At 53.3% G+C, this 70,960-nt stretch overlaps 2 long non-coding RNA genes across 3 annotated transcripts; both read left to right on the top strand.

Moving 5' to 3' along the window:
* Positions 1-23,845: 23,845 nt before the first annotated feature.
* Positions 23,846-29,500, top strand: LOC311528534. Of its 2 annotated transcripts, XR_014713627.1 has the most exons (4): positions 23,846-24,000; positions 24,730-24,912; positions 26,343-27,047; positions 27,556-29,500. It is a non-coding gene; the product is annotated as an uncharacterized lncRNA (long non-coding RNA). The 2 variants fall into 2 exon arrangements; XR_014713628.1 differs by lacking the exon at positions 23,846-24,000 and having other exon boundaries at positions 24,330-24,912.
* A 12,026-nt stretch (positions 29,501-41,526) lies between these two features.
* On the top strand, positions 41,527-67,929 carry LOC311528646. The gene is made up of 3 exons (XR_014713655.1): positions 41,527-41,930; positions 66,425-66,586; positions 67,489-67,929. It is a non-coding gene; the product is annotated as an uncharacterized lncRNA (long non-coding RNA).
* The last annotated feature ends 3,031 nt before the right edge of the window (positions 67,930-70,960 follow it).

Here is a 70,960-nt window from a genome sequence, read left to right as displayed (position 1 = left end):
GAGAAATAACAGACTGAGGTGATAACAGAGCAGCTTCCTACCTGTGCGATGACAGCGTGTGAGCCACATAGGTCAGAACCACGTCCTGGGGGTGGGAGCGAGCCAGCAAGGCCGTGGCCCTCAGCGCTGCTTTTCTGGCTCTGGGATCACAGACGTTGTCGAGCCAGATTAAGATCCCTCCCACGACGTCTCCAACCTGGAAGAATGCCAGGAAGTTGAGGGATGGATTAATCAAAGAGTGGCCTCCTCCCAGAGAACCCCTCCTGGCAGCCCTGCAAGCCGCCTCTGACCTCAGTTTCCCATCTTGGCTCCTCCCTAATCTGAAGAAAGAGGCTTTGACAAGTCCAGGAACCCCAGTCTTCCTGAAGTCTGGTTTAGCACCTTAAAGCTCAGAAACACACACAAAAGCCTTCCCCAAAACCTAACAGGGGGCACAGCCGAAACTCCCCTGATGTCCCAGGGCCTTCCCTGCCATGGCAAACTGCTCTCTGCCCTGCTCTCAAAGGCTTCCCTGCAGGAGCCTTTCCTCAGTCTCTGCAGCTTCCTGTTGCTCTTTCTAGCACAATCAGTTCCTCCAGACCAGGGGTCTCAACCTAGTTTCCATTGTGGGCCACATCCAATCCTACCTGTTTGGCCCTGAGGATGTCCCATGGGGCACAGCTCTGTGCTGATTGGGCCGCAGGCTGAGAACCACTGCTCCAGACCCCAGAGCCCATTCTAGAGATGGCAGGCCGGGCTGGTTGGATGGGGCGAGCCAGCTCCAGACCCAGCCCTAAGGAGAACCTCTGTGCTGCGGGATTGTAAAACCTGCCGTAACAAATCTTAAAGCCGGCTCTCTACCCTCGGGCTCAGGCTCTGGCACCAAGAACAGCAGTGTAGACGTGGTGACTTGGGCTGGAGCCCAGGCTCTGAAGCTCCCCTCCTCCTTGGGCTTCAGAGATCAAAGTCCAGCCCAAGCCCAGAAGAGTCTGCATTCCTCTTTTGGCCCCACAGTGCCAGCCCTGGGAGCCCAAGTCCATAGGGCCAGGAGGCTTTCAGGCTCCTGCTGCAGAGTTTGCAGCACAGGCTAGAAAGACCCTAGAGGGACAAGCCCCCCCGAGGGCTCTTCCATGAGGAATTGGTCATGGGTCTTGCTTCTCTCGAACAAGGAGCAGGAGTTACAGCCCTGGGTGGGGGATTCTGGTGACCTGTTCTGCTAGCGGGGTGGGAAACGGGATCAGAGCTTGGGAGAGACAGAGAGAGACGTGCAAAGCCAAATTCTTCCTGATACTTCAGCTGGAAAACAAGGCCCTGCAGCATGTCTGAGGAAACCATGTCTGCTCCTGGAGCCTAATGTGGAGGCTCGTCAGCAGACTAGGTGAGTGCTGCCTTGCCCGGGCTGGGGCTGTCACACACCTTCAGTGTGGCTGGGCGTCCTCAGGGAAGTGTCAGAGCTCCTTCGGGCAGAGAACACTTCAAAACCTGACGCCACGGATCCCCGCGGCCAAGCGCTGAATGGCAAGGGGCTGAGCCAACCTTCAAAGCACCATGCCAGTGTGTCCCAGGAACGGTTTCCTAGGAGAGGCGATTCTCCCGTCCCCCACTCTGCCCAGCATCCCCCTGCCCCACTGCGGGCGTCTTACTCTCTCCATCTTGTCTCCGTGGAGAGATACGATGGCCCTCAGCTCTTCCTCTGCGGCTCTAAATGTCTGCAGGGTGGGTGTTGTCAGACCCTGCACGGCTGTCATCAGCAGGGCGTGGAGCGGGTCTGAGGAAGGGTGCTCCTCGAGGGTCTGCAATGAACAGGGACAAAGCCTGTGGGGACTGAGTTTTTCCCTCGGGCAGCTGCCCTGGAACAGTCTGTCCCCGGGGGAGGCTGCCAGCGCCGAGGGAGCCTGGAGACTCCGGCTGAGCCCATTTCTTAAAAAGCCTCCCCAGGTGCCAAGGTTTCCTCAGCCTTTCGTCCACGCTCTGTCCCCCTCTCCTGAGAAGAGACGGGAGGTTCTCGGGCAGTGCGGGGACCCCAAGGGCCACCCCATTTCCTCCCTCTCTAGCCCCTCCTACCAGGACGCCCAGCTTTTGCTGAGAAAGCCTCAATGTCCTGCAAAGCCCATTCGAGTTGCTCCTTGAGTGTCGCCGAGGGCTCACTGGAGAACCTGCCCCATGTCCCATCCCACCCCGAGCGCCTGAGGAGATTGGCTCAGCAACTCTGACAGCCCACAGTGTCTGCGAGGAAAGGAGTGAGAATAGGGCCCAAAGGGAAACGCCCTCTTCCTTCCCCACCCCGCAGCGTGAGGCGCTGCCAGAAAACAGGCAGGAATCGCCGGCAGGAGAGAAAGTAGCTGAGACTGAAGGAGCGAGTCTGCCTGGCTGAGGAGAACCCCAAACCGTGGGCCTCCGGGGCCAGGCTCCTGTAGGTCAGAACTCACTGGGCACAATGTTACTCCTGGGGGCCCGGTTCCAGGGTCACCTCAACCCAGGGCCTGGGGTGCTGGAGGCCTTTGCCCGGGTGTCCCAGGGCAGCCCCTGGGGATTGCTGCGGCTGGCCTGCGTGGCGCTGAATTAGCACCGTCTGTCCTGGATGCCCGCAGCTGGGGACGCAGCCGAGCACACCGGAGTGGCTGACTCGCCTCCACACTCCAGCCCCCTGGCACCTCAGGAGCTCCCAGAATTGCAGACTTTTGTATGCGCTGCAGGGTGCTCTGTCCCTGACAGCAAGAGTCACAAGGGCGTCGAGGTGCCTTTGTGACTCGGACGGAGCCCAGATGTCGGCAGGCGGGATCGAACCTGGGATCTCAATGCAGGAGCCCCTGCCACAGGAGCTAAAACCCATGCAGCTGTTAGCTCAGGCTGGAGAGCAGACTCATCGGTTCTGTCTCGAAGTGGTCCTGGTGCCACGAGATGGGCCAGAACCCCACAGCCAGGAGATATGCGGGTCACCCCGACAAGGGCAGGGATGGGCCTGGTCTGACTTTCAGCCGTGCCTGTGGGCCATGGGAAGTGCCTCAGAATCAGGCACCTGAGCCAGGCACGTCTGCCAATCCCACGAAGCACCTCTGGGCTTCTTGAGGTGCCTAAACCCCCTTGTCAAACTGGGCCTCCTTCGACAACCCAGAGAAACTCGTAAAGACTGGCTGGAGTTGATCACACTTCAAGAGTGTTCCTTTTCAGCCCCCCGAGCAAGGGGCAGGTCGTTCTCCTGTCAGAGATCCCAGCTCCGGGAGATATGAACACACACAGCAAGGGGTGCTTTCCATGAGCACAGCCACACAGCGTCATTACCATCGTCCTAGGGGAGATGCTCGTTAATGAGGAGACGGGAGCGCACTCTTCTTCCTGCTCTTCTGGGCTCCCTTTTTCCCACTTCTCCTTCGTCTCCGATGGCTCCTTCTTCGTCCCTGCAGCAGAAAGAAACATTCTTAACATTTTGCTTTTCCATGTCTTCTCCCTGGTTTCCAGAGGGTGGAAGCTGGGCACAGAGCCCTGAAGCGAATTGCCCCGGGTCGGACTGAAGGTTGTTGGCAGAGCTGAGCAGAGAACTCCGATCTCATGCCTCTTAGCCGGGGGCTTTTACGAAACAAGACTTCTTCTTACCTCGGGGCCGGTTTCTTTTCTTTTCTACTCTTCCTCTCCCCTTGCCCACCTTTCCCGTCAGTGACGGGCAACAGGCCTCGTTTTGCATTTAACCCCCCAAGAAGCAATGACTCAGCTCTGGTACGGTTCCCAGCTGTGACCTGCTGAGACCACGGGAGCATTTTCCTGATGAAAGGGACCCGATCCAGTGTTAGGATATAGATATTCAGGCCTGTCTGTGAAGGCCTAGACTCTAAGAATTTAGGTGTATTCTTATCGCTTGAGCTCTGCATGGTCACCTGCAGCTTGCCATGCTGGCCAAACAGGAAATTGAAATTCAAAAGTTCGCAGGCCTTTTCCTGTCTACCTGGCCAGTGCATCTGAGTTGAGAGTCCTGTCCAGAGTGGTCACAATGGAGCACTGTGGGATAGCTCCCAGAGGCCAATACCGTCTAATTGCATCCACAGTACCCCAAATTCGACCCAGCAAGGCCGTTTTCAGAGCTAATCCCCTTGTCAGGAGTGGAATAAGGAAATCAATGTTAAGAGCCCTTTAAGTAAAAAAAAAGGGCTCCATACTGTGGACAGGTGCAGGATGAAATCAATTTAACACTGCTAAATTTGACCTCAACTCCTAGCGTAGACCAGGGCTTAGGAAGTTTCGCTCTTTCATGATGTCAGGTTGTAGTAGAGGAGCTGCAGGGCTAGTGCACCATTGGCCCAAAATGACTTCAGCTCAGCAGTCTGTAACTACACCCCTAATAGAATCAAAATTAACTCTGATCTTTTGCAGTGCAGAGAAGAAAAAGTGCAATTAACATGTTAGGGTCTCCTCAGGGACCCATACCACCACATATTAACAGCTACCCACAACCTCTCTGAGCTCACTGAGTTTTGGAACCCATGTCTGTTGCCTAGCGAGTGCTACTCAGTTGATGGTGAGTTCCTCCATCATAACAAAAGGCCAAGTACAGTTCCACTGGCCTTGATTCACATAATCAGGATAATAACAATTTATTCTTCCTGCCCCAATAACAGAGAAACTGGGGATCCCACAGCAGCCAAAGTGAGACCATTTGGGCAGCTATGGGCTCATGCTAGGTGGGGTGGGTGTGCCTATGCAAATGAGATCAGCCCCTGAAGTTCTTTTCCACAACTTGCCACAACTCACCACCAGATGTCAGGGTGGAGCTCATCCTGACTCTGCTTACATCTACAACTATCTGGGTTTGTCCTTTAGGTTTTATCCCCCAACCCGGCTTGGCGTTGGCATTCACACAGCAAGAGACGCCCATTAGCCCATGTCAACAGTCGCTTGCACTGACCAACTTTGTGAAGTAAACTTGGGTGGGCCACAATTCATTTGTGAAATTGGTAGCTGAGTGAGCTGGGGCTGGAAGCTGTGGCCCAGTGTAAAGACAGCCACATCGGTCCATGCTGGGTGAGGGGGAAAACACACAAAGAGATCTTAAAGGTATGGTCCGGGGTAAATAGCACTATGGTGTTTCATCCACTGCTAAGGTGGGAGAACTCAAGAAGGCCTCGTATCAGATGAGCACAGGCTGAATAATGCCCTGTCACAATGGACAAGGCAAGAACCCACACTAAGATGCCAAGGCTGTGAACCATGTGCATGGGGAGGTGGGCACCACCATGCTCTCATAGGTGCAGGGGAGGTAAATGGGATTACATCATGACATACTAGGATGTGGTAAATAATGCTGCATTGTGATACTCAGGGATAGGAGCGTGCAAAGGCCTCGAAACTGTAGCTGGTGGCATAAAAAACCCAAACAAAGCCTCTCTCTCACCATACATTTTGCAATCACCAAAAGACACAGGAAAAAAATCTGGAAGAGAAGCGGAGAGAATGATCACGCTGGGGTTGACTGAACATTGAGAGGCAAAGAAGAGGCGATGGGGACTTCCACAGTAAGTGCGTGTATGGGAGGGTGGGGGGTTTCCATGATCCCCCCCTTGAGCAGGACCGCCCCACCTCAGCCCCCGTGTTCGTGGGGGTTGCAGTTCCCTGGGGGCTGCCCATGGGGGTTGAGGTAGTGAGGATTTCCCCAGCTCCCCTGGCTGCAGGGAGCTCCCCATCCCAGCGGCCTCCGTCCCCTCTTTCATCTATGTTCTCCTGGCAGCTGATGACCTGCAGGTTATAGGGAGGGATAGCTCAGTGGTTTGAGCATTGGCCTGCTAAAACCAGGGTTGTGAGTTCCATCCTTGAGGGGGCCATTTAGGGATGTGGGCCAAAAATTGGGGATAGGCCCTGCTTTGAGCAGGGGGTTGGACTAGATAACCTCCTGAGGTCCTGTCATAAATATAAAGGGAAGGGTAATCACCTTTTAAATCCCTCCTGGCCAGAGGAAAAATCCTTTCACCTGTAAAGGGTTAAGAAGCAAAAGGTAACCTCGCTGGCACCTGACCAAAATGACCAATGAGGAGACAAGATACTTTCAAAAGCTGGGAAGAGGGAGAAAAACAAAGGGTCTGTGTCTGTCTGTGTGATGCTTTTGCCGGAGACAGAATAGGAATGGAGTCTTAGAACTTAGTAAGTAAGCTAGCTAGGTATGTGTTAGATTATGATTTCTTTAAATGGCTGGGAAAATAGCTGTGCTGAATCGAATGAATATTCCTGTCTGTGTGTCTTTTTTGTAACTTAAGGTTTTGCCTAGAGGGATTCTCTATGTTTTGAATCTAATCACCCTGTAAGGTATTTACCCTCCTGATTTTACAGAGGTGATTCTTTTTTACTTCTGTTAAAAGTCTTCTTAAAAGAAAACTGAATGTTTTTTCATTGTTCTTAAGATCCAAGGGTTTGGGTCTGTGGTCACCTATGCAAATTGGTGAGGATTTTTACCAAACCTTCCCCAGGAAGTGGGGTGCAAGGGTTGGGAGGATTTTTTTGGGGAAAGACATTTCCAAATGACGCTTTCCTAATAAAAATTAACCCAGATAAATGTTTGGTGGTGGCAGTGGAAGTCCAAGGGCAAAGCGTAAAATAGTGTGTACCTTGGGGAAGTTTTAACCTAAGCTGGTAAAAGTAAGCTTAGGAGGTTTTCATGCAGGTCCCCACATCTGTACCCTAGAGTTCAGAGTTGGGAAGGAACCTTGACAGGTCCCTTCCAACCCTGATATTCTATGACCATCCTACAGCCCGCATCCTCTCGGCTCTGTTTGGGCTCGGGATACTATGAATCCTGCCAGGAGTGGAGATTCCCACCAAGGGCATTGTAGCCCTTCCAAAAGTGTGTGTGGGGGGGGGGGGGGGAGCAAGGGGCCCCACCCTGGGCCAAGCTGGGAGCGGGGCTGGGGAGCCTGCCCCCCCCCCCCCACAATGTGGAGGTTAGGTGAAAGCAGGCCCCTGCCCATGTCCCGGCTCCCGGAAACCCCCACAGCTCTTACTGTGGCCGGGCTGCGGCTCTCAGTCCCCAGGCCAAAGCCAGGTCAGGGAGAGCCGCGCGGGCAGCTGTGAGAAGATAGAGTGGCAGACCCGCCACCTGCCCCAGGTGGCCAGAGAGCCCCAGAGACAGGGACACAGGCCGGGGGGTGCTCTCAGTCCCACCCCCCCGCACCCTGGACAGGTGGAGGGTCCCCCGCAGCTCCCTACAGCAGCCCGGGGTCCCTGGCCAGGCTCTACACTGGCCTGGCTGGGGGGTGGGGCCTCGGGGGGGAAGGGAGCAGAGTCTGCCCCAGTGAAAAAGTGGGAGAGCCCTGGCCTCCCATTTCCGGCACCACTGATTCCCACGCAGCTTGGGGCTGGAGGAGACTCCCCAGGAGGTGATACTCCCCATCTTCCTTTGCCGCCGAACCCTGGCTGCCCGGACAGGCCTGGGAGGATGCAGAGGGGGCCCATCCCCAGCGCTGGCGAGAAGTCATGGGCAGCAGCAAAAAAAACAAGAAGCAGGAGAGGGAGGCAGCGTCTGTTGCTGCTCCCCCAGCCGCACTCACCAGCTGATCCCCGCACCGGCTCACCCAAGAAGCCGTAGCCCAGGCACCGGGGCGGCGAGTTCTCTCTCCACGTGGTGCCTGGGCCCCAGCAATATGCAGAGGCCAGGGGCCCAGCTCCACCCATATTTCTAGCCAGCTGTCCCCCCTGACCCCATCCGTCGCCCTCCCGCGTCTCCCCCCGAGTGTCCCCCGGCCCCCTCTTGCTGCCCCCGGCCCCCCGCGTCCTCCCCGGGCCCTGGAGCAGAAGGTCTCTGCCTCTGCATGCTGCCTCCCTGCAGTAACTACTGCCCCAGGGTCCTGGTGCCCCTCCCTCGATACCCAGAGCAGACTGACTGAGCCTGCCCTTCCACCTCACACCTTCCCTTTTCCGGCGGGACCCTCCTCCAGCACAGGGGGCCACCGCCCACAGTCACCGCTCCTGCCCCATGCTGGGCAAGGGGCAGCCCCATCCCTCGCCCCCAGTGCGGCTACAGGCAGGGGAACAGCAGGGGAGGAGGCGCACGCAGCTCCCCCCGGCACCCACCACGGGGGAGGCGAGGGAGATTCCTGGACCTGAGAGGGGCCCTAGGATCACATGCAGCAACAGTGGTGGGGGTGAGTGTGCTGCTGGGGGGCAAGAAAGGGGGGCTCCTCCCCCAGAGCTCGCTGCTGCCGGCAGGGAAAGGGCTGGGGGAAGTCCTCCTCTCTGGCCCCCGGCCCGGAACAGCCTGCCTGCACCCCAAACTCATCCCCAGCCCTGCCCCACCCCAGAGCCCACACCCTCAGCCAGAGCTTTCACCCCCCTACACCCCACCCTCAACCCTCTGCCCCAGCCCTGAGCCTCTCTAACACCCCAAACCCCTCATCTCCAGCCCCAGCCAGAGCCCTCATCCCCCCACACCCAATCCTCTACCCCAGCCCTGAGTCCTCTCCAACAGCACAAACCCTTCATCTCCAGCCCCAGTCAGAGCCCTCATACCCCAGCACTCCAACCCTTTGCCCCAGCCCTGAGCCTCTCTAAACCCCAAGCCCCACAGCCCCAGACAGAGCCCTCACCCCCTACACACCTACTCTTCCTGAGCCCTTCCCATACCCCAAACCCCTCACCCTGCACCTCCTCCCATCCACAAACTCCCTCCCAGAGCCTGCACCCCAATCCCCTGCCCCAGCTGAGGGCCTGCACCCCAGACCTCCTCCCCCACCCAAACTCCCTCCCAGAGCCTTGGGCAGGTGGGGGGAGGAGTTTGGGTGGGGGCGGGTTCTGGGCACCACCAAAATTTCTACAAACCTGCCACCCCTGCCCACTCATGGCCAGCACGGCCAGCAGAAGAGAGGGCGCAGCAGCTAAATCATCCAGCCCTCGCATCATGAGATTTTCCCAGGGCCCCCCAAGTTGCCCGAGGCCCCTGGGCATGAGCCCCCTGGGCCCGGGAGTTCATCCGGCACAGCCTGGAGGGGACTCGCCCCTGGCCTACAGCCGCGATGGCTGCAGAGCTCAGGATCCCGCGTCCCAGGGGGCCTGGAATGCCGGGCGCAGACGGAACACGCGGGGAGCCAATCAGAAGCCAGCGCTCGGAGACAATGGGCTTGGTTTACATTGGATCATTGGCTGTTGGTGGAGTGGAGCGGAGGGAGACGCAACGCAGCCGGGGACGTGCTGGGACCAGATTTGCCCGTTCCTGTGGGGTAGGCTCCTTGATTAGGGTTACTCTGCTGGGGAGCGGGGGGTTCTGTAATTCTGTCCATGTGCTGCTTATGTCACTTGTGTGTTCAGATGGAGCGCCACTCCTCCCTTCTGCAAGTCCCCTCTGTGGCAAGGCGACGACTCACCGGGGCGGCGCCTCCTTTGCTGGTTGTCTGGGAATTAGCTCTTTTCCAGCTTACGGAGCGCCCTCTGCAGGCTGGTGTCTCGCCTGCCGCTGGCCCCGTGTCCCTCCCCGACTCTGGTGCCCTTTACACTGGGATTCTGCCCCAGCAGTACCCCCACACTCTGGGTCTCCCCTCCCAGGGGAACTCCCAACCCTCTCAACCCACATTGCCTTGGTGGCTACTGCCAGTCGTCATCTAGGCCCCACTCACTGTGGCAGACTGCAGTCACTAATGGCCACTCATCACTGATAAGGGATTAGGACAAGGTGCCTCTGCCTATCCCTGGGCTACCCCTCTGCAGCCCCTGTACCTTTCATAGACCTTCAACAAGGCCTGCAGCCTGGGGGTTTACCAGGCTGGAGCTCCCCAGTTCCCTTTTACCCTTCCCCAGCACTGTTCAGCTTCAGGTACTTTGCTCCCAGGCAGCTAGCCCTTCCCATCCAGGGCTAGAGTGAGATTCCCCTGCCTGCTGGCCCTGCAGCTCTTCTATCAGGGCCAGCTGGGCCCTAACTGAGCTTTCCCCAGCTCCTCTTAATCCCTTTCCCTGCTGCAGCCCTCTCCAGGGCTGCTTTTAACCCTTATTTTCCAGGAGTGGGGCAGCTGCCCCACTGCACCCTCCCAATGGAGCTATCCTGCAGGACCTAGGTTCCCCAGGGCGGCATCCTCCAGCCATAAAACCAGAGGAACACGCACACACCCACGCACACTAACAGAGTAAGTCTGAGCAGATCAGGTCAATCAGCACTTTTAAGCTGTCCCCTTTCTATGCCCCTGGGTTCGATAGGAGGGGCCAGCAAACACTTTCAAGCTGCAACCTAAAAGGCCACAGGTTTAGCACGTCCCTATCCCTGCTTTCACATCACAATTGTACTGGTAGTAACCACTTGATGAGCAAACCCCACAGGATTTGGAGTGCTACAGGGATCTTTAGCTTAGGTAAAAGATTTGTTTATGGCTAAACTGATGACTCAAGGCTAGACAAGATGTCTCCAGGCTAGACAAGGCTAGACAAGATGTCTCCAGGCTAGACAAGATGAGATGATCACTCTTGGCTGTGGGTGATGTTTTCTTCCCAGGAGCTCACAATGCTAATGGGCTGCTTCAGTATTTTGAATATCAAGGATTCATGACTAGAATTGGTCTGATAATTGCTGAGGTGGGTGTGTGCAAGCTGTAAGGATGCTGGTTTTGGGGGGACCCAACTGGTGGGACCTGCCAACTCAGGACAATTTCCTTAAAGCAGGGCAGTTATGGCCCAAACCTGGGGTTCCATTGCACACCAAGCGAAACCAAACCAGCCAAAGAGAGACGACTTTAGTTTTACCCCACTGCCTAACCACAAGTCACACAAGCAATTCCCTTAGGCACTCCCATTTCCCAGTGCCACCCATTATGGGGACAAATGGTTATGAAAACCAATACCCAAGTAAAAGAAAAATGGTTCTCTCCATCCCAAAGGACCAAGCCCCAGACCCAGCTCAATATACAAATCAGATCTTATCCATAAATCACGCTCTTGCCAATCCTTTAGAATCTAAAATTTAAAGGTTTATTCATTAAGGAAAAAGATATAGATGAGAGCTAGAATTGGTTACATGGAATCAATTACATACAGTAAGGGCAAAGGTCTTGGTTCAGGCTTGTAGCAGTGATGGAATAAACTGCAGGTTCAAATCAAGGCTCTGGAGTCCATCCACAGCTGGGATGGGTCATCAGTCCTTTGTGTAGAGCTTCCCTTTGTAGCAAAGTCCCTCCAGAGGTAAGAAGCAGGATTGAAGACAAGATGGAGGAGCTGCAGCAGCTTTTTATAGTCTCTTGCCATGTGGTCTCTACTTTCTTTGTCCCGAGGACAAGCTGTCCGTCCCATGGCCTGGAAAAACCTCAGAGTTCTGTCCATAGGCATGTTCCTGCACACCTTGCTGAGTCACAAAGTGTGTCTGCCATCTCTCACTGGGTCAGTTGTATAGAGGATGGTCCTTAATGGGCCATCAAGCAGGCTAGGCAGAGCTGACACCAACTTGTCTGGGGTGTCACCCAGAAGCATAGCATAAGTTTGAAATACAGACAGTACAGAGCCAATATTCATAACTTCAACTACAAAAATGATACAGACCTACAGATAGCATAATCATAGCCAGCAAACCATAACCTTGTCTGAGACACCTTCTTTGACCCCCTTTATGCAAGACTTGGTGCCACTGAACGATCTTGGTTGCAACAGTGAGGTATACGGTCCCAGTTCATGTCAGTAACGTCACACCCCCAACGCACAATTGATGCAGGAAGGGATGACACAAACATCACTGTCTGCATCCCAAGAGCTCCCTATCCTTGGTTCTGTCTTACTACAGCAAGTATTGGGTTAGAAGCCATACCAGTATATCACAACTATGGTTGATCAGAATCCTGTTCAATAACAGGACTGAATCTCTTTACAAACTCAAGGTAAAATTTGGTTAGAACAATAATGGATTGGATCTGTTCTTGCAGCATAGTTCCTGTATATCTCATGTGATCTTGCCGAGAGCAAAAGAACATAGCTAGTTTATCATACAAGCTCTGGCAAATGTTTGGAACCCAATTAACATCAAGTCAATGAAGATATTAATGTTGTTCAAAGTACAGGAATCTTGGCATCGAGCCGTGAAAGCAATATGGTAGAGTGCCTCAGTTTCCCTTTTCAGACAGCACGTTAGGCTTGGAATGTCTTGTCGTCTGTGAAAAGTTCCAATACTGCTTATAGGCATGAACTGTGAAACATTAGTATAGCAAGGCCTTTTAACACAAAGTGTGTTCTCATGTATTCCTTTTAACATGTTGTGACGTTATTGACTTGAACCGTACAGATCATTGTTGCAACCAAGGTCCTGTAGTGGCACCAAATCTTATATAAAGGGGGTCAAATGAGGTGTGTAAGACACGGTTCTGGTTTGCTGGTTATGATGATGCTGTCTATACGTGTGTATCATTTTTGTCGTTGAAGTTATGAATATTGGCTCTGTACTGTCTGTATTTCAAACTTATGCTATGCTTCTGGGTGACACCCCAGACAAGTTGGTGTCAGCTCTGCCTAGCCTGCTTGATGGCCCATTAAGGACCATCCTCTATACAACTGACCCAGTGAGAGAAGGCAATGTTGGTATGTTGGAGAACTCTGAGCAGTTGTCTTGGTGTAACCAAATCTACCCCAACACTGCCACCTTATACGGAAATGCTCTTACTGTGAGTTCAGTAGGGGGTGCCCCATAAATTGTGCCAATGCTCTGTATGGGAGTGGCAATGAAAAATTCATAGAGAATGTAAAAGTCAAGTGTAAAAGCTGTTGAGGGCAAATTATGGCTTCTATCATGGCTCTAGTTAATCAGATCTTGTCAAAGAGGAAGATTACTTCCCAAATCAGAGTGTGAATGTTGTTGTCCTCTATGAGTTTACGGTAAGCGTGCCTTTAGCCAGAATCCACCTTGAAAGGAATGGTTCCTAAGCATGAAGTTGTAGCTGGTGTAAGGAAGTTATTGCCTAAGGATCTTTTGATTGGGGAAAATATTAAAGCTTTGTTCAGTCCAGTTAGCCACTCCCAGGAAGGAAATGATCTTAAACCGGTGTCTATTATGGGCAATGATTTTTCCTGGGGAGGGTTTCTCCAAAGGTTTGTCTGAGGAAAAGAGCTGTTTGGCTGTGAAGGAAGTTTCTGAATGTCTGTCTAATGTCTCAGAAGTGAACCTGGAATTAGAGCAGAAAGAACTCATTGTTCAGGAAAATGTTTCTCAGAAGAAGATGGTCAGGTTAAAGCCCTAACTGAGGAAGGAAAAGGTAGATTTTTGATGGATGATGGCTCGTACAGCTTGTGAAAGTGAAGCTGAAAAGGGTAACTGTGATTTGCTGGAAGTAGCTCAGAGTAGTGAGAAGAGCAGCAGTTTCTCTGTGGGGAGTGGCACTATGCCTGGTAAGGAGATTTGGGATGAGCCTAGGCAGCCTTGTGAGCTGATGGCTTTGTCTAGTCAGCAGTTTGGGAAGGCGAGGATAGTGGCAGATGAGTGTCCCTATACCTTACCTGTGTGGAGAATTGTGAGAGTGAAGGAAATGTGCCTGTGTCTGTCAGGGGTATTGACTTGCCTATGGAGGGAGCTAACCCGGTCTCCAAGCAGTTGTCTGCGAACAGCCCTGTGTGCTGGGACAAGGGAAATGAGAATGTGTCTCCGTCTCTTCTTTGTCTGTGGAGCAGACAGACGGGGCCTTTCAGCCTGTGCTGGTTGAGAATAGTACACTTGTCTCAGAGTTGGTTCTGGATTCAACGAAAGCCCAGGAAGGGACTGCTCCTAAGTTTGTGTCTGCTAGGGAGAATGGCACTGTAACTAGGGTGCATCCAGTTAATGTCCTAGCAAAATCCCAGAGACCAGACAATTCTGGTGCTTGTATTTTGCTTCTTGCTAATGTGTGGCTGGGAAAGGGTGTAGCAACTCTGTCTAATCAGGGTGATAGCCTAGCCAGGGCTCAAGGAGAGGAGAAAGGTGATTTAATTGTGTTACCTACTGATGGTGTGGTAACTGGTAGCCAGAAGGACAAGATTCCTGAGCTTGTGTGTGGCAAAGGGAAGGAGAATGCTTCTAAGCTTTTATCTAGGAAGTCTAGCAGTTTGCCTGAAAGGGGATTGTGTAGGAATCCGCCTGAATGGCCAGAGGTGATTCTGGATGTAAGTGCGAGCCAGAAAGAGCCTGTGGTTGCTCAGGGAAGTGTTCCTTTAGAGCAAGCCCTAGGTGAAGAGGGTAAAGGGCAGCATTTCTGTGAGGGGTGAATTGCTGCTTCGAAAAGCTCTTGGGGAAAGGAATCCTCATGGTAGTCTTTGCAAGCCTTTTGCATTCTAATTGTTTCTGCAGCTTCTGTAGCCTCAGGTAAGGGCTGTGCTCCTGCCTTCTGATCACTGGCCATTAACAGATCTCACAGTTCTTGATTTCTAGCCTCACAGGTGTAGTAGGTTCAGTAACATCTGGAGCAGAGATCCCCCATGATGCAGTGCTTCCCTGCTTTTCTGGTCCCATAGTTCAGTGCGGTTTTCTGTTCACCATTCTGTATGCTAAGGGAGAAGTCTCCCTGTCCCATCTGTCATGCAAATGAGGCTAGGGGAGTTGCCTCTGTTCTGCATTTTGTATGCTAATGGAGAAGTCTTAATCTTGTCACCCTGGTCAGGAGGGGTCTAGGTGTGTCTCCCAACACCCTTCACTGCTCTCTGCAAGTCTTTTCTCCAATCGGTTTTGATTCAAGCAGAGACTGGTTGGGCTGGGGTTTCATGAGTCAGACAGACCAGACACTGCACCCTAGCTCCCCAAGAACACAGATCTGACTGGTATCATTGCCCATTGACCTTCCCACTCTTCTACAAAAGGAGACATTGAACCCTATTGGTGGCCACTGGGCCACGTCTGTCCGCTGGGAGGGAGCTGGTTGTGTGGGGGTTGGGCCCCTTGTAAATGCTGTTATTGTTGGTGGGTTATTAGTCTAGTTGCTCCTGTTCTTTCCTTAGCCCCAGGCCTTTCTTCCCTCTCCTGAATTAGCTCCCTGACCTGTTGTGTTGTTACTGGGGGGATTGTGATCGATTTGAACCCTTGTGCATGGAGGACAATCCCAGTCTGTTATCCGGCCCTACACCGTTCCCCAGGTCCCACGACACCGTTCCCCAGGGCACAGCAGCCCTTGAGACTCAGGTGCTAAGAGGGCCCCTGGGGGCAGAGTCAGCAGGTGGCAAGAGAAGGACCCAGGTTGGTTCTGTCCCCCGCAGGGAAGAAGCTCCACTGAGCCGCAGGCAACAGGGAGAAGGCTTGAGCTAGGCCTCAGAGCAGGGCTTGCAGGGCTACTGACTTCTCTTTCTGGCCTTCCACTGCCCTGCTGTGGGGCCCTGGGCAGGTCACTTCTGTTAGGGGGCTTATTCCTTCACCCACTTACTTCCCTGGTCCTTCTCGCATGAACAGAGAGCAACAATACCCGAAGTCCAAAGGTGCAAACAATTCGATGTTTATTGGGGTGAACTTCCAGCAAGCATGATTCCAGTTTCCTTCCTTAGTATCCTCCTTCCCAACTCTGACACCACAGAGCCTTACACCTGTGTCCCTGTTCCCATTCCTACCCTTAGCCAAACATGATTCCAATTTTCTTACCCCCATTCCCTTTTCCCATCTCCCCCTTCAGCAAAACATGATTCCAATTTTCTTACCCCCATTCCCTGTTTCCATTCCTCACCCACCCACCCACTCCCTGATTGACTGCAGACTATATAGTAAAACTTATATGGGGAGTTCTGCTTAGCTATACCTTAACCAGTCATTTTCCTGAAATTTAACTAATCAATCCTAACATATTGTAACATGATTATGTAACCAATTATATCCCACCACCTGATTTAGTTTACACCCACCAAAATTAATTATACAGCAGACAGGAACAATCACAGAACCAGACAGAGATTATACAGACAAACAACAGCAAAGTGGGAACTATAATGACAAAACAATACAGAAGTGAGGATTTCACATCGCAGCTATTGATAAGTGAGTTCTTGCCAGACAGGATGCTATCAAACTAAGTTTCCTTTTATATTTTCTAGGCACTTCCCTTTCTCTGGAGCTGATAGGCACAATCAGGACAGGATTGTATTCCTAACAGCCCAATAGCACCTTCTTTCAATGTGACTAGTTTGGAATGTGAGGATGTGACCGGTCGTTTCCCAGCTTATGGCTGCCTCTGTTGCTTAGCCAAAGGCCTTAGCCTAAGAACAGGGCCTCAGACTGTCACAGTAAGAGAAGGACCTTACACCGGCAGACAGTGAATTTGATTCTTTCTTTTATACCTCTATAACTAGCCAAGTGATAAGAATACACCTAAATTCTTAGAGTCTAGGCCTTTACAGACAGGCCTGAATATCTATATCCTAACACTCCATCCCTTTCTTTTCTTTTCTTTTGGGATCCTCCTGCCCAGGTATCCCTGGAAAAGCATAGGACATATGGTGACACATTTCCTGATAGGGCCAGGCATCAAGGTGGAAGGTGTCGATATTCCATTTGTCCCACTGCCCCTTGTGTAGTCTAGTGCCCTGCACCTTCTCTCATACGGGCATACCACACCTATTCCAATTAGTGTTCCAGACTTCCCATTAGAGTGGGCCCGAGAAGGTTGGGTCCGGGTTGTCTAGTACACTGCAGGGTTTGGAGGGCTTATTACTTATAGGTTATCTCCATATGCAACGTAACACAAGTACAGTTAACAATACAAAATCCACAGCAACACCGAGTCCTGACCACTGCAGTATGGTCCAACATCTGAGACACCCCCAAAACACTGCCTCTCCTCCTTCGACAGGGTGATGATCTGATGTGTCCAGTTGCTGGCAGTTGCAACAAGCTGCCCCTGCAGGTTTTGCTTGCTTTTGTCCATATCATAAATCCACTGAATGTTCACAGAGAAATGGGATATTGTCCAAACCAGCTTGACCACTTGGTATGGAATCAGGCAGTATGCCCTGGTTTGATTATTCACAGCAATAAGATTCACAGATCCATTTGTGCACCTAAGTCCACATAGCAGCATGTAGATGTGTGTAGTTTGGTTATGGGCTGGTATAATTGTGCCCCCAGTAATATGTACATTCCCAGCAAAACCCCTTATACACAGTACACCCAATTGTCCACCCCTTGCATAGGCCGTTGATTCTGCTCCTCCATAGGCATAGGAGAAGGGCACATCCAAACATCGTCTGTTGATTTACACTATTTTACACACCCCTCCATTGATTCCCAGTGAGCTCTTCCCCTTCTCATTATTTCCATAGGGCTTGTGGGGACCACCTTAGTTGCCATTCCATTTCCAGGTACCACGGTAGCTATTACACAGGTGCTGGCCTCCTAGTTGAGCATTTGCGTTCCCATACACATCTCCCGCCCCCCCCCCCCAGGTCAGCCTTTTGAAGCCATCCCCCTCCCACATCATGAGATTTTCTGTTCATTCAAACACAGCAATGCTAGCAACAAGACAAACACCACCAGACAAACAACACAAAACATAGATCCATGGTATTCTGAGTTATTCTTCCGCTGGCGCCAGCTTGCTTGTAGAGTGTCTGAAAAACAAAAGAAACAATTTCCACCCCCCTGGTGGGGACAGATTATTGCTTATTAATGATAATACCACTTTCTTTTACAAATGTCCTTGCTAATTGCAGGAAAAACAGAAGAATTACCTCCAGGCTGTCCTTATTTTGTTCTATAGTCAGGCTAGTGAATTACCCCACTCACTGGTCATTTATGAAATTCATGAGGTGGTGTACCTCAGTTTCCCCTCTTGTACAACAGTCCATGTTTGCAATAGTTTCTCTGCTGTACCAAGCTTTAAGTTTATTCTCAGGTAACAGCTGAGACACAGTTTCAGATTTTAGCACTGTACACATCCTGGGAAAATGCAAACATTCCTTCCAGATAGTTTAACCTCCATAATATTATATTAGCCGTACTAATTTTACACAAGGTGTAACTGCCTCCCATGCCCACAGAGTTTTCATGCACACCCACCAGAGCAACAATCTGATCCCTCAGAGCCACCCCAAGGCTCAGTGTTCCCATCATTCCTCCCCTTTTCCTTTTCTTTTACCTGTGCGCACACAGAAAATTCTCTTTTGCCTAACATTTCTTGCACTCTGATTACTCTTTTCTACACAACTGTACCCCGACTACACTTCCATCTTGTACAACTAGACACAACCAGGGGCAGCCAAGTTAAGTTCCAATAGAAACCCCTTACGTCCTTTAGTGATTTTGATTGCATTACCCAATAGTCAAATAATTTTGCTCAGATTCTCTCTGCCTGCTGCCTGCAGCAGTCCCTTATAGACCATTTCTGTGGGAAAAGGGCCCATTTTCCCTCAGAATAGCTGTAAAGGCTTCTGGGGACAGAAGCGTAGTGGTGGTAGTAGCCACTCGACCTGACCCCTTTGGATAATTTAATGACCAGGCTTCCATCCAATGTGACTGCACAGAGTTGCACATACAGTTACATTTATATAACTGGGTTTTATCATTAAACAAAAACTTCCTTCTTGACATCTCACATACGTATCCAAAGTACCCTCTATTAAAACTTCAGAAAAACAAAAGTGTGGAAAGGCAGGTTGCACTCTGAAACTTTTTTTTCTCTTCCCCTTCCTTCTCTCCACTCCCCCAGGACCAAGTCCCAGCTCCAGTCTCTAAAGGTAGTCTGTTAACTCTGCTTTGGACTTTAAACCCTGTTTTGCCAAATCATCTTTCACTCCCCTAACTAATTTACAACCCTTCGGCAGCCCTTGCTGAAGCAGCACCAAACCTGAAAGATTCTTGGCAGCTTCCCGTAATGCTGCCCTTATGTCAAACCTCTCATAAGCGGACTGAAGTGCCTCCTTTCCCTGAAAGGTATTCAGTCCCCATGGGCAGAGACCTTCTTCCACTACCCATATACCAAGGAGGGTGGGCTCCTCAACCATCCCCCGTCCCTCTGGGTTCCCTAACATTGCCTCCATTTCCTTTTTAATCTCATCCCAGGGTGACCCCTGCACCTGGTATGGGCCCTGGCTCTTCCTTATCCATTTATCCAAAAAATCCTTTACCCTGGCTTGCCAGAACCCGCAACTACCATCACGAGAGTTCGTGATACCCCCTCCAAGCAGCTGTGCGGACTGTTGGGGAGGGGGACTTACAGGCTGCCACTCGCCTATCCAATCTCTCCAGTGAAGGGATAGACACTTCTCAAACTCCTGGCAGTAGTGAGTCCTGATCAGACAAGGTACATTAAACCCTCTGAGCTCAGAAGGCCAGTGGGTGAGTGTTTGGGAAAGAATTCCTACTGATTTTCTGCTGGGCTCCATCCAAAGCCAATAAGTAGGGCTGTCAATTAACCACAGTTTTGATTGCACTCTTAAACAATAATAGAATACCAAGTGCAACGTATTATCAATCTTTTGGGATTTTTTAATATTTTCAAATATATTGATTTGAAATTACAACACAGAATACAAAAACAAGGAGGAGTTTTTGTGGCACCTAAGAGACTAACAAATTTTGGGGGCATAAGCTTTTGTGGGCTATGCCCAAATAAATTGGTTAGTCTCTAAGGTGCCACAAGGACTCGTTATTTTTGCTGATTCAGACTAACACGGCCACCCGTCTGGAACAGAATACAAAGTGTACAGTGCTCCCTGTATATGATTATTTTTGATTATACCATAAAAAAGATAAAAGAAATAGTGCTTTTCAATTCACCTCGTACAAGTATAGTAGTGCACTCTCTTTCTCGTGAAAGTGCAACTTACAAATGTAGTGGGTTTTTACGTAACTGCACTCCTAAACAACCCAACGTAAACCTTTAGCGCCTACAAGTGCAGTCAGTCTTGCTTCTTGTTCAGCCAATCGCAAAGACAAACAAGTTGGTTGACATTTTCAGGAGATAATGCTGCCCACTTCTTATTTCCAAGATCACCTGAACGTGAGAACAGGCATTTGCATGGCACTATTTTATCTTTTTTACAGTGCAAATATTTGTAATCGAAACTAATTTTTGGGACTGTCAATTAATTGCAGTTAATGCATGTGATGAACTCAAACCAAATTACTGCATTATTTTTTGTCATGAGAATTAATAGCACACCAGGCCACTGTGCTTGGGGGCGCCGTTGTGTGCCTTCGAGGCAAGGGTGCCCCTCCTCCCAGCACACTGCTCCACTGCAGCTCCCACCTCCTTGCCCCCCGCCCCCTGGAGCCATCCCTGACCCAGCTGCTCCGTACTGGGGGCCTGCCCACGGTCTGCTGCGCAGAGCGGGGATAGGAGTGGGGGGCTGAAGTTGGGATGTCCACTAGCTGGTAGCTGCTGAGCTGGGGTTGGGGAACAGGGGGCACCTGTCTGCTGTTGCCACTGGCTCAGGAGTGAAGCCTGGACACCCGGGTTCTCTGCCTTCTCAGGCCAGGGAGGGAGTGTGGCCTGGGGATGCAGACAGACTGACTACAGGTCTCTGTCAGTGACCCCACTGCTCTAAAGGGATGAGATTCCCTGGGGGTTCCAACACTGGGGGAGCTTTGGGAGCAGCCTGCAGGGTTAGCCCTGCCAGTGTGCGCAGATCCCAGTCCAGATGCCCCCTGGGAGGCATGGGATGACAGGGAGTCACCCCAGCTGGGGGGCAGACAGGCCCATTGGCGAGAGGCTGTGTTGCCCCAGACTCACGGCTGCTCCCTGCTCAGTTCCAGGATGGAGGTGCTCAGGAGGCTTCTTGGGAGGAAGACTCCACGGGTGGCCCCAGAGCCAGAGGGGGGCAGCTGCCAGCATCCCCAGACAGAGAGCTGCCCCTCCATCCCCATGGAATGGGAAGCAGCTCCCGGACAGCCCAGGAGATGGACCTGCTCGGCCCTGCTCACCAGGAGGAAACCAGCTCCCAGGGCTGGTGCTGAGCAGAGAGACACAACAGCCAGGCCAAGATGGAGGTGGCCCAAGTTCAGTCTGGGCAGGCAGGACCCAGGCCACGAGAGGAGCCAGGCAATGCAGCTCTGGGTTTGCTTCTGCTGGAAGGCCAGCCCTCAGGAGCCCAGCCCCGTGGACCAGCAGGAGGCATCCCCAGGGCAGGATCGCTGCCCCAGCAGCTCAACTGGTGCTGGAGGGGAGAGCGGCCACTCCCTGGAGGCTCCCTGGAGCATGGAAGCTGAGTGCTCCTCCACTGCAGGTGAGGAGACGCCCTAGGGACGGGGAGGAGCACGGGGCCATTAACACCCAATCACTCTCTGAGTCATTGGGAGGACCCCAACCCAGGGCTCTGGCCTGAGCCACTTGAGCCCAATGACGTCAGCGGGAGTCGCAGAGCCACCCCTTGCAGCGGGAAATGGGGGGAGCTACTGGGAAGTGGGATCCTGATGCTTTGGGGCAAGTCCCAGGGAGGATGGGACAGTGAAGGGCCCCATCTGCCATGGGGCCATGGTGCTGAGGGGTCTGTGGGAGGGGTAGTGTGGGGAACTCTCTGCCACGTGGTGCTTACATTGGAGGGGGAAACATTAAATCTTCTCTCCCCACCACACCCCTGTCCTTCCTCTTCTTCCCCCCAGCTGCAGCAAGAGTCCCCCTCTGCCCTTGTCTCTCTGACGCAGAGACCCCCATGGACCAGTTGGAGAAGAAGAACCTTGCCACTGAGGAAAAGGCAGAGGAGGATGAAGACCCAGCCACAGAAGGCGAGGAAGAGGAGGAAGAGCTAGAGACAGAGGAGGAGGAGAAGCAGGAGGAGGAAGTCCTGACCACAGAAAAAGAGGAGGAGGAGGACCTAGCCATAGAAGAGGACAAGGACATGACTAAAGAGGAAGTCCTGGACAGAGAGGAGAAGTTGGAGGAGGAGGACATACCCGTAAAAGAGGAAAAGGAGGAGGATGAGAAGCTGTCTGCAGAAGAGGAAGAAGAGGAAGAGGAGAAGGAGAAGAACATGTCTGCAGAAGAGATAGGAGAGGAGAAGGAGGATGAGAACCTGTCTGCAGAAGAGGAGGAGGAGAACTTTCCTCCAGAGGAGGAGGAGGACCTCTCCGTAGAAGAGGAAGCTGATTTGACTGCAGAGAAGGAGGAGGAAGAAGAAGGTAAAGGAAGAGGAGGATGTGGCCCTGGTGGAGGAACACCTGATCATGGAGCAAAAGGAAGAAGAGAAGGATCTGGCCATGGAGCAGGAAGAGGAGCACCTGCCTCTGGAGGAAGAGTAGGAGGACCCGGCCACAGGAATGGAGCACCTGGCCATGGAGCAGGTGTAAGAGGAGGACCACGTGGCTGCAGAGGAGGAAGAGGAGGACCTGGCCAAGGAGAAGGACCAGGCCACAGAGGAGGACAAGGAGGACCTGGACCAGGAGGAAGAGAAGGAAAAGGACCTGGCAATGGAGGAGGACGAGGATGTGTCCATGCAAGAAAAAGAAGAGGCAGAAGAGGAGGTAGAAGACATGGCTATAGACTAGGAGGACCCAGGAATGGAGGAGGACAAGGATGTGTGGATGCAGGGGGAAGAAGAGAAGGAGGTAGACCTGGCCATGGAGGAGGAGGAGCAAGAAGAGCTGGCCAGAGAGGAGGACGAGAAGGAGGAAAAGGAGGAGGAGACCATGGCCACGGAGAAGGAGCAGGAGGAAGAGGACCTGGCCAGAGAGGAGAAGGAGGAGGATGTGGCCATGCAGGGGGAAGAAGAGGCAGAAGAGGAGACGGAGGATCTGGCTATAGACGAGGAGGACCCAAGAATGGAGGAGGACGAGGATGTGTGGATGCAGAGGGAAGAAGAAGAGAAGGAGGTGGAGCTGGCCATGGAGGAGGAGGAGGATCAAGAGGACCTGGCCAGAGAGGAGGACGAGAAGGAGGAAAAGGAGGAGGAGAACCTGGCCATGGAGAAGGAGCAGGAGGAAGAGGACCTGGCCAGAGGGGAGAAGAAGCAGGATGTAGCCATGCAGGGGGAAGAAGAGGGAGAAGAGGAAATAGAGGATCTGGCTACAGACTAGGAGGAAGAGAATGTGCAGATGTAGGGGGAAGAAGTAGTGGAGGAGGAGGAGCAAGAGGACCTGGCCAGAGAGGAGGACGAGAAGGAGGAAAATCTGGCCATGGAGAAGGAGCAGGAGGAAGAGGACCTGGCCACAGAGGAGAAGGAGGAGAATGTGGCCATGCAGGGGGGAGAAGAAGAGGTAGAAGAGGAGATAAGAGGATCTGGCAATAGACTAGGAGGACCCAGGAATGGAATAGGATGAGGATGTGCCGATGCAGGGGGAAGAAGAAGAGAAGGAGGTGGATTTGGCCATGGAGGAGGAGGAGCAAGAGGACCTGGCCAGAGAGGAGGACGAGAAGGAGGAAAAGGAGGAGGAGAAGCTGGCCACGGAGAAGGGGAGGGAGGACCTGTCCATAGAGGAGGAAGTGGAAGAGGGGGAGAATCTGGCCATGGGATTGGAGCATGTGGTCATAGAGAAGAAAGCGGAAGAGGACGACTTGGATGAAGAGGAGGAGGGCAAGACAAAGTCCTCCTCCACCTCCATGGCCAGGTCCCCCTTGCTCAGGTTGTTGTCTTCCTCCTCCATGACCTTGTCCTCCATGGCCATTTCCTCCTCCTCTTTGGCCAGGTGGCAAGAGGAGGACATGGGCATGGAAGAGGAGAAAGAAGAGGAAGACCTGGCTGCAGAGGAGGAGGATGATGAAGACTTGTCTATCAATTAGGTGGAGAACTTGACAAGAGAGGAAGAGGAGGAACTGGAGGAGTAGGATGATCTGGCCACAGAAGAGGAGCAGGAGGATCTGGCCATGGAGGAGGAGGATATAGCCATGCAGCAAGAGGAAGAGGAAGAAGACCAGGCCAGAGAGGAGGAGATTGTGGATGAGGCCATAGAGGAAGATGAAGAGGAGGAGCAGGAGAACCTGGCCACAGAGGAAAACGAGAAGGAGGAAGGGAACCTTGCCCCGGAGGAGGAGGAGGACCTGGACATGGAGGAGGGGGAGGACTTGGCCACGGAGAAAGAAGTGGGGGAGGGGGAGGGCCTGGACATGGAGGAGGGGGAAACCTGGACACGGAAGAGGAAGTGGAGGAGGGGGAAGATCTGGACATGGAAGAAGCTGCCCAGAGGTTGTCATGGAACATCTCCAGGGTGGTGACAAGGTACAAACGTTACCTATCTTAGTAGGAAATAAGTCCATCCTGCCCCTTGCCCATCCCAGCTCCCTGCAGAGGGGGTTGTCCAGGACGATTCACAGCACCTCATGGGGACACTTACCCTCTAGGACAGGGGTGGGCAACCTTTTTGGCCTGAGGGCCAGGTAGGGAAGGCGGTGCCTCCCAAAACAGCCTGGCCCCTGCCCCCTATCTGCCCCCTCCCACTTCCCACCCCCTGACTGCCCCACCCAGAACCCCCAACCCATCAATTCCCCCCCCCCCCGATCCTTGTCCCCTGACTGCCCCCTCTCGGGATCCCACCCCCTCTCCAACCCCCCTTGCTCCCTGTCTTCTGACCACCCCCCACAGAACCTCTGCCCCATCCAACAGCTCCCTGTCCTCTGACTGCCCCTGGGACCTCCTGCCCCTATCCAACAGCAGAGAGCAGGGATTCCTGGGGCTGAGGTCTGGGCAGCAGCCAAGAGGAAATTCTGGGTGTAAGCGCTAGGAGGCAGGTGGGGAATCATGGGAGTGGAGGGTAAGCTGAGGCTGGGGATAGAAAGGTAGGGGGCAGCTGAGAGAGGCTGGGGGTGGGCCAAGAGAAGGAAGGAATCGGGAGAGCAGGGCCCAGCTGTGTTGCCAGAGGATCCTGCTGGCTGTGTCTGGCCAGCCTCTCTGGGAAATGCCCAGGGCTCTGTGGGGCCTGAATCTGACATTTTCCTTTGTGTCTCACAGGAACTGACTGAGGAGCTGCCCCAGGACTCTGGGCCCAGCTCTGTCCTCTCCAGCTGCATGGACCCCACGTGAAACCTCCCATACCAGAAGCTCCCATCCGGCTCCGGTGCTGCTTAGACCCAGAGAGGCTGCCTCCTCCATGGCCAGGTTCTCCTTCTCCTCCTGAAAAGCCTGCACTGATGGGTAAGGGAAGCCATGGCCACTCAGAGACACCATGGGCACGGGTGGGGATTCAATCTTGGCCCGTCTCCACCAAGGGCACAAGCCCTGTCAGGCTCTCATTCTGGAAGCCATGGAAAGCTCTGCCTGTAGCCACCCCCTCTCCACTCCCACTGCCAGACTGTTGCCCGTGGTGACAATGAAGAAGCAGGAGAACTGCTGCGAGAGATCCCCAGGGCTGCACAGTCGGGTGTCACTGGGACGTTTCTGGGAGCCATTTTCAGAGTGTTCTGTTGGGGACATTTTCCTTCTCTAACCCAGGGTTTCGCTGCTCCCAGTTTCTCAGCCAGGGAGGCCACCCTGCGGAATATGGCCCAGCAGCTTGGCGATGGGCTGCAGGAGTCACCGCGTAGGTCGACAGCAGCCATCGCATGTGCATTGACCATGGGCCAAAACCTGCAGCCCTCACAGCCCAGGATACCCCCACGGATGGCAATGGGAGTGTAGCCTGGGTAACTAGCTGCTGGAGCTAGGGCGTACAGAGGGAGGGTTCAGAGATACAGCAAACCAATGGCCAGAGAAGTGAAGGATGTGAGGGAAAGAGGAGAGCCAGGACATATGGGGAGTTGCTGCAGTCAAGGGATCCCAGCTGGACGAGAGAAGATGGGTGGTTTAGACACACAAAGTCCTGCCTCTTGGTAGGGGTTAGACCAGATGAACCTTGCCGGGGCAGTGAGTTACATGAGCCAGTAAATTCAGGGCCCGGGGGGCCCGGCTCCACCAATGTTCAGGGCCAGGTTTCTCCCCCAGCCCTGCCTGCTGCCCCCGTGCCTCCCCCGAGCGTACCTGCCTTCCCGCTGCAGCTCCACGCTGCGCTCCCTTGACGGCTGATGCCACTGCGGGCTACAAGGGAGCGGCGCCGGGGGCAGCTGCTGCGGCTGCAGAGGGAGGAGGTGCATGGCAGCCTCCCCCTGCCCCCCGGCAGGTGACTCCGAGTCGAATCTGGGGGTGGGGCTTATCCTGCAGGACCTCCGATCAGCAGCCTGGCGGGGCTTGGGTGAGTCTCTTGTCCCTGGTGGGAATGCTCCCCTCTGGCCCCCCACCGCAGCCCCAGGGCAGCCAACCTGCAGCACCCCAAACTCCTCATCCTTGGTCCAGCCCCACACCCTACACTCCCTCCTGCACCCCAACCTCCTGGCCCAGCCCAGAGCCCACACTCAGCACCCAAAACCCCTCTCGCACCCAGCACCCAAAGCCCCCTTCCACACCCCTTTGTGCACCCCAACCCCATGCTCCGGCCCAGAGCCTGCACTCAGCACCCAAACTTCCTCCCAGAGCCTGCACCCAAACTCTCTCCCAGAGCCTACACCCCAAACCCCCTCCTGCACCCAAACTCCCTCCCTGAACCTTGCAGTCCCTTGTAACCCCATGGTTCTATTGTTCTTTGATTCTAGCATCTGTCACCGAAAAGAAGGGCTGGTGTGTATGGATTTCCTCCACATCCTCTGCAGTGAAGACAGAAGCAAGGAATTTATTTCGCTTCTCCGCATCGGCCTTCTCTTCCTGGAGCGCACCTTTCGCACCTCGATCGCCTCGTGACTTTGCTGACTGTTTGGCGACTTCCTGCCCCTGGACTTAAAAAAGAATTTGCTGGTAGTTGTTGTGCCTTAGCTAGTTGCTCTTCGCACTCTTTTTTGGCCGGCCGTTTTCTACTTTTCACTGGGCTTGCCAGTGTTTCTGCTTCTTTGTATTTTTCTCATTAGGATTTGACTGCCAGTTTTGAAAGGAGAACTTTTTGCCACTGAGGGCCTCTTTTACTCGGCTATTTAGCCATGGTGGCATTTTTTTGATCCTCATGCTGGTTTTGGTATTTTTATTTTTGGTATAGGTTTAGTGTGAGCCTCTAGTATGGTGTTTTTAAATAGTCTCTTTGCCGTTTGCTGGCATTTCACCCTGGCATGTTGCTTTCAATTTCCATTTCACTAGCCTCCCATTTCTGTGCAGTTCCCCTTTTTGAGGTTCGATGCTCCTGCGGTGGGTTTCTTCGGCATTTCCCGCTCCAGGGCTGTGACATGTAATTCCATTCGGGCTGCGAGGACGGAGAGTAACGACTCCAGCGTGGAGGCTGCACAGCGCGGGCACACAGTGAACTGTCCTGAGCAGGGCGGGTGCAAGGAGGTTTCACACCCTAGGGGACACTTCCACCTTGCGCCACCTCCTCCGCGCGGCTGCTCCCCGCCCCCCCCACCCTGAGGCACCCCCCAATGGCAGCTCCCCACCGCCACCCTCAGCGCCCTGAGGCGCCCCCCCCGCGACAGCTCCCCACTGCCCCCTCCCTCCCTCCCCTCAGCCCGGGCAGCCCCCTTGCGGCACCTCCCCGCCGCCCCCTCCTTCCCCTCGGCCTGGGGAGCCACGTGCAGCAGCTCCCCGCCCCAGCTCACCTCTGCTCCGCCTCCTCCCCGATCACGCCACCGCCACCGCTTCTCCCGCCTCCCAGGCTCGCGGCGCCAATCAGCTGTTTGTAACCCCTCCCACCGTTACTTGCTGCAGGCGGCCCTCCCCCACCCCCCTGCCCCAGCTCACCTCCGCTCCACAGCTGCCCCCAACCACTTGGCGCCCTAGGCGACCGCCTCGTTCGCCTAGTGCTTGCACCGGCCCTGGTCCTAGGCAGAGAACGTCTCCAGGAGCCGGCGCTGCGGTCCCCCTCCTCGCCAACGCCGCCCGGCTCGGCTGCATGTGCCCCGTCAGCCAGCAGGGGTTGGGGTCTCCATTGCCACGAAGGGTGAGAGAAGGACTCTCCTTATCTGTGTGCGGGGACCGTTCCCAGCATTCAGCCGGGATTCACGGAGGCGCTGGGCTTCATCTGGCCCCTTGGCAGCTGGGGGACAGTGCAGAAAGTGAACTCTCAGCCTGCGCTGATTCAAGGTCCTGCCCACTCGTGGCTGCCCTCCCCCACACTGCCCATTCCCCTTCCCCTCCCTCGCCTGCCCCCAGCCCACCGGGCCTCTTTGCAACAGCCGCAGGGGCAGGGGCAGAGGGGCAGGAACAATGCTGACCCACTTATGTCACGGAGTTTGCATAACCGCCGATGAAAGGCCCCTGGAAGCACATGCCCCCATTACTCTCTGGGAGGGGCCGGCAGGGGTCGGTCAGTGGCAGCAGGGGGTGGGCACAGGGTCTCCTTCGCGCTAGCTCAGGGGCTGTGCGGGTCACATGACACTTGTTTTGCCTGGCGTTGTCTAGCCGTTCGCCCGTGACACTCCTCGGTGCAGCGGGGATCTGTCCCTGCACCAGTGAACTAAGCCAGGCCGCGCTGCAGGGACGGCACGAGGAGGGTGGGCCGGGCAGCTTCCCCTCAGCAATCAGAAGAGATCGACCCCTGGCCATCGAGATGCTCTTTTAAAGTCACTTTCCCAGTCAGGAAGCTGCAGAGGGGCCTGAGTGAGAGACAGAGCAGCCCACCTGCCCCCACAGGCCAGCCCCTGCCATGCTGGCAGCTCAGTGCAGGGCACATTCCTGGTCACCGAGCTCAAGGCCCATCACCTCACCTGGATGGCCGTGTCCCCCCTGCCTAGGACGGGAGATCAGCCCCTTAGCATGGGGCTCTGGAGACCCCGCCCGCGAGAGGGGTCCCACAGGACAGAGAGCGGCACACGCTAGCTCAGGGGCATCAGCTGGCAACCGGAGGGGAGCACTGAGATGAAATCTCCAGCCGCCTTAGAGAGGACTGAGGAATTTGTCCCATGGAATTGTGGGATACTTCCAGCTGACTCCTGGGACCCAGTCAAGCGGGACTGCATCTACACTGCAAAGCAATGGGGCTCAGCCTTGGAGCTCAGCTTAACTTGAGCTTGGGCCCTCCAGCCCTGCAGGGTCCTGGGACCCTGGGTCCAAGCTCTGGATTTGCACAATTGCAGTGTAAATGCAAAGGGCTTTAGGCTTGAGCCTGGACTCAATCACGGTCTCCTGTTGCAGTGTAGACCTCCCCCTGGAGACAAATGAACTCACAGAAATGGAAGGCACCTATGTTAGTGGAGAACAGAGCATTACATAGAACTCATTGGGTGGAAATGAGGATTGAGAGAAAACTAACCCATATGTTAAGTTTTTGTCATGTTTGAATATGTTGTTGTTACCAGTGATAATGGAATTAAACACGAAGTTCATCATTCCAGAATAAGAGACTCATTATGTGATAACCTGATTGTATTGTAATACTGTAAATTATCTATTATTTCACATCAGTATTATAGGAAATGGTGGCTGATTCTGAAAAGTTATTTGACGTAATTCAGCCTCTTTGGATTAAGCAGTGGTGAAGTAAAACCTCACTCCAAAGGGGTTGAGAGAAGTAGCGTATTGGAGAATAGACACCCAAGATAGACTCTAATTATTTCTATTTCAAATGGAATTCATGTTGCTCCGCTTTAAAATAAACTTTCTGTGAAGAGGAAGGTTCCTGAGGGAGACAAGTTGTGTAACCGTCTCCCCGTCAGACTGTAACAGTCACTGCAATGTGAGCCGGGGTGTGCGGGACTCGCGTTGCAGGCTCAGTGTGTCTAAGCCTGTGCTGGAGAGTCCACACTGAACGGTGACCCTGGGTTGAGCATGTCAAGACCCGCGTCTCACCCCAGCGCTCCTCCTGCAATCCCCCCTGCACAGACTCTGCCCACCCCCCTGCAGGTTTGCCCCCTGGGGCCCCAGGCCAACAGGGTTATGATATTTTCCGTCTTATTTTCTATTCCTTTCCTAATGTTACCCTTCTGCCAGGTGGAGTCAGCAGCAAGAAGGTCTGGGTTCAATATCTAGGGGTTCCTCTTAACAACACAAAACAAGTGTTTTGAGCCACAACAAGTAATCTAGACGATCATCTGGTTATACCTTACTAACTGTTTGCTGCCCTGCTCTGACCAAGGGCCTGGGGCTCAGAGACTGCTTAACTGCTCTACCCGGCCAGTGGGCCTGAATACTAGCTGCAGCTAATTCCCTGCTTTTGAGCTCACCTGTACAGGTGGGTGACAGCGCGGAGGCATGGCCTCTCTCTGAGGTTGACAGGGAGGGACGACCATACAGACTACAAGCCCCCAACCAGTAATCTGGGAAAATTTACCACCCCCATGGGCAAATCAAAGAGGCAATACTCCCCCTCTCGCCAGCACTGAGTGTGTAGCAAAAGACACTTTTACTAATAGGGAAATGGCGACCCGGCACACATTTGGGAAGACACCACAACCACAGTTCAAAAGCATGTGACTATAAGCAAACACCCGCCCTGCAACACGTCAGGCAGTGTCCTTTGCCTCAGTTTCCCACCTTGCAGTGTGAAAGGCTGACAAATAAATGCTTCTTTAACACACCACTCCCCTCTCCTGCACTGCAACCCATTCACAGTTTGCCAGCCAAGGACAGCCAAGACCCAGAGTGCAGAGGTGCATTCATGTGGGTTCAGCACCAGCCCCTGAGGGGAGCAGCAACCAATGCAACTCGCTCACAGAGGTGGGGCTGGGTCACTGGAATCTCTGTGCTAACCTTATGTCCTGGGGTGGGCGGTGGAAAGGGGAACTCTTAGAGCTCAGCCCTGTGGGTGCCCCCACAGTTCATTGACACCCAGTGACTGTGAGAGCTGCAAACTGCGGAGCCTGGAGTTCAGGGCAGGCTGTGGCTGGGGGGCTAGGATGCAGGGCCCTGTGTACTGGCTCCCTGGAGGGAGAGAATGCAAGCCCTGTCCTGGAGTTGCTGTAGGGGTTGGGGTTGGGGAGGCTGCAGTGGAGGGTCAGATTATGGCAATCTCCCCAGGACTGCTGAACCCCCTCTGCCAGTGACCCCGCAGGAGGACAGCATGCTTCCAAACTCCAACGAGCTCCAGCTTGGGGTCTCCGTCTCTGTGATCTCAGGAGGAGCTTTACTCCTGTCCTGGGCAGGTGGCTGCGCTTGGAATGCCCAACCCAGCCAAAGCCCTCAGTTGGTGGAAGTGCTTTATTCCCTGTTAGCCCCAGCTGCCCCAGGGCACTGACGGGCCCTTTTACCTGAGTAGCTGTTCCCCCTGGGGCAGTGCTGTGTAATCATCACCTCATTTAACTAGAGCCTCAGAGCACAGGATAGTCTCCATGTGGAGCCCGAGGGCTTGGCTACACTTGCAGATGTAGAGCTCTGTGAGTTAAACCCGCCTTTGGAGAGCGCAGCAGGGAAAGCGCGGCCGTCTGCCCACTCTGAGAGCTGCAAGCGCCCTGGCGTGGCCACATTCGTGGCACTTGCAGCGGCATTGGGAGCGGTACATTATGGGCAGCTGTCCCACAGAGCCCGTCCTCCCATTCTGGTGCTGTGGCTTGTGGGAAGGGGGCGGGGTATTCTGGGTCCCGTCCCAATGCCCCATGATGCATCACTTCGCATCCCAGCAATCCCTGTGCTTCCCTCCACATTTGGCGCCATCCTTCAACGTTTTTTGTACTGTGCGCTCTGTCTTCCCTTTCGGTCTGCGGGAATGGAGCCCGAACCGCTGAGGAGTCTGCTGACGAGTCTTGCCAGCACGTCACGTTTGGCAGTCACGTTACTCCTTAAGATCCAAACTGACAGTGAGGACTCCAACGATGATATTGACGTGAGTAACGCATACGACAAGAGACTGCTTGTGGCCTTCACAGACATGCTCACCACTGTGGAACGCCGCTTTTGGGCTCGGGAAACAAGCACTGAGTGGTGGGATCACATCGTCATGCGAGTCTGGGATGATGAGCAGTGGCTGCAGAACTTTCGGATGAGAAAAGCCACTTCCATGGGACTGTGTGTGAAGCTCGCCCCCCACCCTGCAGCACAAGGACACGAGATTGAGAGCTGCCCTGACAGGGGAGAAGCGGGTGGCTATTGCAGTCTGGAAGCTGGCAACTCCAGACAGCTACCGATCGGTCGCTAACCAGTTTGGAGTGGGAAAGTCGACCATTGGAATCGTGTTGATGCAAGTTTGCAGGGCCATTAATCGCATCCTGCTCAGAAGAACCGTGACTCCGGGTAACTTGCGTGACATTGTGGCTGGCTTGCACAAATGGGTTTCCCTAACTGCGGAGGGGAGATAGATGGGACGCATATTCCAATTCCAGCACCAGCCCACCTAGCCTCTGAGTACGTTAATCAGAAGGGGTATTTCTCTATGGTTCTCCAGGCGCTTGTGGATCACCGTGGGCATTTCATTGACATTAGCGCAGGCTGGCCCCTTTCTAGCATGACCCTTGATATCTGCCTGAAGGTATCTTAATTCCTACGGCTGGAGCACAGCTGGGACTGGACAGCTTCCTCCCCACAAACACTGACGAAGTCCAGGAACCCACTCTGACTCCTGTTCTCACAGCCCCCAAAAGCCTAGTGCACAAGGGTGCTATCTGCGGAGGAGGGAGGGGGGCTCACTTGTGACAACAGTCGCACTGCACAAGGCACCTGTGAGGTCAGAGGAGCAGAGCACCCAGCAATCCCGAGACCCGAACTGCCCTCCGCACCAACCACATCACCCCTCCAAAATCCCAACCCGGCCTGGCCTCTCCCCACTCCTCTCTGGGACACTCAGTGCTGGGCTAGAGCGCTGGCAGCCACCGAGCGAGGAGATCATCTGCACACAAGGGTGTCACTCACCATCCTCCCTCACCCTCCGGAGAGGACATAGCACAGACCCGCCGAACCCCATCGCCCCTCAGAAGCGGGCTCAGGCCCAGCCAGGAGATGTTCCCACGGAAGACCAGCCAGGTAGCATAGAGTCAGGCTTTGCTCTTGGGAGCTGAAGCCAATAAGAATCTAGACTATCCCTGATAGATGTTTGTCCAACCTGTTCTTAAAAACCTCTAATGAGAGGGATTCCACAACTCCCCTTGGAAGCCTGTTCGAGAGCTTACCTACCTTTATAGTTTGAAAGTTTTTCCTAATATCTAACCTAAACCTCCCTTGCTGCAGATTATCCCCAATACTTCTTGTCCTACCTTCAGGGGACATGGAGGCCAATTGATCACCATCCTCTGGATAACACCCCTTCGTACATTTGCATAATGTTCTCAGGTCCCCTCTCAGACTTCTTTTCTCAAGACTCACGATGCCCTGTTTTTTTTAACCTTTCCTCATAGGTCAGATTTTCTAAACCTTTTCTCATTTTTGTTGCTCTCCTCCCCTGGACTTTTCAATTTATCCACATCTTTCCTAAAGTGTGACACCCAGAATTTAATAGGGCCAAGCTACTGAACCAACAACTTTGGCATAACTGTATGTAACTGATTCCATTTAACCAATTCTAGCTCTCATCTATATCTTTTTCCTTTTATGAATAATTCTGTAGATTTTAGATTCTAAAGGATGGGCAACAGTGTGATTTGTGGGTAAGATCTAACTTGTGTATTGACCTTGGTCTGGGGCTGGGTCCTTTGGGATCGAGAGAACCGTTTTTCTTTTACTGGGGTATTGGTTTTCATAACCATTCTTCCCCATAACGAGTGGCCCTGGTGGTGATCCTGGGAAAGTGGAGTGTCTAAGGGAATTGCTTGTGTGACTTGTGGTTATCCAGTGGTGTAAAAGCAAAGTCCTCTCTGTTTGGCCGGTTTGGTTGGCCTTGCTGTGCAATGGAACCCCAGCCTTGGGCTGTAACTGCCCGGCTCCCAGCAATTTGTCCTGAATTGGTACTCTCAGAAGGGTCCCACCAAAGGCAGCATCGTGACACGAACCATCACTTTGTGATGGGGGAATGACACCCACGTGATGCTGGGGTTTGTCTAGACTAGGAACAATGATGGCGGTGAGCTCAGGTCCAGGGGAAAGCTCACCCCAGCCACTGCACCCGGGTGACGTGCGCACTACAAATGTAGCCGTAGTTCTTACAAGAAGATCGCTGAGCTGAGCGGCTACCTCCACGCACAATCCCAGTGGGGACAAGGCACAAGCCGTTTGTACCTCCCTGTACCTAGTCAAGGTCAACCCCATCTCCCCACCTGGTGCTGATGGATATTTCTGGCAGGACAAGGAGACACTCCCAGGAGATATAAGACAAAGAAGTTGACAAAGGATGATGAGACTCCCCCCAAAGAAGGGGAAGGGGCAAAAGACAGAGACAAGGTAGCGCACGTGGAGCTGAGAGACCACACTGAAGAAAATGGTACAAACTAGGTGGGAATTTGCGAATGTATTTTACAAAAAATATTTGGCCAGCCCTAGTCACGATATTTATGGCGTTACTCGCCTGTGTGGGTTCTCTTATGTCGGATAAAACTTGAGCTCCAACGAAAGCTTTTCCCGCACTCAGGGCATCTCTGGGTCTCTCTCCAGTGTGGACTCGCCGATGTCTGATGAGGTATGCACTGACTTTGGAGCTTTTCCCGCACTCAGGGCACCTCTGGGCCTCTCTCCAGTGTGGACTCGCCGATGTCTGATGAGGTACGCACTGACTTTGGAGCTTTTCCCGCACTCAGGGCATCTCTGGGTCTCTCTCCAGTGTGGACTCGCCGATGTCTGATGAGGTACGCACTGACTTTGGAGCTTTTCCCGCACTCAGGGCACCTCTGGGTCTCTCTCCAGTGTGGACTCGCCGATGTCTGATGAGGTACGCACTGACTTTGGAGCTTTTCCTGCACTCAGAGCATCTCTGGGTCTCTCTCCAGTGTGGACTCGCCGATGTCTGATGAGGTACGCACTGACTTTGGAGCTTTTCCTGCACTCAGGGCACCTCTGGGCCTCTCTCCAGTGTGGACTCGCCGATGTCTGATGAGGTACGCACTGACTTTGGAGCTTTTCCCGCACTCAGGGCACCTCTGGGCCTCTCTCCAGTGTGGACTCGCCGATGTCTGATGAGGTACGCACTGACTTTGGAGCTTTTCCCGCACTCAGGGCACCTCTGGGCCTCTCTCCAGTGTGGACTCGCCGATGTCTGATGAGGTACGCACTGACTTTGGAGCTTTTCCTGCACTCAGAGCATCTCTGGGTCTCTCTCCAGTGTGGACTCGCCGATGTCTGATGAGGTACGCACTGACTTTGGAGCTTTTCCTGCACTCAGAGCATCTCTGGGTCTCTCTCCAGTGTGGACTCGCCGATGTCTGATGAGGTACGCACTGACTTTGGAGCTTTTCCTGCACTCAGGGCACCTCTGGGTCTCTCTCCAGTGTGGACTCGCCGATGTCTGATGAGGTACGCACTGACTTTGGAGCTTTTCCTGCACTCAGGGCACCTCTGGGCCTCTCTCCAGTGTGGACTCGCCGATGTCTGATGAGGTACGCACTGACTTTGGAGCTTTTCCCGCACTCAGGGCATCTCTGGGTCTCTCTCCAGTGTGGACTCGCCGATGTCTGATGAGGTACGCACTGACTTTGGAGCTTTTCCCGCACTCAGGGCATCTCTGGGTCTCTCTCCAGTGTGGACTCGCTGATGTCTGATGAGGTACGCACTGACTTTGGAGCTTTTCCCGCACTCAGGGCATCTCTGGGTCTCTCTCCAGTGTGGACTCGCCGATGTCTGATGAGGTACGCACTGACTTTGGAGCTTTTCCTGCACTCAGGGCACCTCTGGGCCTCTCTCCAGTGTGGACTCGCCGATGTCTGATGAGGTACGCACTGACTTTGGAGCTTTTCCTGCACTCAGGGCATCTCTGGGCCTCTCTCCAGTGTGGACTCGCCGATGTCTGATGAGGTACGCACTGACTTTGGAGCTTTTCCTGCACTCAGGGCACCTCTGGGCCTCTCTCCAGTGTGGACTCGCCGATGTCTGATGAGGTACGCACTGACTTTGGAGCTTTTCCCGCACTCAGGGCATCTCTGGGTCTCTCTCCAGTGTGGACTCGCCGATGTCTGATGAGGTACGCACTGACTTTGGAGCTTTTCCTGCACTCAGGGCATGTGAAGGAGCCCTCTCCTGTGTGGATTCTCTGATGTATGATAAGGTGTGAACGCTTGAGGAAGCTTTTCTCAAGCTCCGAACACTTGTGGGATGTTTCTCCTGTGTGAACTCCAAGAAACTTTCCCTTTGGATCTTCCTCCTAATGTCCTATATGGTTCTACTTGCTCACCATCGTCCTGCTGTGGAGTCTGCTCCACAGTCTCACTCACCATCTGATCATCTGGAAGGACAGAGAGAGAATCCAGACATAGGTTTTGGTCCCCCCAATACAGAAGAGATGTGGACAAATTGGAGAGAGTCAAGCGGAGGGCAACGAAAATGATCAGGGGGCTGGAGTTGACTTACAAGGAGAGGCTGAGGGAACTGGACTTATTTAGTCTGCAGAAGATTAGAGTGAGGGGGGATTTGATAGCAGCCTTCAACTACCTGAAGGGGGGTTCCAAAGAGGGTGGAGCTCGGCTGTTCTCAGTGGTGGCAGGTGACAGAACGAGGAGCGATGGTCTCAAGTTGCAGTGGGGGAGGTCTAGGTTGGATATTAGGAAACACTATTTCACTAGGAGGGTGGTGAAGCACTGGAATAGGTTACCTAGGGAGGTGGTGGAATCTCCATCCTTAGAGGTTTTTAAGGGCCGGCTTGACAAAGCCCTGGCTGGGATGATTTAGTTGGTGTTGGCCCTGCTTCGAGCAGGGGGTTGGACTAGATGACCTCCTGAGGTCCCTTCCAACCCTGATATTCTATGATTCTATGGGGGTAGCTCAGAGTGGAGGGAGGGAGTAGCTAGGGGCGGTGCACAGGCAGGAGAGTAGCTGAGGGTGCAGGCAGGAAAGCAGCTAGTGGCTGTGGGCAGGCAGGGGGGTAGTTCAGGGTGCAGGCAGGGGGAGCTAGAGGCTGGGTACGGGCAGGAGGGTAGGTCAGGGTGCAGGGAGGGGGTAACTCAGGGTGCATGGACGGGGGGGCAGCAAGGGGCTGTGTGTGGGCAGAGGGTAGCTCAGGGTGCAGGGAGGAGGTAGCTAGGGGCTGTGTTTGGGAGGGGGTAGCTCATTGTGCAGGGAGGGAGTAGCTGGAGGCTGTGTGAGGACAGGGGGTAGCTCAGGGTGCAGGGAGGGGGGTAGCTAGGGGCTGTGTGCAGGGGGGTAGCACAGGGTGCAGGGAGGGAGTAGCTGGAGGCTGTGTGAGGACAGGGGGTAGCTCAGGGTGCAGGGAGGGAGTAGCTGGAGGCTGTGTGAGGACAGGGGGTAGCTCAGGGTGCAGGGAGGAGGTAGCTAGGGGCTGTGTGCAGGGGGGTAGCACAGGGTGCAGGGAGGGAGTAGCTGGAGGCTGTGTGAGGACAGGGGGTAGCTCAGGGTGCAGGGAGGAGGTAGCTAGGGGCTGTGTTTGGGAGGGGGTAGCTCATGGTGCAGGGAGGGAGTAGCACAGGGTGCAGGGAGGGAGTAGCTGGAGGCTGTGTGAGGACAGGGGGTAGCTCAGGGTGCAGGGAGGAGGTAGCTTGGGGCTGTGTGCAGGGGGGTAGCTCAGGGTGCAGGGAGGGAGTAGCTGGAGGCTGTGTGAGAACAGGGGGTAGCTCAGGGTGCAGGGAGGAGGTAGCTAGGGGCTGTGTGCAGGGAGGGAGTAGCACAGGGTGCAGGGAGGGAGTAGCTGGAGGCTGTGTGAGGACAGGGGGGTAGCTCAGGGTGCAGGGAGGGGGGTAGCTAGGGGCTGTGTGCCCAGAGGGCTCCCCTGCGGTACCCGTTCCCGGAGGCCTCTGCCAGCCACAGAGCCGGGTCCCCCCGCCCAGGCAGCTCTGACCAGCTGCCTCTGTGGGAGCAAAGGGGGCTGGGAGCTGAGGAGCAGCTTCAACCCCGGGCATCAGCAACAGCAGCAGATGGGGGAATGCCAGGGCTGCCTGCTCCATGGCACTAGGCAGAGCAGCAGCTGCCCCGCAGTGCCCAGCTCTGGCTTCCCACCTCTGACCTGGCCGGGGGTGGGGAGCGAAGGAAGTGGGGAGGGGTGTGGAGCTGCCCTCAGGACTGACCTGCTCTTTCACTGCAGTTTGGGGGGGCAACACCCCCGTGCACCCAATTCTGCCCATGGGCTCAGGGCTTCTGCCCCATGGGGAACACCGGAGAGCAGGACTTCAGTCCTGCAAGTCCTGGCTTCAGCGCGGGGGTGTGTGTGTCAGGAATGGGGGCTGCAACAGGAGGGGGGGGCGCCATGGACTGGGGCTTCAGCCCCACAGGGGCGTTGGGGCTCAGGCTCTGGGTTTGAGCTGCAGGGCCCCACGGACCCCCTGAAAGGGCTTGTGGACCCCCATGGAGAACTGCTGTATTCCAGTACCCGTAGCTCCTGTGGGGCACTAGACCTGTTCTTTGTCAACAGTAAACCTGGCCGAGCGCCTTGGCCACCGAACCGAGCCTGTGGTCCTTCTGAACAACATCGAGGTCTGCTGAACCCACACGCGGCCCTTTCTGCTACTGCACCCAACGCTGAGCTCCAAGAGCAGCGACACTCGCACCTCTAGCTCCCCCCCGCAGCAGGAACCCCACATACTACTCGGGTAACAGGGCTCCCGACAGCTGCAGCTCAGACTCAAACACCTCCCCTTTGCGGAGACAGAATCTGGTTTTAGGCGAGCGGCACGGAGCAGGACCTACCTACAGCTCTTCTACACTCAGACACGGAGCCTGCTCCCCAGAAACAATCCCACCCTTGCTACACTCACCAGCCCCATCTCCATTAGTCACTGGATTTCCCTCCAAAATCTTTCACTTATCCATCATTAAGCACACAGACAGCTCTCCTATCCCACCCCACGGCTGCCAATCCCCATGGCAGGGAGAACCCTGTGCTGACACAAACTACACAACTCAGCGTGCAAATGATAGAGACTGGATGCTCAAGGTACACATGCACCTCTTCCCCTCGATCAGGCCGGGGGGACTCAGACCCACAGCTCCTCATTCACAACCACAGCTCTGCGCCAATCCTCAAATTAATCCCCAGATTTCCTCACCTCACAATCACACCTCTACCCAGCTGCTCCAACTCATGCCTCTGCCATTCACTACAGCTTCACGTAGCCCAGTGAATGCAGCTGGAGTACATGTGGATAACGCCCAGTGGTTACTGCCAGCTCCAAGGGGGCAGAGTTAAGGTTGCACAGGCAGGGACCTTCACTCTGGATTTCCTACTTTTGAGAGGTTTGAGTGTTGCTGAACTCGACCTGCTGGAAGGGCTCAGAACAGCACTGGGCACCCTTAGCGCTGCATTAATGAAGTTGTCAGGGAATATGGATGTTCAATAAACAAACAGAAAAGGATGGTTCCCCGCCCCACCTGCCATTCACAGGCCCAGACAAGGCAACTTGAAAGGGGAAAGGAAGGGGGATGGAGCTGAGAGGTTCCCTGGCAGTGGGAGGGGGTAGCAGCAGGGGTGACTGGCAGTGAGGATGGGGGGAGCAGGGTTGGGTCATGGTGAGGGGCAGCAGCTGGGACTGGGTAACCTGGGGCTGGGCGGTCTCCATGTGGGAGATTTGTTTCTCCCTTCCACACCCTGTTGCCAGCAGAGAATGAGCACCCTGGGGAATGGCTCAGGGCAACAATTCCCAACCAAACAAAGACAAAGCACTGCAGATCCAAGGGGTAGGAAACACCCCAAATCTGAGGAGATTTTAAATTGACACCAGAGAATTAGAGAGAAAATGAGACAAAAGCTGAATGGAGAAATTATAAATAATTTGAGAGAAAAGGAGGAAAAAATGACCTAGATTTTATATCCATATTTGATAATTACGATGGAATCCGAGAGAATTTTATAAATCTTTCAGAGGGAAGTGGCAAAATCACAGGGGATTTCATGCTCCCCTCCCCCCGCCATAATTTTCTGACTGCTCCCAACTCACGCTGTCTCTCCCTCCATCTCTGTCCTTCCCCCACCCTTCTCTGCCTGGCACCTCCACACCCCACACACGCGAAGGGGAACCCCACGGAGCTGGTCTCTTCTCCTCCTCAATCCCCAGTTTTGCCACTGGGCAGATCCTGGCAGGAGATCAATGGCTCAGTGCTGTTAAGGCAGCTCGGATCCCACCCACAGGTGCATTAACAACAAGTAGCAGATTCCCAGGGGCTGGGAGATCCCAGGCTCCTGGTGACATTTGTGCAGAGTCACTTTTCTGACCATCCCCGGGTCTCTCTCAGTCACCTGGAGCCTCTGGCTCAGCAGTTGGAGTTGGCAGAGCCCCGGGGCTGCCTTAGGGGGCTAGTTCCAGCCACTAGAGGAAGTCCCCGCCTGGGCTGGGCAGGGAGGAGCCTTTCATGAAGGTCTCTCCACAGCACAGACCCTGCTGAGGAGCAGCAGCGGCTCAGCCTGGGCTCCCAGAGCACAGGGGAGGCAGCACCATCCCACCTGAGAAACTCAACCCTGATACCTTGAGTAAAGAGAGACAGAGAGAGCAGCCTCCCCTCCCTTAGCAACAGCCAGAGCCCTCTGGTGACAGCAGCTAAAGACACCACTTCCCGGATCTTATCCGCTCCCATGTTAATCCAGAGCCACTCCTTTTCCTTCCTTGCAGCGACTCTCGAGTCAATGAAACCAGAATTGTGACATTCGGGAGGGGAAGACACCAAAATCTGTTTAATCACATCCCCGGAGGGGAGGTTCCAGGCCTTCCCCCCTCCTCCGCTCCTCACATCTGGGGCAAGGACTCAGGGCAACTATCTTCCCTCCAAACCCTGAACATCCTACAGTTCTGAAGGGGAGAGACACAAAATTTGTGGTGATTTTATATTAGTATTTGATAAATGGAGAGAAAGTTATCACCGCCCCCGACCAGCCGTTCACACAGCCCTGGCCAATGCTGCTTTAACAGGAGACGGGAGGGGATGGAGGAGCCAGGCCATTCAATAAACTTCCATGCCCTGTCACTGGCTAATAATGGCCACCATGGACCCACCCAAGAGGTGGCTGGGTCTCAGCACTGCAGGAAGAGACCCCTCATGGGGACCGTTCACCACCGGCTCTGGGGACCCTTCTGGTGAAAGCAGCTATCGGAACATGAGGCCAAATTTAGGCTTCTAGGTAAGGGATTCATGTCCAGGACCTCCATGGTAGCATTCTCTGAAATGCTCCCAGTTCCACGCGCAGGGCCAGTTAGACAGGCAGAAGGATGGATGAGACAATGGTGTAGGGAGGAGGGGGTTAGATTTATTAGGAACTGGGGAAGCTTTTGGGAAAGGGGGAGCTGTACAGGAAGGATGGGCTCCACCTAAACCAAAATGGAACCAGATTGCTGGTACTGAAAATTAAAAAGGTCACAGAGCAGTTTTTAAACTCAGGGCTGGGGGAGAGCCAACAGGTGCAGAGGAGCACGTGGTTCGGACAGAGACATCCTTTAGGGGAGAATCTACTGTAAGCAGTGTCAGGATGAGCTCCACCCTGACATCTGGTGGTGAGGTGTGGCAAGTTGTGGAAAAGAACTTCAGGGGCTGATCTCATTTGCATAGGCACACCGACCTCGCCTAGAATGAGGCCATAGCTGCCCAAATGGTCACTTTGGCTGCTGTGGGATCCCCAGTGTCTCTGTTATTGGGGCAGGAAGAATAAATTGTTATTACCCTGAATATGGGAACTGTGCTGGGAACTGTACGTGGCCTTTTGTTATGATGGAGGGACTCACCATCAACTAAGTGGCACTCGCTAGGCAAGGGTCATGGGTTCCAAAACTCTGTGAATGGAAAGAGGTTGGGGACAAGTATTAATACTTGGTGGCATGGGCCCCTTGGTGAGGGCCTTACATGCTAATTGCACTTTCTCCTCTCTCCACTGTGGACTATCAGAGCTAATTTTGATTCTATTAGGAGTCTAGTTACAGGCTGCTGAGCTCACTTTGGGCTAAGGGTGCACCAGCACTGGGGCTCCCCTACTATAAGCTGACTTCACCAAAGAGCTGAACTGACTAAGAGCTGAAATCACTGAGCGTTGGGTTAAGTAGTGGGGGAGCCGGAAGATCTATGGTGGAGCAGTTTGCGGGAGGGCTGGAGCGCCTTGTGGACAGGCTGGTGGAGCAGTTGGTGGGATGGCGGGAGCTGCTGGTGGGCCGTGGAGCGGAGCAGTTCGTGGACCAGCTGGTGGAGCAGTGGAGCCGAGCGAAGCAGTTTGTGGGGCGGCTGGCGGAGCAAAGGCCTATGGAGCTGTGGAGTGGTCAGCTTCAGATCATGTAAGGTGCCCCTTACCTCTCTTCCTCCCCCCCCCCCCCATCTCCACCCAGGTTGGGAGGTAAAGCTCTGCAGATAAACTTTTGAACTCTGGGGCTCCCCTGACCAGGGACAGAGACTTTTGGGTCATTGGACTTTTGGGACTTTGGGTGATTTGGGGTTGCTGGACTCAAGAACCAAAGGGATAGAGCATGCCCCAATTTGCTTGGGGTGGGTTTTTGCTCGTGGGTTGTGTTATGAATCCTGTTGGTGGTGTTTCCCCAACATAATGCCACATTGTTTCTCTCTGTTATTAAAAGGCTTTTGCTACACTCATAGAATCATAGAATATCAGGGTTGGAAGGGACCCCAGAAGGTCATCTAGTCCAACCCCCTGCTCAAAGCAGGACCAATTCCCAGTTAAATCAGACTATGTGCTTGCGAGAAGGGAAGTATTGCCCCTTGGAGGCGCCCAGCGGGGGTGGTATATATTTGTCCCAGGTCACTGGGTGGGGGCTCGAGCCAGTTTGCATTGTGTTATTGGAATGGATCCCCTAGATATTGAACCCGGCCCTTGTTGCTGCCAACTCTGATGGGCAGAAGGGTTACACTATTAAGGGAGATTCTCTATGTCCTAGTAAGGACGAGAGGATGAAAGGTAAAATACGGGTAGGATCTGATGAGAAAGTCAAATGAAAAAAAGTCCCATTCAATTACATCATGTAATGGCAGACAGCTAAAAAGTGACAAGTTTTTAAAGTGTTTATATACCAATGCTAGGAGTCTAAATAATAAGATGGGTGAACTAGAGTGCCTTGTATTAAATGAGGATATTGATATAACAGGCATCACAGAAACTCGGTGGAATGAGGATAATCAATGGGACACAGTAATACTAGGGTACAAAGTATATCGGAAGGAGAAACCAGGTCGTGCTGGTGAGGGAGTGGCTCTATATGTGAAAGAAAGTGTAGAATCAAATGAAGTAAAACTCTTAAATGAACTAAACTGTACCAGAGAATCTCTCTGGATAGAAATTCCATGCTCGAATAATAAGAATATAGCAGTAGGGATATATTACTGATCACCTGATCAGGATGGTGATAGTGCCTGGGAGATTAGAGAGGCTATTAAAATAAAAAACTCAATAATAATGGGGGATTTCAATTATCCTCATATTGACGGGGTACATGTCACCTCAGGATGGGATGTAGAGATCAAGTTTCTTGACAACTTAAGGCTATGTCTACACTACCGCAGTAAGTCGACCTATGCTACGCAACTCCAGCTATGTGAATAATGTAGCTGGAGTCAACGTACCTTAGGTCAAGTTATCGTGGGGTTTACTCCGCGGTGGGTCGACGGGAGAAAATCTCCCGTCGACTTACCTTACTCTTCTCGTCAGGGGTAGAGTACAGGGGTCGACTGGGGAGCGATCTGCAGTCAATTTGGCGAGTCTTTACTAGACCTGCTAAAATGACCATCGGTGAATTGATCTCAGAGCATCGATCCCGGCTGTAGTGCAGACCTGCCCTATATGACTGCTTCATGGAGCATCTAGTCCTGCAACCCACCAGAGGAGAGGCAATTCTTGATTTAGTCCTAAATGGAGCACAGGATCTGGTCCAAGAGGTGAATATAGCTGAACCGCTTCATAATAGTGACCATAATATAATTAAATTTAACATCCCCGTGGTGGGAAAAACACCACAGTAGCCCAACACTGTAGCATTTAATTTCAGAAAGGGGGACTACATAAAAATGAGGATGTTAGTGAAACAAATTAAAAGGTACAGTGCAAAAAGTGAAATCCCTGCAAGCTGCACGGAAACTTTTTAAAGACACTTAATAGAGGCTCAACTTAAAGGTATACCCCAAATTAAAAAACATAGTAAGAAAACCAAAAAAGTGCCACCGTGGCTAAACAACAAAGTAAAAGAAGCAGTGAGAGGCAAAAAGGTATCCTTTAAACAGTGGAAGTTAAATCCTAGTGAGGAAAACAGAAAGGAGCATAAATTCTGGCGAATGAAGTGTAAAAATATAATTAGGAAGGCCAAAAAAGAACTTGAAGAACAGCTAGCCAAACAATCAAAAAGTAATAGCAAAAATTTTTCAACTACATCAGAAGCAGGAAGCCTGCTGAACAACCAGTGGGGCCACTGGACAATCTAGATGCTAAAGAAGCACTCAAGGACGATAAGGCCACTGTGGAGAAACTTAATGAATTCTTTGCATCAGTCTTCACGGCTGAGGATGTGAGTGAGATACCCAGACCTGAGCCGTTCTTTTTGGTGACGAATCTGAGGAACTGTCCCAGATTGAGGTGTCATTAGAGGAGGTTTGGGAACAAATTGATAAACTGAACAGTAATAAGTCATCAGGAGCAGATGGGATTCACCCAAGAATCCTGAAGGAACTCAAATGTGAAATTGCAGAACTACTAACTGTAGTCTGTAACCTATCATTTAAATCAGCTTCTGTACCAAATGACTGGAGGATAGCTAACTGGATGGGCAATTTTTAAAACGGGCTCCAAAGGTGATCGCAGCAATTACAGGCTGGTAAGCCTGACTTCAGTACTGGGCAAATTGGTTGAAACTATAGTAAAGAATAAGATTGTCAGACACACAGATGAACATAATTTGTTGGGGAAGAGTCAACATGGTGTTTGTAAAAGGAAATCATGCCTCACCAATCTACTAGAATTCTTTGAGGGGGTGAACAAGCATGTGGACAAGGGTGATCCAGGGGATATAGTGTACTTAGATTTTCAGAAAGCCTTTCACAAGGTCCCTCACCAAAGGCTCTTAAGCAAAGTAAGCTGTCATGGGATAAGAGGGAAGGTCCTCTCATGGATTGGTAACTGGTTAAAAGATAGGAACCAAAGGGTAGGAATAAATTGTAAATAAGTTTTCAGAATGGAGAGAGATAAGTAGTTGTATTTCCCCACAGGGGTCTGTACTGGGACCAGTCCTATTCAACATATTAATAAATGATCTGGAAAAAAGGGGTAAACAGTGAGGTGGCAAAATTTGCAGATGATAAAAATACTACTCAAGATAGTTAAGTTCTAGGCAGACTGTGAAGAGCTACAAAAGGATCTCTCAAAATTAGGTGACTGAAAGTAATGCACACTGGAAAACATACTCCCAACTATACATATAAAATGATGGGGTCTAAATTAGCTCTTACCACTCAAGAAAGAGATCTTGGTGTCATTATGGATAGTTCTCTGAAAACTTCCATTCAATGTGTAACTGCAATCAAAAAAGCAAACAGAATGTTGGGAATCCTTAAGAAGGGGATAGATAATAAGACAGAAAATATCATATTCCCTCTATATAAATCCACGGTAAGCCCACATCTTGAATACTGTGTGGAGATGTGGTCACCCCATCTCAAAAAAGATATATTGGAACTGGAAAAGGTTCAGAAAAGAGCATCAAAAATGATGAGGGGTCTGGCATGGCTGCCGTATGAGGAGAGATTAAAAAGACTGGGACTGTTCAACTTGGACAAGAGACAACTCAGGGAGGATATGATAGAGGTCTATAAAATCATGACCGGTGTGGAAAAAGTAAATCAGGAAGTGTTATTCACTCCTTCTCGTAATGCAAGAACTAGAAGTCACCAAATGAAATTAATAGGCAGCAGGTTTAAGACAAACAAAAGGAAGTATTTCTTCACACAGCGCACAGTCAACTTGTGGAACTCCTTGCCAGGGATGTTGTGAAGGCCAAGACTATAACAGGGTTCCAAAAAGAACTAGATAAATTCATAGAAGATAGAAGGTCATAGAAGGTCTATCAATGGCTATTAGCCAGGATGGGCAGGGATGGTGTCCCTAACCTCTGTTTGCCAGAAGCTGGGAATGAGCAACAGGGAAAGGATCACTTGATGATTACCTATTCTGTTCATTCCCTCTGGGGCACCTGGCATTGGCCACTGTCAGAAGACAGGTTACTGGGCTAGACAGACATTTGGTCTGACCCTGCACGGCCATTCTTATGTTCTTATATTTTAAAATCAACAATTGATAATTATCTGGAAATGACAAAATCTGAAATGTGACATTAGTGTTCAGTAATTAAAAAGAAAAGGGAGCAAATATAAGAAATTTGTCACAAATTAAAGGAAAGTGGAAAAGTTTGAGGGATTTTATATCAATAGTTGGCACAAGGTAAAGAGGTAATATCTGAGTGGATTTCATATCAATATCTGATATTTTGTGAAAAAAGGGGCGAAATGTGGAAGGATTTTGCATCAACCAATATTTAAGGATTTAAGACAAGGACAATGTTGGAGATTTGATGTTGATATCAGATGATTAGATGGGGAAAATCTCAGGGGATAATAAATCATAGATAACTCGAGAGAAAATGGGGTAAAAGAACCTGAGGATGGCGCCCCTGCGATAGGGCTGCAGATAGAAGGGGTCAGGTAGGAAGAGGCCCAGGGAAATAGCAGTGATGGATTGGAGCGAGCAGTACATGGCTGCTGTGCATAGGGTCCTTGGGTTGGAACTAGGGTTGCCAACTTTCTAATCCCTGAAAACCGAATACCCCAGCCCCACCATTTCCTCCAAGGCCCCGCCACCTGTCCCCCGCGTCGCTCGCTCCCCCATCCCCCGAGATTCACTTGCCACCCGCAGAACCAGGCTATGACGAGCTGACGTGGAGCCTGCTTGCCTGTGCAATGAAGGCATGGTGGGGCAGGTACGGGTCCCCGTAGCAAGGGGCCAGGGAAATCAGGGCATACCAGGGGGGTCGGTCCCCAGAGCAAGGGGCTGGGGAAATTGGGGCACAGCAGGGGGCAAACAGGTTAGCTCTCCCCTCACCCGGACGGCACTGGTACCTCCTTTGGAGCCCGGTCCAGGAGCAGCCATTTCTCTGGCTCAGGCTCGGGGGCGGGAACAGCAGCAGCTGCTAAGCAGAGCCCCCAGGCTCCCCCCACCCATGGCGGAGGCCGGCTACTGCAGCTAACAGGACTTTTAGTGTCCAGTTAGCTGTGATGTAAAATAGTAAACGGTTAACCAGTAAGCATTAGTCTTACTGGTTAACCTGCCCTGATCGTTAACCCCAGCCACACTAGCCGGCCAGAGCAACCCCAAACCCGGCCCCAGCCACGCTGGGCGGCCAGAGCAACCCCAACTGCAGCCACGCCGGGCGGCCAGAGCAACCCCAACCGCAGCCACGCCGGGCGGCCAGAGCAACCCCAACCGCAGCCACGCCGGGCGGCCAGAGCAACCCCAACCGCAGCCACGCCGGGCGGCCAGAGCAACCCCAACGCCAGCCACGCCGGCTGGCCAGAGTGACTCGAGCCCCAGCCACGCCGGCTGGCCAGAGCGACTTGAGCCCCAGCCACGCCGGCTGGCTGACCAAAACAACCCCAGGCATAGCTACGCCGGCTGGCCAGAGCGACCACAGCCCCAGCCGCACAGGCTGACCGACTGGAGCAACCCCAGCCCCAGCCACGCCGGCCGGAGCAACCCCAGACTCAGCTACGCCAGCCGGCCGGAGCGACCCCAGCCCCAGCCACGCCAGCTTGTTATACCAATAAAATAAAAACCAGCAGGATCCTATTAAAGGGAAAAAGGCAAAATACCACATTTATTGTGAATACAGAAAGAATCATAGTAAGCAGTTAGTTATAGTTATAACATTCCATTCAATCTCATATTTAGTCACACATTCATTCATACAAACATACACACACACACATACACACACACACACACAGGTTCTGCAAGGTTGTTATCATAGTTACCAGCCTTAGAGTTGCTCATGCCAAGCCACTGGCCAGGTGGCCTGGACATGAGGAGGGAGCAGGGCCTTGTCAGATGCTCATCTGATGCTCCTGGAAGTTGGTTTGCAGAATCAGACCCCAAAATTCTCACTTTTTAGAGTCTATTTTTATAGGAATTTCTTCCTATGCCAGTCTATGGGAATTGCTTCATCATGCTGTTGCTGAATCAATCAGCAGATAGCACATTCCTGAGGGCTCCAAGATGTTATCTTGTTCTTTGGTTCTCCCATTCTTGAGGCTGTTGGGTGGATTCCAGTCTGCCCTCAGGGGGGGTCCTCTGGTTATTTCCACTTGACACCTTCTTCAGCCGATGGACACTGGATTCTTAGGCTGGCACCTCCCTGATCATTCAGTTATTATCCACACCAAGCATCTATCCACATACATCCTCTGTCTCTATTTTAATCACAATTGTTAATACAACAAAAGGGCAGGGAGTCTCTGGGTGCTGTTTCTGTTGTTACAGAGTATTGCTTTGAGTCTCTCTCTCTGTGAACTGCTTTGAGAACAGACTCTGTCTTAGAATGTACTAACACAATTAGCAGCTTGCAGGTTTCACACATAGAGGGAGAGAAACAGCACCAAAACCCAAGAGACCTCTTAATTAGTAATACCCTGGAATTGAAACTCTGGGGAATCAAACTCATTTGTGATTTTAATACAGAACTTCTTTAATATGATCCAACAAGCTGTCTGGCAGGAGCAGCCCCAGCTGTTAACCGAATAAACGATATAATTTTAATCGTTTAAATAGTTAACTCTTTAACAATATTTACATCCCTATGGCCTATGCTAGTTTCCCTTTTTGACTGGACATTCCAGTCGAAAACCGGCCACCTGGCAACCCTATGAGAGTGGGCAGGCCTGGATTTCCCTGGCAACAGGGAAAATGGTGTTGTTTCCGGCACCCAGTGCCGAGAGGCTGAACAACAGCTTGAGTTGGTTCGTTACCTGGTGTGCTGCACCCAATAATCACAACGGGGTGGAGAAGCAGAAAAGTTTATTTGCAGCTGCAAAAAGGTACAGGGAGAATAAAATCTCAAATCCTGCACACCAGAGCAGGAAGTTACACAGGCTTTTATACATCCTTTTTTCCAGCATACTTATCCAATAGCAAGCTGCTCCAAGTATCCATATAGCCAGCCAATCCAGTTCCCAGCTAGTTCCCTGATTCTCTGTATCATTTGTTAAACTATACATAAAGCTGCTTTATTCAGCATTGTTCTTCCATATCTTCCCTGTTTGGCCTTGCTTAGTTTCAGGCAGTCTGACTCTGCAACATACTGTTGCAGATTCTCAGCATAACTGCTGTGTGTGCCTCCAGGCGGGGGGGCCAAGGACACTTGGGCCTAGCACGCAGAGCTGCTGCGAGTGCCTCCAGGCGGGGGGGGGCCCAAGGACACAGGGGCCTAGTGCGAGGGGGCTTCATCGACACTTGTGGTCTTCCATCCCCTCGAGTTACCTAGTGGCCATGCCCCAGTGTTCCCAACAACTCCCCCCTTTGAGACACTCAACAGCCTTGGCTCTGAGTTTTCTCACTTGGGCTACTTATTTCTTTACAATATGACTTTGCATAAGCACTTTGTGATAGCCCTGAAGAGAATGACTTATTAACTTTTGCAAAAGGGCCCTGACACATGATACCGCACAGCATAATACCAGTAATACAAGCAGTACAGGAAAGAGAAATTTCAATAGCAGGCTAAATAAACCACCAAGCCAAGACGACAAACCCCAGCCCGCTATTTGTGTCTTTTAAACAGTAGCTTTAGCCCGAGATCGTCACTAGATGAGGAGTCAGCAGGTTGGACGGTCCACGGTTCTGCTGACGAGGGGGCAGGTACTGCCTTCAGACGAGAGTGATGGATCCAGTTCTTGTGTCCCTCGATCTTTGCCGCTCTATGGGAGATCAGCAGGACGGTATAGGGTCCTTTCCACTTTTCCTGGAGAGGCTCGTCTTTCCAGGTGCGAACAAGCACAGAGTCACCGGGCTGTAAGGAGTGAACGGGAGAGTCCAAGGGGAGAGGCTGGGAATCCTTGGTATACCTGTGAAGAGACAAGAGAACAGCAGACAGGGAACACATATACTGTGACAAAAAACCATTACCCAACTCCCATTCCCCTGACAGAACCGGGGTGCCATTCATAGGCCATGCCCTTCCAAACATAATTTCAAAGGGACTGAGCCCTAATCTACCCTTTGGGAGAACGCGGATATGGAGTAGGACGAGGGGCAAAGCATCAGGCCATCGCAGTGAGGCTTCTTGGCACACTTTTGAGAGATGCCGTTTAAGGGTCTGATTGGTACGCTTCACTACCCCACTGGCTTGCGGTCTCCAGGGCGTATGGAGTTTCCAGGGGATCTGTAAGGCATGTGAGATGCTTTGAATGATTTTTGACGTGAAGTGTGTCCCGTTGTCAGATTCCATCCACAGGGGGAGTCCAAAGTGAGGAATGAGCTCCTTAACAAACTTGAGGGCCACTGTCCTGGCAGTGCAGTTACGGCATGGGAAGGCTTCTGGCCATCCGCTGAACCGATCCACTATAACAAGGAGATATTTGAACCCTTGGGTCCGGGGAAACTCAGTAAAGTCTATTTGCCACACTTGTCCGGGGCCCGGAGTGGGTTCTAGGGCAGCTGGTGGCACAGGATGTCCCGGTCGGGGGTTATTCTTTTGGCAGACTAAGCAGTCCGCTTGTACCTGGGCAGCCAGGGGTCGGAGTCCGGAAGTGATAAAGTATTTTCCCATTAGCTGGATAAGTGCTTCCCTGCCAGCATGAGTGGTTTGATGTAGTTTCTGCAGCACTGGCCGGATTAGGCCCTTTGGTAAGAGGACCTTCCCTTCTGGGGAATGGAGCCATCCCTCCTTTTCCCGGAGACTGAGTTTGTCAGTTAGCTGTCTCTCCTCCCCAGAGTACTGAGGGGTTGGAAGCTCCCCTACTGATGGGATAAGGGCATGCATATGGGCGTTCTCAGCCTGAGGGGATGGCAGGGTGGCAGCATGCTTAGCCTCTCTATCTGCCCGGGCGTTACCTCTGGCCACATCTTGATCCTCCCTTTGATGGGCTTTACAGTGTACCACCGCCACTTCCGAGGGGAGTTGTACGGCTTCTAGGAGCTGGAGGATTTGGGGCCCGTACTTGACTGGGGAGCCTTGGGCTGTCAGCATTCCCCTTTGCTTCCATAGGCCAGCATGAGCATGCAGCACCCCAAAAGCATACTTTGAATCAGTAAAAATGTTGACCCGCTTTCCTTTTGACAGTTCAAGTGCACGGGTCAGGGCTATTAGTTCGGCAAGCTGGGCAGAGGTCCCAGCAGGCAAACCTTCAGCTTCCACAGTGTCATGGAGGGTCACAACAGCATAACCCGCCCTCCTTTGCCCATCTATTACAGTACTGCTACCATCCGTGTACCACTCATAATCTGCATTTGGGAGGGGTGCATCCTTTAAATCCGGACGGCTGGAGTACTGGGCATCTATGATCTCTAAACAGTCATGTTTCTGTTCCTCTGTTTCTGGCAAGAGAGTGGCTGGGTTAAGGGAGGGGCAAGGCTGTAGGGTGACTTCAGAGTTCTCTAACAGCTTAGCCTGGTACCGAGCAATCCGAGCCTGGGTGAGCCAAAGCCCTCCCTTTGCATCCAATAAGGCTTGGACCATATGGGGAGTATAGATTTGCATAACCCCTCCCAATGTTAGCTTCTCGGCTTCCTCAAGCAATAGGGCAGTAGCTGCGACCGCCCGTAAACATGCCGGCCAACCCTTTGCAACCTGATCCGGCGGCGGGAGCGGGGCCAGCCACGGGGGCGGGGGGGGGGGCGCAGCATAAAACCAGCGGCTTTGAATTCCCGACCCCCCCCCACACCCAGAGACCCACAGAGAGATCCCCCCACACCCCCGACACACAGAGACCGAGACCCCCCCCACACAGAGACCCTGAGACAGAGACCTCCCCCACACATCCCCCCACACAGACCCAGAGAAAGAGACACCGCCCCACACACACAGAGACCCAGAGACAGAGACCCCCCCACACCCCCCCCACACAGAGACAGAGACCCCCCCACACACACCCCCCACACAGACCCAGAGACAGAGACACCCTCACACACACCCCCACACAGACCCAGAGACACCCCCCCACACACACAGACCCAGAGACAGACACCCCCCCCACACACAGAGACCCAGAGACCCCCCACACACAGAGACCCAGAGACAGAGACCCCCCCACACACCCCCCCACACAGAGACCCAGAGACAGAGACCCCCCCACACAGACCCAGAGACCCCCCCACACCCAGAGACCCACAGAGAGACCCCCCCACACCCCCGACACACAGACCCAGAGACCGAGACCCCCCCACACACAGAGACCCTAAGACAGAGACCCCCCACACACATCCCCCCACACAGACCCAGAGACCCCCCCACACACACCCCCACACAGACCCAGAGACACCCCCCCCACACACAGACCCAGAGACAGAGACACCCCCCCACACACAGAGACCCAGAGACCCCACACACACAGAGACCCAGAGACAGAGACACCCCCACACACACACCCCACACAGAGACAGAGACCCCCCCACACACACCCCTCACACAGACCCAGAGACAGAGACACCCCCACACACACCCCCACACAGACCCAGAGACACCCCCCCCACACACAGACCCAGAGACAGACACCCCCCCACACACAGAGACCCAGAGACCCCCCACACACAGAGACCCAGAGACAGAGACCCCCCCACACACACCCCCCACACAGACCCAGAGACCCCCCCACACCCAGAGACCCAGAGAGAGAGATCCCCCCCCACACACAGAGACACAGACCCAGAGACCCCCCCCACACACAGACCCAGAGACAGAGACACCCCCCTACACACACAGAGACCCACACACAGAGACCCCACACACACACAGAGACCCGCACACATGTCCTGTGAACCGGGAGTTCTTGGCTATTTCTTAAACCGCGGGCAATTAGCAGCAAGATTTGAGAAGTCCCTGAACTAGTTAATATCCAAGAATAACAATTACTGCAACCCAATCAAGTAATTTTCATAGTGTGTGTACATATAGACACACACACACACATATATTGGGGCTGTCAAGCGATTAAAAAAAATCACGATTAACTGTGCGGTTGTACAACAATAGAATACCATTTACTTTAAATATTTGGCATGCTTACATTTTCAAATATATTAATTTTAATTACAACACAATACAAAGTGTACAGTCCTCAATTTATATTTATTTTTGATTACAAATATTTGCTCTGTAAAAAACAAAAAAATTGTAAAGATTCTTAAACCTTGGGCCGAGCGCTGTTGCTGTTTTTAGAAATCTCACATTGGTACCTTCTTTGCGTTTTGTCAAATCTGCTGTGAAAGTGTTCTTAAAACGAAAATGTGCTGGGTCATCTTCCAAGACTGCGGTAACATGAAACATATGCAGAATGCAGGTAAAATAGAGCAGGAGACCTACAATTCTCCCCCCAAGGAGTACAGTCACAAATTTAATTGATGTCTTATTTTTTTAACAAGCATCATCAGCATGGAAATATGTCCTCTGGAATGGTGGCCGAAGCATGAAGGGGCATACGAATGTTTAGCATATCTGGCATATCTTGCAACGCCGGCTACAAAAGTGCCATGGGAACGCCTGTTCTCACTTTCAGGTGACATTGTAAATAAGAAGCAGGCAACAGTATCTCCTGTCAGTTGTAAACAAACTTTTGTCTTAGCGATTGGCAGAATAAGAAGTAGGACTGAGTGGACTTGTGGGCGCTAAAGTTTTAAACTGTTTTGTTTTTGAGTGCAGTGATGCAATCAGAAAAAACCCAACTGCATTTGTTACACTTTCACAATAAAGAGTTTGCACTTCAGTACTTGTATGAGGTGAATTGAAAAATACTATTTTTTTTGTTTTATCATTTTTACAGAGCATATATTTGTAATAAAAAAATAATAATATAAAGTGAGCACTCTGCACTTTGTGTTCTGTGTTGTAATTGAAATCAGTATTGAAAATGGATCAAAAATATATAATAAATTGCAACTGGTATTCTATTGTTATAAGCGTGATTAATCGCGATTGATTTTTTTGAGTTAATCGTGTGAGATAACTGTGATTGACAGCCTTAACGTACATATATAAAATAATACCAAATCCTCAGAACACCAATATAATGGGGAAACGAATTCTTACCTTAAAATGACAAGTGATTTTATGTACTCATGTGGCACTTGTTGGCATTGCCCTAGCAACAAAGCTATTGAAACAGAAAAGCAGGCAGGGTGCGGCAGTGAGGCTGATGCCTAGCAGGGCTACCGGGGGGGGCGGAAAAAATCTTTTCATTTTGCCTGTGCTCCTAAGAGGTTGAAAGTTACCTAAACCCCAAAGCATAAAAGTGGGAGTGGGGGCAGGTGCTTTGAAACTTCCATTCCCAGGATCGCCATGGGTCATGAGAGACAGAGTCTACAGGCGCCAGGGCAGGGCTTGCAACTAAACTCCCATGTTTCCCTCAGGATTTTCAAACTACACTGGACCCTCACTAGAATGTGGGATTTCGGATCCATGCCAAATCCCGCATTCTAGCGGGTACTGCATTACAGCGGGGACCACGTTACAATGAAAGTTAATGACGGTTACTAAATTTGGGATCCGCAACCACGTTCTATCAGAATTTGTGTTCTATAGACGCGTGTTCTAGCGAGGGTCCGGTGTATAACTTTCAGGTTCTCGTCTCTGTCAACTCAGGCTATGTCTACCCTATAGCATTTACAGCGGCACAGCTGCAGTGGGCTAGCCCCTTGTTCTGTGTTTGGGAGTGGCGGGGATTCCTTCATGGTCTTTTTCCTCTTTCAGGTGCTTTCAAGGGTCATCATGGTGCACCTTGGTAAGTGCAGACAGGGCTTGTTAAGGGTTGCGTGCACACCATGTTGTACTGACAGACCCCAGTTTCTGCATCCCTCTAAATCAATCGCAGTTAGAGGAGAATGTGCAGCCTTCACCGCTGAACTCTCTTAAGGGTTGGTAGAGCAAATCTGTCATCTTTATTGTAAATAAATTGCTTTAAGACCTCAGTGTCCTGGCAAGGTACAGACTTCGATTCCATCATGAAGAATAATCTATTGTTGCTGCGTAAGGGAAGGTTACAGCAGTTTTCTTGATTTTTAAATGAAACCAAGCTTTTCTCTGAGGCCTTTGGAATTTTTTGGCTCGACGTCTATACGCATCTGTTTATAATCAAATCTATTGTGACACCTGTTGATCTTCCCTTCAGCTCATCTCCTTATGAAGCATTATCATGGAGGACACGTAGCTATCCGATTGGCTCTTGGTGGTTGTGCCAACAGACCCTTCTTCCGTATAGTGGCTGCATATAACAAGCGAGCACGGGACAGCAAGTATTTGGAGCAAGTGGGCTGCTATGACCCACTCCCAAATAGCCACAATGAAAAGCTTGTTGGCTTGAACATCGAGAGAATCAAACACTGGATTGGTTGTGGAGCACATGTCACAAAACCGGTTGAAAAACTTCTAGGTAACTCAGTGTGTTTTCCAATCTGAACTATTTGCTTATGTCTCTTAAAAGACAATAGGTTTTCCTTGGTGATCCTCCGCATACTGGGAGTACCAAAGACTCTTTCTTCATTTCTTTGCATGAATCCTTGAGAATATGTATATATGCAGTCACCCTTCTTTTGGCCACAGGAAATGGGATGTTTCAGAGTCGCAGCCTTGTTAGTCTGTATCCGGAAAAAGAACGGGAGGACTTGCGGCACCTTAGAGACTAACAAATTCATTTGAGCATAAGCTTTCGTGGGCTACAGCTCACTTCATCAGATGAATAGAATGGAACATATAGTAAGAAGGTTACACCTTCTCTGGCTTCCCCTTCTTGCATAGCTCCGTGATGGGGGTGGCGATGGCGCTAAAGTGGGGCACAAATCTTCGGTAGTATCCTGCCATCCCAATAAAGGCTTGGACCTGCTTTTTGGTGTGGGGAGCGGGCCAGTCTCTGATCACCTCCACCTTGGCTGGTTCCGGCTTTAGGCGGCCGCTCCCCACCCGATGGCCCAGGTAAGATACTTCAGCCATCCCCACCTTGCACTTCTCCGCTTTTACAGTCAGCCCAGCCCCCTGGAGTCGGTCCAGCACTTGTCTAACCTGGGACATGTGGTCCTCCCAGGTCTGGCTAAAGACACAGATGTCATCAATATACGCCACGGCAAAACTCTCCATCCCCCTCAGGAGCTGGTCCACTAGGCGCTGGAAGGTGGCCGGCGCTCCCTTGAGGCCGAAAGGCAGGGTCAGGAACTCATAGAGCCCCAGAGGGGTGATAAAGGCCGATTTCAGTCGGGCATCTGCATCCAGCGGCACTTGCCAGTAGCCCTTTGTAAGGTCCATGGTGGTAAGGTACCGAGCTCCTCCCAGCTTGTCTAGGAGCTCGTCCGGCCTGGGCATGGGGTAGGCATCAGATACAGTGATGGCATTGAGCTTCCGATAGTCCACACAGAACCGGACCGACCCGTCCTTTTTGGGGACCAGCACCACCGGCGAGGCCCAAGGGCTGGCAGATGGCTGGATCACCCCCAAAGCCAGCATGTCCCGGACCTCTCTTTCCAGGTCCTGAGCAGTTTTCCCTGTGACTCGGAAGGGGGAGCATCTTATCGGCAGGTGCGACCCTGTCTGCACCCGGTGGACAGTCAGATTAGTGCGTCCAGGCTGGTTGGAAAACAGCTGTCGGTACGGATGCAGCACCTCCCTGACCTCAGCTTGCTGGGCAGGGGTTAGCTGATCCGAGAGGGGAATTGTTTCCAGGGGGAAACCAGCTCTGGTCCCAGGGAATAGATCTACTAAAGGGTCATCTCCCTGCTCTTCCCACTGTCCACACACGGCCAACACCACATTCCCCCTGGCATAATATGGCTTCATCATATTCACATGGTACACCCGGCACTGGTGCGCCCGGTTCGACAGCTCCACCACATAGTTTACCTCATTGAGCTGCTTGACGACCTTGAAAGGGCCCTCCCAGGCGGCCTGTAGTTTGTTCTTTCTCACTGGGATGAGAACCATCACCTGATCCCCGGTGGCGTAGGCACGGGCCCGTGCCGTGCGGTCATACCAGACCTTCTGCTTCCTCTGGGCTCTGGCCAGATTCTCCCTGGCCAGGCCCATGAGTTCCGCCAGTCTCTCTCGGAAGATCAGGACATACTCCACCACTGACCTCCATTGGGAGTGGCCTTCCCCTCCCACTCGTCTCTCATCAGGTCCAGGGGGCCCCTCACCCTCCTGCCATATAACAGTTCGAAAGGCGAAAATCCGGTAGACTCCTGGGGCACCTCCCTGTACGCGAACAGCAGGTGAGGTAAGTACTTGTCCCAATCCCGTGGGTGCTGGTTCATAAAGGTTTTCAGCATCATCTTTAGCGTCCCGTTAAACCTCTCCACCAGCCCATTGGACTGGGGGTGATAAGCTGAGGCCCAGTCGTGCCGGACCCCACATTTCTCCCACAAGCACCGGAGCAGGGCCGACATGAAGTTGGAGCCTTGGTCTGTCAAGACTTCCTTGGGGAACCCCACTCGGCTGAAAATGGTCAGGAGCGCATCGGCCACGGTGTCTGCTTCAATGGAAGCTAAGGGCACTGCCTCGGGGTAGCGGGTGGCAAAATCTACCACCACCAGAATGTATTTCTTCCCCGACCGGGTCGTCCTGCTGAGAGGCCCCACGATGTCCATGGCCACCTTCTGGAAAGGCTCCTCTATGATGGGCAAAGGTCTCAAAGCCGCTTTCCCCTTGTCCTGGGCCTTCCCCACCCTCTGACAGGGGTCACAGGATCGGCAATACTGCCGGACCGTGGTAAAGACCCCGGGCCAGTAAAAGTTCTGTAGCAACCTCTGCCGGGTGCGCCGGATTCCCTGGTGCCCTGCGAGGGGGATGTCATGGGCCAGGTACAGGAGCTTGCGGCGATACTTCTGGGGGACCCCCAGCTGCCTCCTGATCCCACAGGACTCTACTTCCCTTGTGGGAGCCCATTCTCGGTACAGGAACCCCTTCTCCCACAGGAACCTCTCCTGGCAGCCTCTCCTCATGGTCCGTCCCACACTGAGGTCGGCCAGGTCCCTGAGCTTCCGCAAGGAGGGATCTTTCCTCAACTCGGCCTGGAACTCAGCGGCTGGGGAAGGGATGGGGCCCGGTTCCCCCTCAGTGGCCAGGTCTGAGGCCTCCGCCTCTCTGAGCCGTGCCCCTCGGCCCTCCCTCCCCACCAGGGTAGGGTCCTGCGCCTCCGGTGTGATACCCTCCCCGAGGTCAGGGCGCAGTGCCCCTCGCCGGCTCTGGCTACGGGTCACAACCAGGGCGGCCTGGGGCTTGCTTGGCCAGTCCTCTAGGTCTCCCCCCATCAAAACTTCAGTGGGTAAATGGTGGTGTACCCCCACATCCTTGGGGCCCTCCTTGGCCCCCCATTTCAGGTGTACCCTTGCCACGGGCACCTTAAATGGGGTCCCGCCCACCCCTGTCAGGGTCAGATAGGTGTTGGGCACCACCCAATCTGGGGCCACCACCTCGGGCCGGGCCAGCGTCACCTCCGCGCCCGTATCCCAGTATCCATTGACCTTCCTCCCATCCACCTCCAGGGGAACAAGGCACTCTCTCCGGAGGGACAGCCCCGCGCCCACCCTGTAAACTGAGCACCCTGAGTCCAGAGCCTCCAGCCCTCTGGTGGAGCTGGCCTGGGGTACTCTTCCCTCCGGGGCAGGTGGTAAACTGGTAGGCCCCCTTTTCTGGGTCGTCTGCCCCTCGTCCAGCTGGGTCCCTACCCAGTTAACCCTGGGTAGGTTGGGTCTGCTCAGTTTGTCCCTGAGCCCGGGGCACTGGGACCGTACGTGGCCTCTCTGGCCACAGTGATAGCAGCTCAGGTCACGTTGGTCCCCTCGAGCGGGTCGGAGGGGCCCGACGCTAGGCGTTCCCCGTGGGAGGGGGTTCTCCCTATTTCCCCGCTGGGAGGCCCCCTGGTAACCCTCTCTCTGCATCGGGGGGGGCCTGTTCTTTTGGGACTCCTCCCGGCTACCCCCGACCGACTGTTCACAAACTCGTCGGCCAGCTGCCCTGCGTGCTGGGGGTTCTCGAGCTTTTTGTCCACCAGCCACAGCCTCAGGTCGGAAGGGCACTGATCATACAGTTGCTCCAGTACGATTAGGTCAAGCAGGTCCTCTTTAGCTCGGGCCCCAGCTGTCCACTTGCGGGCATACCCCTGCATCCGGTTGGCCAGTTGTAGGTAGGTGACCTCAGGCGTTTTACGCTGACTCCGGAACCTTCTCCGGTACATCTCGGGGGTCAGTCCAAACTCACGGAGCAGGGCCTGTTTGAACAGTTCATAGTCCCCTGCCTCCGCCCCTGTCATTCGGCTGTACACCTCCACGGCTTTGGGGTCCAGTAAGGGGGTGAGGAACTGGAGCCTGTCTGCAGGGTCAACCCTGTGCAGCTCACAGGCATTCTCAAAGGCCGTCAGGAAGCTATCTATGTCCTCCCCCTCCTTACGCTGGGCCAGGAAGCACTTATCAAAGTTCCTTGCAGTCTTGGGTCCCCCCGCACTCACCGCAGCCGGGGCCCCACTGCTCTTCAGCCTGGCCAGCTCCAGTTCATGCTGTCTTTGTTTCTCCTTCTCCTGACGCTCCCTCTCCTTCTCCTCCTGCTCATGTTGACGTTGTTTCTCCTCATGTTGACGTTGTTTTTCATGATCCTCCAGCTCCCTCATTTTCATCTCCCTCTCCCATTCCAGCCGCCTCCGCTCCAGGGATGGGGAGCTCCGCTGGGAGGATCCCCTGCTGGGTGCCGGGGTCAGGGTGCCCTCGGTATTCGCTGGGCTTCCCCCAACCCCTCCCCCAGACATAGGTAGGAAGGGTCTCGGGATGTCCTCGGCAGCAGTCTGACCCCTCCCAGCCCAGTCAGGTCCCAGGGCCCACGCTGCGTCCCCCAGGCAGCTTCCCTCAGGGACAGGGATCGGGTCATCCAAGCGATCCCTCTCCTCCAGCTGGGCAATCAGCTGTTCCTTGGTGGACCTCCCGATGCGCAGCCCTCTCTGCCTGCACAGCTCCACCAGGTCGCTCTTAAGGCGTTTAGCGTACATCTCCCTGCTGGCCACTCGCAGGCCGGGCAGCTTCCCACGGTTTCCAGGAAAAGCCCCTCGTGTGCCAGTCCTTCTTGAGGTCACCACCTCTTTGCCAGGGTCGAGCTGCAGACTCCTCCGCCCCTGGGACCGCTCGCTGCAATCCCCCGGGGGACCCTGTTACTGCAAAAGTCTTTCTCTCTGGTCACACATTCCCAGGGGTTAACCGCCCCCCGAAACCGTCTCTCTCTGAATCTTCAGCACGCCTGGTCCCCGTCAATTCCCCTTCGTTTTACTGCTCCCCAGTCACTTACTGCAGGAAGCGCCGTTCACGGGGTGCAGTAGATCCCACCGCTACCACCAGTTGTCACGGAGTGTGGGGGAGTCCAGGCCCTGCACCCCTCTTCCTGGGATCCACTGAGACTCTCAGCCAGCCAGTAAAACAGAAGGTTTATTGGACAACAGGAACACGGTCCAAAACAGAGCTTCTGGGTACAACCAGGACCCCTCAATCACGTCCTTCTGGGGGAGCAGGGAGCTTAGACCCCAGCCCTGGGGTTCCCTGTGTTCCTCTCCCCAGCCCCAAACTGAAACTAAACCCACCCAGCAGGTTCCCTGCTGCAGCCTCTGTTCACATTCCTGGGCAGAGGTGTTACCTCCCCCTCCCCCTCCTGGCTCAGGTGACAGGCTCTCAGGTCTCCCATCCCCAGGGCACATTCCCAGGTCAACACTCCCCCCTCCCTGCTGAGTCACATCGTCACAGGGTCCATGAACCCTTTCAGGGGGGCCGCAGGGCCCCATGGCTAAAATCCAAAGCCCGAACCCCAGCACCTCCCGCAGGGCTGAAGCCGGGAGCAGCAGGGCTGAATTCTGGAGCCCCGAGCCCCGGTGCTCCCCAAGGGACAGAAGCCCTGAGCCCATGGGCAGAGTTGGGGGAACACAGGGGTGTTACACCTCCCCCAAACTACAGTGCAAGAGCAGGGCAGTCCTGGGGTAGCTCCACACCCCCCCTCCACCACCTCCTCTCTCCACCCCCTGGCTAGGTCGGAGGTGGGAAGCCAGAGTCCGGCAGCGTGGGACAGCTGCTGCTCTGACTGGTGCCATGGAGCAGGCGGGCGCAGCGTTGCCTCGTCTCCTGCTGCTGCAGGAGGTTGAAGCTGCTCCCCTTTGCTCGTGCAGCTGGTAAGAGCTGCCTGGGCGGGGGGACCCGGCTGCTTTGTGGCTGGCAGAGCCCTCAGGGTACAGGGAGCGCAGGGGAGCCCTGAGAGCACACAGCCCCTAGCTACCTCCTCCCTGCACCCTGAGCTACCCTCTGCCCACACACAGCCCCTAGCTACCTCCTCCCTGCACCCTGAGCTACCCTCTGCTCACACACAGCCCCTAGCTACCCCCCTCACTGCACCCTGAGCTACCCCCCTGCACACAGCCCCTAGCTATCCCGTTCCCTGCACCTCAAACTTTTTGAGCTGAGCCCCCCCACCTTTGAGTTATAATTTTTGGTTGTAGCCCCCCCCCAAGTCCAGACAGGCGGGTGGCCTGCTGAGATGAGTCAGGGGGTGGATGTAGCATACCCTTCCCAGACCCCGACGTCGGAGCTGGCTTGAGCCTCACTGGCCCCTGCCCACCCAAAACAGAAGTCAAACTCTACCTATGCAAACTTGTTTTCCCCCCTTTCCCTGGCCCAGAGCCTCCCCCTCCCACACTGGGCCCTGGAGATTTTAATGGCATGTTGTGGGTGGCCTCAGAAAGAAAAAGGTTGAGAACCCCTGTTCTAGACCTTTAACCATTTTTGTTACTCTCCTCTGGACCGTCTCCAATTTGTCCACATCCTTCCCGAAATGTGGCGCCCCGACTTAGACACAATACTTTAGCTGAGGCCACATCAGCATGGAGTAGAGCAGAAGAATTACGTCTCGTATCTTGCTTACAACACTCCTGCTAATCCTGCCCAGGATGAGGTTTGCTTTTTTTGCAAGTGTTACACTGTTGACTCATATTTAGCTTGTGGTCCACTCTGACCCCCAGATCCCCTTCCGCAGTACTCCTTCCTAGGCTGTCACGTCCTGCTCTGTATGTGTGCAGCTGACTGTTTTGTCCTAAGGGGAGTACTTTGCATTTGTCCGTATTGAATTTCAGCCTGTGAACTTCAGACCATTTCTCCAGTTTGTGCAGATCATTTTGAATTTTAATCCTATCCTCCAGAGCACTTGCAACCCCTCCCATCTTGGTATCATCCGCAAACTTTATCAGTAAAAAGAAAAGGAGGACTTGCGGCACCTTAGAGACTAACCAATTTATTTGAGCATAAGCTTTCGTGAGCTATAGCTTACTTCATCAGATGCATACTGTGGAAAGTATGCAAAGTATGCTGTGATTGCAGAGCCACTGGCCATTATCTTTGAAAACTCGTGGCGAACCGGGGAAGTCCCGGATGACTGGAAAAAGGCTAATGTAGTGCCAATCTTTAAAAAAGGGAAGAAGGAAGATCCTGGGAACTACAGGCCAGTCAGCCTCACCTCAGTCCCTGGAAAAATCATGGAGCAGGTCCTCAAAGAATCAATCCTGAAGCACTTGCATGAGAGGAAAGTGATCAGGAACAGCCAGCATGGATTCACCAAGGGAAGGTCATGCCTGACTAATCTAATCGCCTTTTATGATGAGATTACTGGTTCTGTGGATGAAGGGAAAGCAGTGGATGTATTGTTTCTTGACTTTAGCAAAGCTTTTGACACGGTCTCCCATAGTATTCTTGTCAGCAAGTTAAGGAAGTATGGGCTGGATGAATGCACTATAAGGTGGGTAGAAAGCTGGCTAAATTGTCGGGCTCAACGGGTAGTGATCAATGGCTCCATGTCTAGTTGGCAGCCGGTATCAAGTGGAGTGCCCCAAGGGTCGGTCCTGGGGCCGGTTTTATTCAATATCTTCATAAATGATCTGGAGGATGGTGTGGATTGCACTCTCAGCAAATTTGCGGATGATACTAAACTGGGAGGAGTGGTAGATACGCTGGAGGGGAGGGATAGGATACAGAAGGACCTAGACCAATTGGAAGATTGGGCCAAAAGGAATCTGATGAGGTTCAATAAGGATAAGTGCAGGGTCCTGCACTTAGGACGGAAGAACCCAATGCACAGCTACAGACTAGGGACCGAATGGCTAGGCAGCAGTTCTGCAGAAAAGGACCTAGGGGTGACAGTGGACGAGAAGCTGGATATGAGTCAGCAGTGTGCCCTTGTTGCCAAGAAGGCCAATGGCATTTTGGGATGTATAAGTAGGGGCATAGCGAGCAGATCGAGGGACGTGATCGTTCCCCTCTATTCGACATTGGTGAGGCCTCATCTGGAGTACTGTGTCCAGTTTTGGGCCCCACACTTCAAGAAGGATGTGGATAAATTGGAGAGAGTCCAGCGAAGGGCAACAAAAATGATTAGGGGACTGGAACACATGACTTATGAGGAGAGGCTGAGGGAGCTGGGATTGTTTAGCCTGCAGAAGAGAAGAATGAGGGGGGATTTGATAGCTGCTTTCAACTACCTGAAAGGGGGTTCCAAAGAGGATGGCTCTAGACTGTTCTCAATGGTAGCAGATGACAGAACGAGGAGTAATGGTCTCAAGTTGCAGTGGGGGAGGTTTAGATTGGATATTAGGAAAAACTTTTTCACTAAGAGGGTGGTGAAACACTGGAATGCGTTACCTCGGGAGGTGGTAGAATCTCCTTCCTTAGAGATTTTTAAGGTCAGGCTTGACAAAGCCCTGGCTGGGATGATTTAACTGGGAATTGGTCCTGCTTTGAGCAGGGGGTTGGACTAGATGACCTTCTGGGGTCCCTTCCAACCCTGATATTCTATGATTCTATGATTCTATGAAAGTACACAAGATCTTTTTATACACACAAAGCATGAAAAAATGGTGTTTTCCACTACAAAAGGTTTTCTCTCCCCCCACCCCACTCTCCTGCAGGTAATAGCTTATCTAAAGTGATCACTCTCCTTACAATGTGTATGATAATCAAGGTGGGCCATTTCTAGCACAAATCCAGGGTTTAACAAGAAAGTCTGAGGCGGGGGTAGTGGGGGGGTAGGAAAAAACAAGGGGAAATAGGTTACCTTGCAGAATGACTTAGCCACTCCCAGTCTCTATTCAAGCCTAAGTTAATTGTATCCAATTTGCAAATGAATTCCAGTTCAACAGTCTCTCGCTGGAGTCTGGATTTGAAGTATTTTTGTTGAAATATCACAACTTTCATGTCTGTAATCGCGTGACCAGAGAGATTGAAGTGTTCTCCGACTGGTTTATGAATGTTATAATTCTTGACATCTGATTTGGGTTCATATATTCTTTTACGTAGAGACTGTCCAGTTTGACCAATGCACATGGCAGGGGGGCATTGCTGGCACGTGATGGCATATATCACATTGGTGGATGTGCAGGTGAACGAGCCTCTGATAGTGTGGCTGATGTGATTAGGCCCTGGGATGGTGTCCCCTGAATAGATATGTGGGCACAGTTGGCAATGGGCTTTGTTGAAAGGATAGGTTCCTGGGTTAGTGGTTCTGTTGTGTGGTGTGTGGTTGTTGGTGAGTATTTGCTTCAGGTTGGGGGGCTGTCTGTAGGCAAGGACTGGCCTGTCTCCCAAGATTTGTGAGAGTGTTGGGTCATCCTTCAGGATAGGTTGTAGATCCTGAATAATGCATTGGAGGGGTTTTAGTTGGGGGCTGAGGGTGACGGCTAGTGGCGTTCTGTTATTTTCTTTGTTGGGCCTGTCCTGTAGTAGGTGACTTTTGGGTGCTCTTCTGGCTCTGTCAATCTGTTTCTTCACTTCCGCAGGTGGGTATTGTAGTTGTAAGAAGGCTTGATAGAGATCTTATAGGTGTTTGTCTCTGTCAGAGGGGTTGGAGCAAATGCGGTTGTATCGCAGAGCTTGGCTGTGGACGATGGATCGTGTGGTGTGGTCAGGGTGAAAGCTGGAGGCATGTAGGTAGGAACAGCGGTCAGTAGGTTTCCGGTATAGGGTGGTGTTTATGTGACCATCGTTTATTAGCACAGTAGTGTCCAGGAAGTGGATCTTAATCGCGTCTCTGCTAAGGCTGCGTCTACACTCCCCCTTGTATCGGTAGAACGTATGTGGCTTAGGGGTGTGAATAAGCCACCCCCCGAGTGACACAAGTTACACAGACCTAAGCGCCGGTGTGGACAGTGCTATGGTGCTGGGAGAGCTTCTCCTGCCAACATGGCTACGGCTGCTCGTTGAGGGTGGAGAGCTCCTTCCCTTCGGCTTCCAGCCGCTCCAGTAGAGACTGCCACTGGGGGCCACGTCACTCACAGCTGTGAGGGCTGAGCGGTTAAGGCGTTGGACTCGAAATCCATTCGGGTTTCCCTGCGCAGGTTCAAATCCTGCTCACAGCGAGGCCTGTGTTTTAGCCACACTTGCTCACCAGGGCAATACATCTCCACCGGCCCTGGGACGCTCTCCATACACTCACCACCCCAGGTAAACCCTGTTCTGCTCCTTTCAGGGGGATGCCTGGGATGGTGCCTCACGCTGTGTCCCTGCGGTCTCAGGCCTCTGCCCCTCACCCAGCACCCCCCCGGCTCAGCCCCACCCCTGGGTGCTGCTCCTCTCCAGAGCGTGGAAGGAGCTGAGCACGGGCAGCCCGTATCAGAGGCCAGGGGAGCCTGAGCCTCCCCCAAAAGGCCGTCCATGTGGGGCGGAAACGCTGGGAATGTGGGGCGGGTCTCCCATCCGGAGGCCCGTGGGCCCATGGTCATCTTTCGAGCGCTGGAAGCGAAGCTCCAGAGGAGTGGGGGCCCCACCTGAACCCCGCTCCCCTCTGCCTCTTAGCCCGATGCCCTGCTCTTGCTCTGCCTCTTCCCATCCCCCCTCCACCTCCTCCCCCAAAACCTGCACCCCAACCCCCCTCAGCCTTTTCCCCCGTGGCCCCGTCTTCTCGTGCCTCTTCCTGTCCTGCTCCACCTCCTTCCCCAAGGACCCCCCTGCCCCCCGCTCACCGAAGACAGAGAAAAGGGACGGGTACCTGGCCCCATGGCCCCCGGTAGCCCCCCTACGGGGAAAGGGGTGGAGAGGAGCAAGCAGGGGGTGAGTGGAGTCCTGGGGGAAGAGGCGGAGAGGAGCGAGGGGCAGGTAGGGGGACCTCGGGGGCCAGAGGAGTGAACAGTGGGGGGGCGGGGCCTCGGGGGAAGAGGATGACCGGGGGCGGGGCCTCTGTGGCAGGGCCATGCTCTAGGCCCCGGTGGCCCCCCAACTTCTCGGGGTCATCTGAAACCCAGGATGAAGGTGACACAGGGCCTGGTTCCTCTTTGGGCTAAGATTCCATAACACCTCTCCCTTCCTGGCAGTGTGAAGGGGCTGGACAGGGGCATAAAGCCCTCCAGACACGGCCGGAGACAGGGAAAGGGCCGTCAATGCGGAAGAGAATCAGGCCCAGAGTTAGACAAGGGGTGCAGAGAATATTCTGGATTCTGGTTATTGCACTTCGCCCTTGCTCGAAATGCTTCCTGTATTTTCTCCATTTCACTCCCTGACTCTCGATCTCTGCCCCTTTCCCCGTTTCGTCCTCAGAATTAGCACATTCAGCCAGTTAATCGCAGCAATCCCACCATAACACAGCAGCCTGAAATCTCAGCTCTCTCCCGCCCCTCGCACGAGACCTGCTGCCAGCTGAACTGGAGAAAGAATGGGGAACGTCTCTGGCAGAGGGTGTGAAACAGACACCCGGAAAAGGTGAGCTTTCACAGGGACTGCTGGGCACGCATGGACTGTGGCTGGGGAGGGGGCTGCCAGACCTCTCTCGGGTGACCAGACAGCAAGTGTGAAAGATCGGGATCGGGGTGGGAGGTAATCGGAGCCTATATAAGAAAAAGACCCAAAAATCGGGACTGTCCCTCTAAAATCAGGACACCTGGCCACCCTAGACCTCCCCCACAGACTGCCACTGAGTGAGTGGGGGGCAGTTGCACAGACCTGCAGGGACCACACGGATTGTGAGGTTTGCTCCCCTCCTGTCTCCAGTGGGGCTGAGGTTTCTCCCTGAGCCTGCTGAGCCCTGTGGCCCTTCCCAGCCACGCCCGTGGGAGCAGAGAACACCGAAAGACCAGGCCGGGGAGGTCATATGGTTTATTGGACCCGGTTCTGTTGGGGAGAGTGTAGCCAGACAGACAGCCCTCCCCCCCCCCCCCCGCTCAGACCAGCATTGCTGGAAACACAGGAGGAAGCCGGAACAGGGCACTTAACATATATTCCAGCACAGCCTTTGAAGCTGTGAAAGCACAGGTGTGCTGCTACAATGTGCCTCTGGGAACAGATACGACGATTAAGCTCACAGCAGGCATAGGCCCTGTGACAGACATGGCTCTTCGCCCCTACTAAATAGCGTGATGCACTCACACCAACATCCTAGGTGGGAAAATATTTACCCTGATTAAAGAAATGTCCAGTAGTCGACACTTATTGTTTCTCTCCCTTGCAAGTGTAAACTACTCTTGCGAAAGCTGGCGTCACCCCGACAGACCAGCCTCAATTTGGCATAAGAAAGGAGAAAGAGAAGAAAGGAGTACAGAGGTATAAGTAGGGGACCTACAGCACCCTGATTTTTGAGTGCTTTTCACTATCTATCTGCTGGTCAGATAAGTGACAGCCTCCCAAGGCTTCTGCAGCTGAGAGGGTCCCTACGCCTTGTCCCTTATTCGTCTTTCCGCGGAATTGAGTGACCGATCCTGGCTGGGCACCGCTGGAATCGAGAGACGCAAGGAGGGTAAGAAGCACCCACACCTGATCTCCTATCTTTAGTGTACACATATTTTGAAATAGAGCTCTATACTTTGTTTTCTTTCTTTGGGATTGTGGCTTCAGTTTTGTAACTTGTTTGTGTGTGTAACATCTCTACATTTAAATAAGTAGGCACTAGCAATTTTGTAACCACATGATTAGAATGTAGCTTAATAAATTTTGGTAACCATTTATGCATAAGCCTGACTTGTTTTCTCTGGTTTACTGTAAAGCAGCCAACACAATTAAAGAACCTCAGCCGTTTTGGCTCTAAAGCCTGGCCATTAGGTGAGAGTACTAAGAGCCTAGCGTTGAGTTGTGCCGCCTCCACGGGGCAAACTCTTGGGGCACCTGTCAGTCAATCCTGGCTGCCCGCTGCGAAGGAGGTCTGAGCTCTAGCAGTTAAAGTCACGGGTGTGGAGAGGCTCTTAGTGCTGCCATTGGGGCACCTGTCAGTCAGTATTGACTGCTCGCTGCGAAGGAGCTCTGAGCTCTAGCAGTTAAAGTCACAGGTGGTTAGGACCTTGGGGCATCCGTCAGCCTAGCCCGGGCTGCCCGCCGCGAAGGGACAGTGCGTCCTAGCGGTTAAAATAACGGATGGTATAAACGGGCATAGCTGGCACCTCACCAAACATCCTTGGCCGTCGGCTAACAGAGAGAGACCAGGGCCTGAGGACGAGATCTGCGGAGCTCGAAGGCTTGTCTCTCCCCAGCAGAAGTTGGAGAATGAAAGAGATCCCCTCCCTGCCTTGTCTCTCTAATCTCCTGGGACCGACCTTGCAAACAGAGAACTCTGAGGCAGTTCAGTGCTTCCCACCGAGCCCCAGGAGCCCGTATGTAACACGGACGTTGCACTCATTCAAACAGTGCCTAGCGCAGCTGGGGGACGGGCTTCAAGCTGCTGCCAGCCACAGCCCCTTCTGTGCCCCAAACCGGGGGCGACTGCGCCTACCGGCCAGACCCCTCTGTTCCAGAACGGAGGTGCCCTTTGGTCTCTCAGCCCGGCGCTCTCACACAACCACAGCAGCTCCAGTCACCAGGTCCCCTCTTGGCACAGTGGGAGGGGGCAGCAGGAGAGAGCAGGCAGGCCTCCGAGGGGGAACTGTACTCCGGGAAGCCGTGACTCTGTCAAGGATTTAGGTGTCATACCGGGCAAGCCACTCAACATCCGCTCCTGGTGCGATACTGTGGGGAACAGGGCCAAAGCCATCGGTGATGACGGGGGGATTTTCTTGGTTTTTCAATGGTTTGCATTCCTCAGTTTCCCTGGGTGCTGTTTGTTTAACGAGGTGGGAGAGGTAGTTTGCTGTTACAGAGGACCAGCGGTGATCTCTCCTGTCAGTTGGGCCCTCAGGCAAAGGCCTGGAGAACAGATACCCCAGCGACTGGTGAGCGGGAGGCCCAGCTTGGAAGTCACAGCCAGGTTGGGCCAGTGGAAGGACAATGGGCTGAGGAGAGAAGACCCGGTGACTGCTTCCAGCCAGGGGGAAAGAAAAGAGGGAGGAGAGGAGAGGCTGAGATAGAGGAGATCCAGGCAGCCTGTTCACCTGGGACAGAAGACAAAGGACACAGGCTTGTGGGAAGGTGATATCGGACGCTTAGCTGGAAGGAGGGGGCTTCTGGACTGGGGAGAGAAAACAGCCAGAGCCCACACGGGTGCAGGAGAGACCTAGATGGACTGTGCAGAGGGAGATTAGGCCTGAGGCCCTGAGAGTTTCCTGTGCTGTGTTCAGATGCTCAGTAAACCCCTCTCTTTTACGCTGGCTGAGAGTCACGGCAGTCTCGAGTTCGGGGTTGCTTTCTTCCCTCTGGGAGTAGAGGCCCCAGGGGTCCAGAGTGAGGGGACTCCCTGAGGGGGCCCATGGCAGACAGGCATGCTCAAGGCTCAGAGAAGAGGGGTTCCAGGAGGTGGAAGGGCCTACGGCTTAACCCTCGAGAGAGTGGATCTCCAAGAAGGGCTGTCACACTGAAGGGGTTTCCTCCCAAGGACTGTACGAGGCTGAGAGAGAGCACAAGTCCTGTGAGTCCGTGACGCCATCCATGGATAGATAAAGAGAGGATGGAAAGGGAGCTGATTCAGCAGTGGGGAGACTGACACTGGAATACTGCATCCCGTTCTGGTGTCCACATTTCAAAAATAACGTGAAAAAAACTGGAGAGGGTGCAGAAAAGAGCCATATTTGAGGGATGGAGAAGACTTATAAGGAGGGATTGAAAGACTCAGTCTGTTTAGTTTTTAAAAAGATGGAGAGGTGAGCTGATGGCAGCCTGCAGTGCCTTTGCTGAGAGAAAACACCAAGTATTTAAAGGGCTCTTTAGTCTTGCAAAGAAAGGCAGAACAAGAACCAATGGCTGGAAGCAGAAATCAGAAAAATTCTCCTTAGAACAAGGCAGAGATTTGTAAGAGGGAGGGCTACTCATCACTGGAACAAACTGGCAAGAGAAGTGATGGATTCTCCATCTCTTGATGTCTTCCAGTGAAGACTAGATGCCCTTCGGGAAGGTGCTTTAGTGCAAAAGCAGCTCTTGTGACACACGGGAGGGCTGGGAGATGCAGGGCGTCATATTAGATGCTCCAATGGTCCCTTCTGGCCTTAAGTCGACTAATTTATGAAAAACTGGTGGTTTATTGTATAGCCGGCTCCATCCCCCGACTCACCAGTCATTGAGTGCGGAGATCCGGGGGCAACAACTCCAAGCTCCAAGAGGCTGGGCAGGGGCAGGACATCAGCTGGGAGGGGAGGGGTGGGGGGGCAGTGACATCACAAAGGCCTTTTGCAGGACCTCCGCCCATTGGGCAAAGGTGGTGGGGAGGGGGTGACCTCACAGAGAGACCCCGACATCAGCGGGGCAGGGCCGAGGTGCAGGGCCAGGGCAGTCGCTGAGACCCCCCCGGCTTTGCTGCCGCACGTCTCCTTCTCCCGGTCTCCCCTCGAGGACGGGGAGAGAATTAGGATTCACGTCGTAGCATGAGGAGGAGCCTCTGTGGAGTTTTCTCCTTTCCGACCCCTGGTTGTGCCAGAAAACGAACGTCCCTTGGACAAGTTCGGAGGCTGCGAGAGGTTTGGAACCTGTTGGGTCTGATGCACCTGCTGCAGGCAGGATTCTCGGCACAGAAAACACTGGCTTAAGGGGGCAGAATGTGATTTCCTACCGAGCGCTTTGACGCTTGGAATCACTGGGGACCTTGGGGTTTATCCTTTTGGGTTTCCCTTTTCCTCTTTCCTCCCTCCTTTCTCCTCTTCTCTTGCTTCTTTTTTCCCTGTTTCGTTGTCACGGAGTGTGGGGGAGTCCAGGCCCTGCACCCCTCTTCCTGGGATCCACTGAGAC

The sequence above is a fragment of the Lepidochelys olivacea genome (assembly GCF_965140295.1).
Source record: "Lepidochelys olivacea isolate rLepOli2 genome assembly, chromosome: 11".
Classification (NCBI taxonomy): Eukaryota; Metazoa; Chordata; order Testudines; family Cheloniidae; genus Lepidochelys; species Lepidochelys olivacea.
The sequence above is the reverse complement of the archived record's forward strand: the minus strand, read 5'-3'. Positions and strand labels throughout refer to the sequence as shown.